We start from the raw sequence: 66,184 nt of genomic DNA, 5'->3' as shown, positions 1-66,184 counted from the left end.
TCACACTGTAGTTTGAACAGTTTTCATGAAAAAAGGATAGAGTTAAGTTATCTTCTGCTGGAAGAAATTTGGTCATGATTTGAAAAGAGTTTCTAGTTGCAAGTTAAGAAGTTAGGTTAGGTCATGATTCAGTCAGATTTGTAGTTATATTGCAGACCAAGTCTGTAGTAACACACTGTCCAAGTCACAATCAACCATGCTTTTAGTATGTTTGTGGAATCTCTATCATGTATTCATCTCAATGTAGATAGACTATTGATCCAACATTTCAAAACCAACATACTTCAGTACCCAAAGTGCCACTTGTAGGCAGAGGGCATAACACTTGTTGTTAAAGTTTTGAAGAAAGCTTTGAGTAACAGTTCATCTTCGTGCTTGATACCAGTCATCATTCTGTTTTGTACTCGATCTTGCAACCTTAAAAAGAAAAATGGAAAACACAACAAAACAAAATTGAAATCGTTACACAGTGATATTCAAAATTACCAAAAGATACCAAAATGGGAACATATACCAAACCATGGCAACATGTTGGAAATGCGCCTTGTGCTTAATGACAAGAACAAAATTCATAGATTATAATGATGAGGGTGTTTGACAAAACCAAAGAAAGTGATATTGTGTTTAGATTTGGACATATGCAGACTCAAAGTCTTGAATGTAATCCATATCGGCTATGGTCCAGTAACCAAAATGAGAAGTAATCTTGTGGATAATAATTGTATAACATGCTCGCTTGAAACTTCATTAACACTTTAAAAAAGTCTTACTGTACATGTGCAAATCTTTTAGGCACCGGCCTTCAAAGTCTTTTTATAGCACGGTTGATGCTGTTGTGTAGTAGTTGTCTATTGATAAAACATGTTTCTTCCAAAATAAGCATCAATATAATCTACACTTTAAAAAGTGCTAGCCTGCAATTATTACATTAAACCTTCAAATTAGTTCTGTTTGTGTTACCTACTTTAGTCAGGTTGATTCAGTAATGTTAGATAATATTTTTGACTACAATAAAACTTTAGTTTAATTTAGATGTTATGAAGCACATTTTTTAGGTTAGGCCTACTTTTTTCAGGGTAGCTAAATAAATGCCCTATGAAATAAGGGGCTAGTTGTAACTTGTCACACTTTTTATTCCAGTGGAAATTTCTCAGGGTAGGTTTGTTTTGAAGGTACATTTTCTTGTTTTGAAGGTACAGTCACAAACCTCAAAATTGCACTAGTTGTTTGTAACTTTTTTTCTTCCTTTTTTTTTTTTAAGGTTTTTATTTATTTATTTTTTCAGCATAATTTAAACTGTAAAACAATTATGAAGCACAAGAGAACTGGAAAAGATAAAATACATGAATAAGATGTTTTATATAATAATAATAAGAATAAGAATAAGAATAGTATTAAAAAACCTTAACCAGACTTAATTTAGCTGCAAAAGAAAATTAACCTCTATCGCCGATTATTAATTAAATAAACTGATTTAAATCGAGCAATTAAATGCAGTTCTTCATGCAGGCATGCAGGTGTAAAGTGGTGTTTATTGGTAGCTACTTCACTGCAGACATCAATAATTCCGTCAAAATAAAGTGTATAAGAAATGCATAACGTTCGTTCGTTCGCACATAACAATGTTATTTTTTAGAACTAGACGCACGAGACATCGAAATGAACGCGTCTGTAATAATTAACCGCAGCCTGCAGTCACAATTACAGTCAAACAATCATTTTGAAAGATTAGAATTTTAATTATGGACGCTTTTCATCATTCCAACTTATAGGCTACTTCTAAAAAATAAACGCTAAAAACTTACCGTCGTCGTTTACTTCAACTCGCTCGTGACCTTCAGTTCAGAAAACGAATAACACATAGCTGATGGGATGCAACAGTTTTTGTGCAAACATCCCATAAGCTACTCTCTCACTCTCTTTCTCTCTCTCTCTCTCACTCACTCTATATGCATTTACAATTTAATACAGAAGCACAACATTTCTGGACACTGTCTATATTGAGTAGGGATGCTCTGCAATCCATTCTTCTGTTCTCTTTCAGTAAACCATAGAAATTTTATCAATGCCACTTCAATTCCATTAGATGTGATTGTGCAACAAGCCATTTATGTACTAATTTTTCATGTTTTTTTAATCTTCCTCTCATCACAAACTTCCTGAGCACAGTTTGTGGCTGCGTGAACAGTCAGTGGGAAAAGGTGTAATTCATCATCGATTATTAAGGTCCCTGAAGGTCAGATTTTGTAATTAAAGTGAATGTCACAGCCAACAAACCCAGAGTGATTTATGTGGCTTTATGAATGGCATGTCTGTCTGTGGCTATAATGTCGCTCCCTATTTCGCTATTTGTCCCTTGCTTTCTCTCGAATATCCATCATCATCATTTGTTTCATAAATCCAGAATTATCCATGCCCTCAATCTATGACCAGAACAATAAGTAACTTTCCAAAGTTTGTGTTCTCCCATAGTCATTGCATCTATCTATCTATCTATCTATCTTAACACAATATTTCTAAATTCACCTATACATTTTATCTATAGCATAAACACTGTCCACCGTTTTTTAATCTTTTCCATGTTCGTGATATAGACTCTTTTGTTGTGTCCTATTTCTTGTCTTGCACCAGGAACACAACTTTATGCATAATTGTAATGCATGCAGGATTGATTGTATTGGCTTTAGGTATCTTGGAAATTGTAACCTCACTTGTTGTCACTTAAAATATTAAAGCCATTGGACATTCCTATCAGACATTTTTGCATCGGCTCAATCGCGTTTACCTTTTTCTATGATGCTACTGGAACCATGTTGCGTCAGCAGCCTGGGTTCAGATCCCGTGTTGAAACCAGGAAGTAATGCGTTCACCTAATCAGTGACAAGTGTGATTCCAAGGTTGCATTTTTCTCTCTAACATTACATTTGTACTCCACTGATGGTTAGGTTTAGGTTTAGGTTTGGGGTTTGGGTTGGGGGGTAGAGTTGATAAAATATGCATCCCTTTTCACTGTATTACAGCCTGTACAGCAGAAAACAACTCACTCTAAACTTGCTTTTGGGGCCCTTTTGTGGACATTTCACCTGGAAAATGGAGCTCACATGTGCCCATACGCCCAACAACACTTACCGCTTTGGCCACTGGGGGCAGTGTTTCAAATTTCAGTAAGCACAGACTGATTTTAGCTAAAGAATAGTCAACCTGTTTCTGATTTCACTGTGAGGACGAAACGGAAAACCGTAGTAGTCCTCATCTAGCAACCTGTTAGCAACATACTTAAAAAAAAAAAAATAATAATAAAAAAAAAAAAAAAAACCCAGTGGCTTCAAAATTCACGTTTGAGGTATGACTGTGTATAATTTATACAGCCTCTGTCACCTTCAAGTAATGTTTACCACAGACCTTATTTTACTCAAATACAAAATTGCCATATAAAAAGCCATAGGACAATCCCAAGGCAACCCATGGCTCGAAAATGCTAATTCTGTTCTGGATTTTTGGACTACAACCTGAACAGCTTTATTCCCGCAATGTATAGTATGTGTAGTGTACAGTGCAAATAGTATCTCAGAGTGCTTTGCGCTTGACCAAAGTCCCTTTCACAGCAGGTTAGTGCACTCAACGGCCATCTTTGGAATGTTTCTGGGCAGGCTGGCAGCTATTTTCTATGTAAACAAGTGCCATAAAAGTTCAGCTCCTATCCACTTGAATGGGGAAACACCTACATTTCCAAAATGGTTGTTCAAGATTACAATCAAAGAACATATTTTAAATCAGCAGTAAAATCTGACAACAGTGGTATCATAGATGTTGCTTCTTTAGCTTAGATCACACTAAAAATCGCTATTTTTCAGGCTGGTTCAGATAATGCATATGTGCATTCTTGAGTTGACTGACAGGTGGTATCTGTATCTAAAAGGCAATTGGCTCTTTTACCTGTAAGCAAGGACTTCCTTTTCTACATCCGTTGGGCGTACCAGTGGTTAATACCAGTGGTCTGTCTCTGCTAAACTGTCTCTGGCTTGACTTGGCCTTCCATTTCCAGTGTGATAAACTAACTGAATTAAGCCTATCAGCTGCAATTTTAAGATTCTTGACTTATAATTCAGAATCCACTTTATTAAGCTTGGATTAAAATTTCAAAACAAAATTTTTTCCCCCTCATCATTATTTCCAAGATAATGAACAGACGCCAATAGAGCACAACATTGCCCACCCACTTTTTCAGCCTTCTGGGTTTCGAAAGAATTTTTCCCATTAATTTTTTGCATAGGCTTTTCATTAATAAGCCATGAACCAAAGCAGCCAGCTCCGAGGTGAATCACAACATTACAAACTTTGTTTTGAAGCGAACAGTATTTGACAAAATAACTGGACAAAAAGACAAAGGTCTTTCATGAGAGCATGAACTACAATGCATTGCGAATGGTGTAATTAAATAAAACGATGAGAATATATAAAACTATTACATTTAGGTTGTTGATTATAAGTATACAAACCATGTGTTTTACATATATTGCAAAATTTTCCGATATGCACAAATACAGCATAAAAGTAGTTCAAAGGTGAAGGGAGACCACTGGATTGCGTCATTCACAGTGGGTCATGCGAGGTTGCATCTGGGCTTGTTTCATGGGCTTTGTTGGCCACGGTTCTCTGATTGGTGAAGCTTTCTCTGCTGGACCATGGGTAATGGTTCATTAGAAATTCCTCTATCAAAAAGTGTTTTTTTAAACAATGAAGTTGAAATAATGTGGACTGATGGCTTCAACGGAACCATATACCATAGATGAACAACCTCAGAGCCCATGGCAGGTCTGCCTTTAAAGATTTATAAGTCATCGTGGAAAATCAATTCATCTATGGGAAACTGGGTTTGCACTTCCAGAAACAGACTGTTGTGCTCTATTGCTGAATTAGCCTACACTTAATGCAGTCATGTGATAACAGTGTAGCATAGCCTAGCCTACTACTGTTTGAAACGTCTATCGTTTCATAACGCGTTTCACATACAATGTTTAAGAAATAGTGGGCAGTATACAAACTACTGACTCTCTGTTCTGAAGAATTAGTCCTTCAAAGACCTCCTGGAAATACACAGACCTTTACTGTCCTCTAGTGGAAGATAAAAAAAATAGTTGAAAGTGTGGGTTACACACTGCGGTCTCATCTCATACTGCCGCCCACGTTTCCTCGGATGATGACGATGCCTTATGCTGATAGTCAAAACACCCGCGAGGCTGAGTACCAGTAAAAACTCGTCTAGTCGGAGGAGATTAAAATATCTGAATAAGCAGAGATAGCTGACATTGCCTATTATTATAATTATTATTCAAAAGAAGATTGTATGATAGCCTATTAGGATTGTACAGTAGAAATTAGAGCGTGTCTTAGAAATATAGCCCGAACCACAATTAAAGAACCAACACACTCATGGCAAATCATTATCACATTGTTTCTCATTTATTAGTTTTCTTTTGTACTTGTTATCAAAGGAGTGGTTCACTTGTGCCCATGACAAACAATATCGGAATCTTGATCAAAGTACAAAATACACATTAGACACGCCTTTGAATTATGAGGTCAAAGTTAGCTGCCACTTGCCTGTCTTAATGTAGCACGGGGTTTGTTTTGCATGTACAAAGCCTCTTAACAACATATGCCTACCTTTATTTCTGTGCTCAGTATTAACTGTTTTTGTAAAGCTTTAAACATATTAACTGTTTAAAAAGAACAGTTTCCGTTGTCGTAAAAACTTGGAGTTGTGTTTTTCCGGACTTGTTAATTATCAGTTTACTAATGTATATATTTGTGCACAGGTCAGTTTGTTGCGCCGTGTGCGCTCTCTGCGCATGCGCGCCCGTGTTTGCATCGGTTTGGAGACAGCGACAGATGAAGGAAGCAGGGAGGAGTGAACTGAGCGCGAGGGGTGCGATGATGTCAAACCTGCAATAGACTAAGTTTTGCCCTTGGCTTTTCCTCGCCACGGGCACAACGATTTGAGGAAAAATGATTGATTTTTGGGAAAGTTTCTGAAGTTGTCAATGAGAATTGCTTTTGGTATCGAAATAACACTGAATGAGTAATATACTTACTTTTGGAATTATTCTAACGACGCAAAACAACGCTGCTGACTACAGCCGATAAATGAAATGATACAGGTGAGTACAAGCAATAGAGTTTACTCTGACAAGATCTCATTAAATAGACTACTTTTAAGTCTATTTAAAATGAATCTGTCTGTCTGTCTGTCTGTCTATCGTAACTAGATCTATTCTTCTATATCGTTTATCTAACACACTAGAGGAATCAGGTCCATTCACCAAAACAGCATTTTATTTGTTTATTTATTTTAACTTAAGTTGGACGTCACCACTGTGGTCGTTTGGCTCTAATGTGCCAAAGTAGATTATGGCAAAATGTTGTGTGTGTTTGAAAGGTGGTGGATTTATTTAATATTTGACTCTCAGTGGCGGCAAAGCTGGAGGAATTAAAAGGTTTTTTTTTGGGGGGGGGGAGAGGAGAGGATGAGGACATGTTTTAAATGGGTGCACTATGATGCAATTTATATTCAGCGTCAAAAAACAACAACAAAATAATAATAATAAAAATAAAAAACAGTATGGGTTATCATAGATCATGACCTCAGATTTTGTGGCCTGTTTGTCTAGTGCAACCAAAATGTAATGCATTTCAACATTTGATTGCTTTTTTTTTTACTTGTGTTTTAATTCTTGTTGTACGGTCTTTAAAGTTTATTCAAACTCACCTAATTTAGTGCAAACAATCCTTATTGAGTGCAAACAATGTTTGTGACAATGAATTTTCCTTTTTTTGTGGAATGTGTGCCCAGTGACTCACGTGTAGACTCAGTGCAGGTCACATGCAGTGCTAGTACATAGAGACTGCTCTAGACAACGTTTTCTGAAGTTCTCACTCTTATTTACAGTGAGATTAACCCATCACGTTTTGTTTTTTGTTTGTTTGTTTTGACTCCATTACTTTCACTGCAGCCAGATTATGCTGGATTAAACAGATAACTGACTGTCTGACCCCACCACAGTGTGATGCAATGTACCTGTATGGATTAATGCACTTTATACACATGTACATGGCACCCGCAAAGGCAGTGTTGTTAAATTGTTTTAACATGGTAATCCCAAATCTCAGTTGGTGAGTTGCAAAAATTGAGTGATAGGGTCTGATAGAATCTCAGATTGTAGGGAAAAATAATGCTGAATGCAAATAATGAATTGCAACTAAATTAATATGTCTGCATTATTAGGAAAGCAAAATAAATAGGCTTATCAACTTTTAATAGGCAGTGGCACTTCCCATGTCTTTTGTAGAGAAGATCAATGGCCTTCCTTTCTAATCAGTGTTTTGGTGGAAATTCATCTGTTACTTGATAGAATGTAGCCAAATTAGTGTTTTTAATTTGTGCAATTAATTATTGGTTTCCGAGAGCATGAAAACACTGAGATTCAACTTTGTCAAATGAACAATTTTAGTATCGTGTTGGATCGCCACTTGTGGTCATGTTAAATCTGGATCCTGAAGCAAAACCAGTTGACAACCAGTGGCCTATTCAATATGTCTCTTAAAGAATGCAACAAATTGCATATGTTTTCATGGGTAACTGAAATGCAAGGGGACGTTCATTGAGAATGTGACACTTTAAGAATGTGTTCATCCTTCTCTCTGTCACTGTGTAAACACTGTGTTTGAGTTTGCTCCTTGCCATGTCAGGAATTTGCATATAGGTGAAGGCTCACAAATTCATGGTCAACTTTTGGTTTCACATAAAATATTTAATCATGTGACAAACAGTGATCTCATTTAATTTCTGAGCTGTTAAGCATTTTTAAACTGGTTCATTTAGTAATATATAGAATCAGCATAATGGAGCCAGCAATCCATCCATATTATCATTCTGCAATGAGTGTGTAGAATTTTTAAAGTGCACATCTGGCTATATCATCTGTTCATCAATGGTATTGTTGCCTTCTCTGTAAAATAAGGTAAATGTGACCTCTACAAATCAATTGTTAGTGCATTTCGCTGATTAAATCCATTCAGCTTTGGTGTATCCATGGTCACGTCAGCAGGGAATCTTCTCAGAGCCTTGTAATAGTTTTTGTGGCCAGCTGCTACCACTGATTGGTCTGTTTATTTGTTCTAGTCAACAAATGCCTTTAGCAAGTAACACTAGCTTTCTCACTATGGGGTGACTACTGTGTTTATGGTTTAAACAAGTAGATAGCTCTGTTACTATAGTGAGAACGGTTGAAGGTTCCTTGTGTGAAAAAAACATGCAGGTGTTAACGTTGGTCTTCTTTGCTTCGTCCTTTGTGTTTCCTTTGTTGTTCAAACTTGATGGCTTAATCACATCTTAAAAAGGGTATTTATTGGTCAACTTGTGTGTTTTTTAGCAATATGATTGAATCTGATCAATAAGTGACTAAGTTAGGTGAGAGAAGCATCCTCCATGTCAGGTTTTTTGGTCTTTATTTGTCCTCATTTAATTGACTACAAAATGATTCACACACATAAAAAAAATTGGCTTGTTGCTATGTAAATCTAACACTCCTTTATTATTTGATATGTTAGATTTTATAAAGTCAGCTAGCTCAGTTTAAATCTTGAGTTACTTTGTCATCATTGTTAACTCAACATTGGTCTGGTCTGGATGCAGAACAGATCAAATATGAATAATTAAATGACTGGTGATCCTTGTGAATTAAACTTAAACCATAAGCTTTTAATGATTGATCTAGCCTATATTTAGCTTTCACGCTCAATTTGGGTCAGTTCCTTTTCAACACAGCCAGATTTGTGGACATTAATTTAATTTAGTCCTTTGTTAAACCCAAGAATGAATGAAGGAATGAATTAGTGTTGTGAATAAAATTCTCTCAATGGCTTGAATTAGAATTATAGCATTAACTTCAATATGGACCCATTCCCAAACTGATCTCACAATGAATTCTGTGACAGTAGGTCAAAAGGTCTTCAGCTGAAATCGGTCTATGCTAACTGAAATTCAAATCACTGCCCCCAGTGGCCATAGCTGGAATTGTTGTTAAACATATCTGTGCTCCAGTGTCTGGGTGAAATGTCCACAGAGTGGTGCCAAAAGTGAGTTATATTTTAGTTCTAAAAATAATGTAATACCGTCAACAGGAATGTATCTTTTATTAACCATTTGCCCTAACCCAAACCCCAACCCTAAACGTAACTGTCAGTGGAGGAAATATGTACGCTTATAGAGGGAAAATGCAACTTTCAAATAACGCTCATCAATGATTATACTGTATGAATGCAATTACTTTCTGGTTTCTTTGGGACCAGAACCCACGTTTCTGAGGCTGATTGTGCAACATAACTCAGAAGAACAGGGGGATCTCAGGGCACTGGAACATTCGGTGACAACATGTCAATTTCCCGTGTGATCATGTTGCCATTTCCTCACCTTACAAGTTTAGTTTGGTGTCACCGAAGCAAGGCTTTTACCTCATATATCAAAAGTAAAATTGTAATGATCAAACATTGAAAACCCATATCAGTCAACCACTAACCTGAATATGTCTGGTGATTACACCCTGTGGTGAATATGTCTGATGGTTACAGTCCTGACAGAGAGAAAAGAGTGTACAAGTAAATGCTTGCTGCCTTGTTAGATGCTAATTGAAATGGTCAAATACTCTAACCCTTGCCCCTGAAGGTTAATAAATTGAATTTTACTGTCACTAACTGAAACTACGACAGTAAATCTGAAAGACAGCTTTTGTTTGCTTTGTAATTTATGTGGGACTTTGGTCTTGCTGGGATGGTGATGTCAACTCATTACGGGCAGCAAACAGTAGCAGTGAGCATACCCACCAGCTTTTGTCAAGGGGAAACCGGTTTATAAGCATACTACAGAGCTGATTTAATGTATTTTTAAAACTTCTTACACGCCATGTAAATATAAAAAAGTACAGTACTAACAAATTACTCAAGTTCCTTAGATTTTTGGATCACAACACAAATTGTTTCCTGGATCACTCAAGATGAAAACAAAGCAAACAGACTGTGAGCCGAATGCATGGTGAGAAACTTGTGACCTGTGGGATTGTCTTGAGACCCCTTTTAGGAGTCTTTAAGAATAGCTCTCACCCTTATTGCTCGGGTGTTAATGAGCAAGTGTTTGCATTGTGGGCTGATGCATAATGCAGGCTCAGGGTGTGCAGTTGAAGAGCTAAGTGGAGCATTGGCTTCTCGTTAGATTTGCCCTTCTCACAAATTGCCACACACTTTAGTATTTACAGCAACACTGTTTAATCAATGTGGCAACAGTCCAGAATAGATCTAATGTTCACATACTGATTACATACAATGCTTCCTGATGTGTTAATGATTTACTAAGGACTGCAGAATGATAACTCTATGACTTCTATTTGTCTGGGGTAAATGTCTTAGTTCATAGAGGGCGCTGGATATTTAAACATGCATCTCACAACTTCCTGTACTCCCTCACCTGTACAGCTTGTACTCCCTTACTTTATTAAATGTATTAAACTGAAATTTGACATAAAAGTAGAGATGTCAATGGATTAAAATAACTATGTAAAATAATCAAAATAATATGTGGAATGTGCAAGCATTATACAATTTTTGGATGTAACTCTAACAGTTCAAGGATGGGCAAGGAGGCGGGAACTGGCTGAACAGTAGACATAAAGTTTTAATGTCAAACTTAACTTAAAACAAACATAAACAAACACAGATACACAAGCAACGCTGCCGCGTGGGTCTCTCTCTCTCTCTCGCGTGAACTGGTGCCTCCGGCTCCCCTTTATCTTTCTCTCCCGCTGATTCAGCGCCAGCCGTGCATCATCATGGCCCGGCCACACCCTCCTCCTCGTCACACTCCTCCCCCGCCCGATTCAGGCCACCGGTCTGACCAACTACCCCCCCCACCCCACCCCCCCATCTCTGGAGGGGAGACACTGCCCTTCCGGCCGTTCTGTCAGCTGGCTGTCCACCCCACTGCCTGTGAACCTGGGGGAGAGACGAGGGGAGGCGTGGAGAGGAAAAGGGCGAGCGGAGACACAGAGAAAGAGAGGAGAGAGAGAGAAGAACTTGCTCTCTGGCTCCCGGACACGCTGTCGCCCGGTCCTCAACCGCTCCTCCGCCCTATGGTGGACGCCAGCTCGCTCCTCCCACGGCAGACGCCAGTGATTCCCTGGTGGATGGCAACAGTGAGGACTCTGCGAAAGCGCATCCCTCCTCCCTCCCGGGCTTCTGCACCACTGTAACAGATAAAGGACAGGCAAGGAGGAGGCGGGAACTGGCTGAACAGTAAACATAAAGTTTTAATGTCAGACTTAACTTAAAACAAACATAAACAAACACAGACACACATGCATCGTGGCCGCGTGCGTCTCTCTCTCACTCTCGAACTGGCGCCTCCGGATCCCATTTATCTCACTCTACCGCTGATCGGCTGATTCAGCACCGGCCGTGATGATCCACGCCCTCCTCCTCGTCACAAACTCATAGCTAAAATATGTTCTGCTTAGTGTTTTTCACCCACATTATCAATTGTTTTTTCTTTAAAAGTGACTTAACTAATACTCTCTATAATGATGAATGATATCTAGTTTAATATGACTTAAAGGAACATACAGTATTTCTGGTTTGGCGTTGATTTAGGGGTTCTTACTGATGGGGCTGTGGTGGTACATATAACAAAAAAGGTTTGGAAACATAATTAATCTAAAGAGTTGTTTTATAATTCATTTCTAGAATTCATCTAAAAGCTACTTTAAACACATTTTTTTTTAAAAAAATTTTTTTTATTCTAATTCTTGTATTATTTTCATACATGCATTTTTTTTTAATACCTCAAATTAACTGAGAGGCTACATCAATTTTTGGCACTTTTAATAATGTATTTGTCATGGCACAAGACTATTTAACTGCAATAAAAAAGTGTAACTAAAATGGTGAAATGGTGGAAAAATGGTTACAGCACCTATAATATACATTTTCCCTAAACATATGTATAAACTACTATAACATCCATCCATCCATCCATCTGGACCTTTCAACCTCAATCTGAATGCATCACGTGCCAGACCATACTTTAACCCCTTTGACGCATTGCAGCTTATGGAGCTAATTTTCCAACCCTCCTTTCTATGTGCATTAAAGTTCTTAACCACTAAATTTATACATGAGTGAGTTCAATCAAGATTTTTTGTTGAGATTTCTGTGTACATATGAGGTACAGTACATCCATAAAATCCCATAATCCCACTTTGTGTTGAGAGATTACAGAAACAGAAAAAACCCCAAAGGAGTTTGGGGAAGTGTTTGTGACAATTCAAATGATTCAGCTAATATCAGCCACTGAGGTTGGACGTTTTGTAAAGGTTTTTTTTTTTTCAATGGATTGTCTGCCTGTTGTTTTGATCTTGATGTTTGATGTCCTGCAGGTTATATGTGAGACTGTATGAATGCCCATCATGACACTGAAGATCCTTCCTCTGTTGGAAGTCATTATTGTTGCAGCCTTGTGCCTATTCAGTGAGTATTTGACAGTAGCCTATTTTAACAATTGACACATGCATGCGAAGGCACATACATCACACTGGAGGACTAGTTCACCCAAAAATGAAGGCTCTGTTATCATTTACTCACCTTTGTGTTGTTCCAAACCTGCATGACTTTCTTTCTTCAGTGGAACACAAAAGGAGAAATATAGCAGTATGTTCACGCTTTTCTTTCCATACAATGAAAGCATGCAGTGACCAGGGGTCACAAACCCCAAAAAGGGCAAAAAAATACTATAAAACCACCATAAAATTAGCCCATATGACTCATGCACTAAATGCTAAATCTTCTGAAGCTCTACAAATGCTTTGGGTGAGGAACAAATCAAAATTTAAGTAATTATTCACTGAAAATGTTACCTTCTGATGCAGCTTTCCAATCTCATTCATGTTTGCACATATTCAAATATGAGGTTGAGAACATCCATGTTATTTGTGAACTATGCAGTTTTGCTTTTTCAGGTTTGTTTTCTTATTACCTCAGATCTAACAAATGCAGATGAGGCTGTTGTCCGTGCCAAGAAAGGGGACACTGCTGTGTTGACTTGCAGTTTACCAACCCCTGACCAAGGCAGTTCAGTCCCACAGCATGTCATAGAGTGGGTGCGTCAGGACTATGATATCGCCATCCTCATCCAATTTGGAGTGCATGACCCTCGTGTGCATCCCAACTATGATGGTGAGTTCCTCAATGCTGAGAAAATATTGTAACTAGGACTTATGCAAGTCGTTGACTTGTTGACTGGTCACAGGTCAGTGCTTACCTTGCATCCAGCTCTTTCTCAGACTTAAAATACATTCAAATATGCACCATTTTAAATAATTCAACTAGTCAACGCTACTAGGGCCGTAACCACCATAGAAGCTGAAGGGGACATGTCCCCATTAATATTAGTGGTCAAATAAAATGGGGTTTTCAGTGACAGGTTCTTAAACTTTTATTTTAGTACCCCCCCTCTTCACAATGCAGTATCTCCCACCTCCTTCTTAATTTGTTCATTGCATTTCTCAGCTTACAGTAACTGTGCTCTTTTGTGTGCTGTGAGACCTGCTAGTTTCTCCCCCTCTCATTGCAGAAATCCCTATTGTCTGTTTGGGAGCTGGAATACAAAGGGTGTCTATGGGCAAAAGATGCTTTGAATAGCCTGAAAATTCCTTTTTTTTCACCTCTGTCCTTTAAAACACAATGGCTTTGAAATAGAAAGAAACAGGCTCCTGTGTTAAAGTTTCTGTGCATGGACGAGTCCTCACCTCAAAGGCAGCAATTTGAAGACAGTTTCAGCCGTACAGTTTATGCATGACCGCAGTGCGTCCCTTTGCAATTAAACAAATTCTGGAAGACTGTGCTGCACTTGTATGTGGTGAAGTTGCCAGGACGATGGAATCTTCTTACTGGGAATCAGCAATAACTCATAACAGTTCAAATTTATATCAGTGCAGCAAGCAATGCTTTAAAAGCTAATTAATTTATTCATGCAACAAGCAATGGTTTATAAGCAAATGCTTGAGTTGAAGTTGAAGTCTGCAGTTTCTATGCCACTATTGCCATTAAACAGTATTGCAGAAGTAGTGATCATTTCAAATGGGTTTCCTGAACACTCCCCCCTTCTGCATTGGACAAACTCACACCATTGGTTGAGTCAATGTTGCTGTGTTGAGCTGCTCAGGATACTCAAACAAAGCGATGTTTAGCGTTACAGAGCCACAGTGTTTACACTTTTCAGGGGGATCAATCTACAATGGCTTACTTATGGACAGTTGTCTCTGCATATTAATCTGGGTTTGTAGAAACCATTTTAACACTGAAAAATGTACACACTTCATATTTAAGGTTTGGTTGATAATGGGGCCAAACCAGTTTTGTGTGTGTGTTTTCTAGTTCTTATGAGACTGAATGCCACTGAATATTGATTTAACTCACATTTGTTCAAGGGTTTAGCATTTCTTTTCCTTGAGAAAAGAGGAATAGAATGGCCTTATGTTAACCAGGAGCACACCAATAGCAGCAGAAAGGTTAGAGGGTGTCATAACTGTCGCCCTATGTGATGTGAAACAAAGAAGAAAACAAAAGGTGTAAAGCCGGGACTTTTTGTTTAGTTAATACCTGGTTGTCTCAAACTGCAGTGACAGGGTTAGGGGGGGTCAGGTGCACCGTGGGAAGAGGTGAAGGGTGAGCTTGGTGTGAATTTCATCCCCTCAGGCTACAGTGTTTGTGTCTAATGTATCCATTGTGGAGCTCATAGTCATGTTAATTCACTATGGTGTGAGATATAAGATGCGAAGACTGTTAAACCTTACATAATTGAAAGCACATTCATGTTACAGGTGCATGGTGGTATATTGTAACCAGATCAGAGAAATTTGCTAATTTGCTAATGCTAAATTTGAGACGACGCTTTAGTAGAACTTCAGATAGATTGGACATTGGCAGTATAGCACAGTAGAACAGATGCCAATCAATTTGCCAATCATCTTTTTCTAAATCAGTATTTATGTCTTGTTTTTCAGTAAAATATCAAAACATCATTAAAACAAGATACATTTACTTGAGAAGCAAAATTGCATAGGATATTAAAACCTGTTTTTACACTCAAAAAATATTGAAGTCTATTTTTAAGGTTTATGCATTTCAGTTTCATAACAAAATTCAATCAAACTGAATTGTGTAGCCTAATGTTTAACAAAATTAAATTTATAAAACTTAAAATATTTAGTTTTTTATATTTTATTAAATATTACTCAGTTCAATTCAAAGGAATTTTGTTATGAAATTTAAATGTGCAAATCTTAAAATAATTATTTCGAGTGTATATTTATTTACCCCATTTGGCAATTTTTTTTCTTTCTTGTTTTAAACATAAATCTTAGTGAGGTGAAAATTGGGTGAAATTTAGTTAAATCTATCTTTAAAACAAGGAGAAAAAAGTATTAAGACTTAAAATTAAGTCTTATTATCTTTAACAATTTTGCCTCTAATTTATCTAGTTTTTATGATGTTTTAATATTTTAAAAAAATAGTCATATCAATATAAAAAATTTGTTCAACAAAAATACTGATTTCTGCAGTGTTCTGTTGAAGAACATCGACAGCTGAATACTTTTTTGTGATGCCCTATAATTCCAAATGACCACCCCTCCATTTAAAAACTCCATTCAGCGAAAACCGGCATTCATCTGATCAAACCAATCAGCCTCCCAGCAGCCCATCATGATTTAAATTTTAAAAGATAACAGTGTCTTGAAGCACAATAACAAGAATACTGATGACGAATTTGAAGTGAAACCTGACCCTCGATTTCCTGAATTGAAATTGGAGAGTCCCTACTTGGGAAACCTATACCAAGATGTGACATAATGTCTCTGGGATACAAAAGAGAGAGGATAGATGTTAGGTTTCATAGCCTCAAGTCATTGGATTCATAGAATACAATCTGAAGTGCAGACATATAATCACTAGCCTTAAATTTAGAAGAGTGGAAGTGGTGACTTGGGTGTTACTTGAAATAACCATATTGCAATTCATCCCTCAAGTATATTCCTCAAAGTGATTGATTTCTTTTAATAACTTTGTGTGATGGAGTTAAAGCAATAAGCCAAGAGAGGCTGTGCATTACAGTGATTTTACTAATGGTAAATGCAAAGACACCAATGAGTGTTTACATGCACTGCTAACTATCAAAAAATCGCTCTTAGGAGGCAATTTATGGAGATAACTTTACCTTGTGAAAGTGCGTGATTGTGTATTTATCCCTTCGAGGTTTGTCATTGAACGCGTTTATCCATATGCAGTTTTCAGTGAATAAATAAATTGTGTTTAATAAAAACTGTTGTGGCTCCATTCTCTGATGTCATTAAAAAAAGGCAGGAAAAAGACTTGGTGATAGAATCACAATCAGTGTTTGTGACGATATGCAGCTGAGTATGATTAAAATGTTCAGATCAGCTTGACGTCTTGTCAGTTCTTCAGTAAAAGAAGAAGCTCATTGGTCACTTGTCGAGAACAAAAGAGCAGTGACAGAATAATTTTTTCAAGCAAGCCTGATGTGCTTTTTCAGTTTTTGAAGCCATTAACTCAGCAGGTAGTTCAGGCTGTCAAGTGACCTCCAGCTGGCATACGCTAATGCGTGCTTCATCTCTCTCCACCTGGAATGCGATCATGTTAATGAAGCTCACACCTGAAAATCACTGGAATAATCGACTAGTGTAGGGCCAGCTTACAAAAGTGTGCTGATCTTTTTTTGTAAATAGTTAATTATCTTTCTGCAAAAAAATAAAACTGATTCAGCCATTTACATGACCTTATATGTTTTCAGGTTATTAATTATAATGTAAGATTGAGTGTGTAAATGCACTGTCTGATAATGTTTGATAAAAGATACTAATGTTTTGCATTTATTAATAATAATCTGAAGAATATGTATGATCTTGGTGCACTTATATGGAATGTATGTGCACAGGTGTGTTTATTATCATTTTATAACAGATTTAAACATGGCTCATCCAATCATAGTTTAGAGTCAGAACTATTTGTTTTTAATGCTGACTTTAAACATGATTTACCAATTGTAAAATAAATCTCATCTAACTTTTGCTAAAGAGAGTCTGTAACAATCTATATTATAGATTTATATTGGATACAATTGACAGTATTTGTCAATTCAAGTTCATATTTTAAGGAGCCTAAAATTAGATTCTCCGGAGATTTAACTTGCTGTTGACTAAGCAACGGAGTGAGCATCTGTTTGTACGACCGGGATTTGCTCAGTGAGACATGGTTAGTCACTCATAAGTAAACAAATGAACTGAGTCAGTGTGTGCTTGTGAAAACATGAAATAAATCTTTGCTGGACCAGGATACAGGTGAACACACATCATGTTTTTTATGCATTAACACATTAGAATAACTATGGATGGTTGTTAGTAGATATTTTCCCAAACCTTCCTTTATCATTTATAAATAGGCAAACACTCTGTGCCCTCTAGGGTTAGTCTACTTATATTCAGACCCAGAGAAAACTGGTATTGCTCAGGTTGCTCTTTCAGAGATGAGGTGACTTAATGGAGCTTTCAGTTATGTTTCATGGAAGTATTATCGGTAAGACTAGGTTGTATATATGCTAACATTAAGGGAGTATTCCAAATTCAATGCAGGTCGACAGCATTTGTGGCATAATGTTGATTACCACAAAAATTTATTTTGACTCGTGCCTCCTTTTCTTTAAAAAAAGCAAAAATCTGGGTAACAGTGAGGCACTTACAATGGAAGTTAGTGGGGCCAATCCGTTAATAATAAAATACTCAATGTTTCAAAATTATAGCCACAAGATGTAAACAATATGCATGTTAACATGATTTTAGTGCGATAAATCACTTACTAACCTTTCTGTGTAAAGTTATATCCAATTTTACAACTTGATTGCCATGACGAAGTAACGCTGTAAACCCTGTAATCACACAAAAAATGACAATTTATACAACTGTACAGTTAAAATAATACATTTCATTTTTTTTAACAGAGTAATTGAAAAGAAATGCTTTAAAAAAAATCACATTTCTGCCTTAAAACCCTCCATAAATTGGCCCTATTCACTTTAATTGTAAGTGCCTCATGGTAACCTTGATCTTTGCTTTTTTTTTTTTAAGAAAAGAGGGATGAGTCCAGATTTATTTTTGTGGTAATCAACATTATGCTATTTATCTCAATTGAGCTTAAGTTGTATTTAACTTAGAACTTAACTTACACGCAATAGTTAAGATGAACAAACAATGCACAATCCTTTTACAGCATTTATTAATATTGGTTAATGTCTACTACGACATACACTAATAGATTTTTAACATTAAAAGCTGTATGCTTAAACAGTAGTTAATGCATTATAAACTAACATAAACTGACATACATCACTTAATTATAAACTTTATGATAATGTATGCAACCCTATTTTAAAATGTTACTGTATCAACTTTATTTTAAATGTATTTTTGAAAAATAGAAATAAATGAGACAGTTGACATTGAGTATAGAGCTAAAAATCTGGAAATCAGAACTGCAGCAAAAGTCTCAATTTGCTGTTATCTAGAAGAAACAATTGAGATATTTAAGAGATTTCATATGTAGTTTCTTCCCTATAAATATATGGACTTTTAGACTCAAATGACTATATGTCATACATAACAGCCTACTTTTCCTTAGCTGTGTTCAGGAGTGTCGAGTAATTCGAGAGTTCAACCTCCACTTAAACTCCACCCCCGAACTGATTTTAATCTATGTCACCACAGCAACTAAATTCAAATCCACACCACTGGCAGCAGGTACCATGGCAACATTTTAGTGCCGGCTTATACCCTGTGTGTTTGGGTTGGACAGGAAGACATTGTATGGCCCAAATCCCATGGGATCGTGTCCATGTCCCTTTTTTTCCTGACCTCTGGCTTCCACATGGGTAAAATAAACAGGGGTGAATGGACTGTGATGCTTTCAGCTGTTATCTCAGACTGTGTTTCCGTAGTCACTCATCTCCTCTTGGGATCCCAGTTAATGATTGCTGTCACCACCCATTTAAATAAACACATGTAGCTATATGCCACATATCGGCCACACATGTTTGTGTATGATGGATTCTCAATTCGAGTCAATTTGATCTTTGCTGTGGCTCTTGTGGTAAAGACTTCCACCGCTGGACTCTTTAAATGGCTACAGAAACAAAAAAGTCTTTGAAAAGGTTGTTTCACTGAATGAGTGTGAGATAAAGAGAGAGGGAGAGAGAGAGAGAAGAAAGAGCAGGGAGGGGTGAGTCAGCAAACACCATGCCAAAGGGTGCAGTCACCTGGCAACTGAGAGATAGAGTTTCAAGAGCTAAAAAGATCTAGACTAAACAGTCAGACTAAGTGCATACTGAATGACCAAAATAAATTGTATTGTATATATTTGATACTTAAAATATTCAGTCTGCAACAAGTGTCCTTTTTTGTTTTTGTTATATTTTTTTTTAAATAATTCAATTTAAATTCAACATTTAAATTTACAAATAAAAATGAAATGCAACTTTTACATTTGCTTGTTAAGCTATTGAAATAAATTGGATATTTGACAAATATGCACTTTTTCATGAGTGCCATGTATATTTTACATTTTCATATAGTTCCAAATAGTTTTTTATTTTATTTAAATAAATAAATTAAATTAGCTCGTTGAGTTATTGAAATAAATTGTGTATTCACTATACTACTATCTTAGTACTATCTACTAATATTTTCGTAATTACTGGTCAGTGTTGGTAGTAATGAACAATATGTAATCTGGATTACATAACCAGACTACAGAAGTCAAATTGTAGTTAAATTACATAATATTTTTAAATGTTTGTTAAAAGATTAAAGTTACTCTTTATGGATTACCTGATTACATATGGATTACATTATTAATGGGTCATTGACAAATATGGTCGTCCGAAGTGATAGAAATGAAAATCTTTTGAAAATCTAGGTTAAAGTCAGTCGAATGTAATGTGCCGAAATGTAATCTTTGCGTCCATGTTGGTTTCATTTTATTTTTTGAAAAACATTTATAGCATTTTCTACAAAAAACAATAAAATATTTAATTATTTTAACAAATGTCATGTGGTGCACTGATCAAGTAAAAGGTATTAAAATACTTCCCTTGCACATTAAATACATGTGAGAGTGCACAAAATAATTATTAATTTCAAAAAAGTTTCCAAACAAATTTTAATATAAATTTTTTTAAATATATTTTTAAGAAATAAAAGGTCATAGTGGATGGCACACTCCTCATATCACGCTTGACTCCAGGGGATTCCGGGAATTACACCTGCACACCCTCTAATGGACTCCCTCTGTCCCCCTCTGCCTCAGCTGTCCTCACTGTGCAGCGTAGGTGTTTTTGTGTGAAACATAGTGTTGTGCTTAAAGATCTGGGCTGGTAACCAAAGTTGTAGGTTAAAATCCAGCAAGATGCAATCCATGAACTATCAATATTATTCACCTGAGGAAGACATTTAACCCTAGGTTACACAACACGGACTGTCCTTGAAATAAGTGTGCTAATAAACACTTTGGATAAAAGTATGGATGCATAACGCTTTATTTTTTTTATCCTTTTTGAACAGTTACACCACAATATATTTTTTTATTTAATCCGTCAAAATGACTTTGAACTCAGTAATTTAAAACATGTTCATCATACAAGAGGTTTATTCATGTAATTGTTTTGTGAATTGTTATGTATTTTTGAACCCAAATTGTTTTTTTGATTTCATGTTTGCTAATGTATAAGGAGTGCAAATTGGCACTAAATACACTTAAGTTGGTCATCAAAACATGCAATAAGAAGTTCAAAATAATCTGATTTCAACCTTAAAAGTATAATTAAAAATGTTACATTACTGATTACATTTTTTGTTGTGCAGTTTGTAATCAGTAATCTACCCAACACTGTAAGTGACTGTAAGGGGGTTCAGTGGAAAGGAGGAGGTGAGAACCGGCTTGACAACTTAAATAATAATTTAATAAACAACTTAAACAAAAACACACAACCATAAACACACAGTACAGCTGCCTGTAATTCTCTCTTTCTCGAACTGTCGTCCCCGGCCGCCTTTATCCCTCGCGCGCCCCATCAGGCTGATTGGGGACCGGGTGTGCGTCATTCCAGCCCGGCCCCGCCCTCCTCGGCTCTACACTGACCAATACTGATTGTTTAAATTAAATTAGCACTTATTTTACACAATATTTACAAAAAATTCCACAAAAAGTATTTGAAAACAAAATATTTGTCATATACAAGGACAAAGCTGTCTGTATATTGCGGAAATGACACAATGGGGAACCTATAACTAATGTTACTTGGCCAAATGGGCACAGCTGTTGATGCTGATAATTTCATTATGATGTATCATTATATCATCATAATGATACTGCATATAAATATCACAACTCATGAGTACCATGTATTATCTATTTTCTTTTATTTAAATGAAAATATCTGAATTCAATTCAATGTAATTTTACTTGTTGAGGTATTGGTTCTCTGACCCTCCCCTTCTCATGATCATGCCCAGGTCGAGTGTCGCTCATCAAGGGCACATCACTGCAGGTTAGTGGGCTTCTCCTGGAGGATGAGGGCTTGTATGAGTGCCGCATTCTCCCTCTGGACAAAACAACAGATGAGACTGAAAGCAGTGGAAGCTGGACTCTACTCTCCATCACGGGTGAGACTCACCCTGTCCCATGTGGATGGTGCCTGAATAATTAATTTAAAGAATATGCAATTATACCAGTAATCAACATTGCCTCGAATCGAAGCCATCAAAACATTTTAATTGATGTCTGATCAGTAACACAATGCCATTGTTCATCCCACAGTCCCCAACTCAAACATGGCTTCATACAAACATGCAGTGAACTGAATACATAGCCCAGCCTGTTTACATGCACCTGTTAGAAAGAGAGAAAGCTCTATCCGCCACACCTTAAATGCAGTTCTCTGATCGCTGTAGCGTTACTTAGACACAGATTATAGAAGCTATTTGAGGCCTGTGCTAGGTTCAGTTTTCAGTTCCATTGTTTGAGTCACAGGACGCCAAGCGCAAAGAGCATCTTGCAGGCCTAGCTGGACTCCTCAACTGTGTCTTTTACTAAAGAACACAACAAACAATGTCATGAAATCAATGTTTAAAGTAACAGGAAAATTACTGTAAAAATTACCTAAATCCAACCGTTAACTGATCAAGTGAAGGACTTGATAATAATTTATGATGTGATGTGAAAGATATGACTTGGTTTTCTAACTATACAGTGACCCCAAAAAGTATTTGGACACTCCAGCCTCACTTAAATATTTCTGAATGCCACAGCATTAGGTAACAAAATATCAAACCGAGTTGCATTTATTTTAAAGAAAGTTAGCACATGCATGCACAATTTTCACTCAAAACATTTCTCAAAATAAGCATGTTAGGATTTAAATGCATCCACTAAAAATCAGCTTGGGAAAAGTTGGTTGAAAGTTATTGCAAAAATCGCAATGAAAAGGGTCACTTAGTTTGATATTTTGCCATCCAGAAAGTTTATTTGAGAGTGCAAATACTTTTTTGGGGCACCTTATACATATATTTTTCTTCATATAGAGGATATCATTTTGATCATGCTCAAACCAGTATGAACATACATTGAAATATTATGATTGATTATGACATTATTTCTATGTCTATTTCTAGCATCACCTATGTTTACCGAAACTCCACCTCCTGTCATGGAAGTATTTGTGGGTAGACCGCTAACACTGAGGTGCACTGCCCGCGGAAACCCACGACCCACAATAACCTGGACTAAAGACGGAGGGCCAATAAAACCTCAAAAAAAACTGAAAGTGGGCATTTTGCACTATTTAGGGAAAATCACTCCAGCTGTTGATTTTGTAATTGATAACCCCAAGAAATAGTTGTCAAATCCAATTTTCTTTCCTGTGTTTACATATTTACTATTGAAACAATTAGTTTTGGTGGAACATATCAAAAAGTCCATCCTTTCTTTTTTATATAGACAACAGCATTTAGTTATTGCAACATATAAATCACAAGTATGCCATTATATTATAGATCAGATATGAATTGGTGTATGAATTTTGGTTCAATTTCCTGGAAGAAAAAGCCTTTAAAGTTTAAATGTGTATATCTGTTTAAAAAGTTTATTTTTGTCAACTTTTAGGACTATAATTGCATATACAATACATAGCCTAAAGGCTAAAAGACAGTTAATCATCACAATAGCATAAGAGGGTCAAAGTAAGAATACAGTTTTCCTCTCCTGTTTTCCATTCTCTCTCTTTGACACACTCTCCATATCTAATTTTTAATCCTGTAGTTCATGAATGGAAGTCTATCTTTCCATGCTGTAAGCAGAGAAACATCAGGCCAGTATCAGTGTCATGCCTTCAATAAAGAAGGAAATGTATCTCACTTCACAAAACTCAAAGTCATTGGTAAGTTATTTTTATTGTCACCAGTTTATTTTTTTCTTTAAGAATGATAAACAGTGTTGTTCATGCCATTGTCTTGTGAAATTCAGCTATCAGTGTTTATGATTGAATGTTGCCATCTAGTGGAGCGTTTGCAACCTTCGCTAAGACATTAGTGTGGAAGTCTCACTTGAAATCCATATATGACATGTCATTCAGGCTTGAATTTATCAGAAGTATTTACCAGTCTATTGTATTATTACTTATAACGTTTATTCTCTGAAAACAGGCCCTCCAGTGATCATAATTCCTCCAACGGACACTTTTCTCAACATGTCCCAGGATGCCAAGCTGAAGTGTCAGGCAGAAGCAGACCCACCCAACATGACTTATGTATGGCAAAGACAAGGGGAAGACATCTACCACATTGAGTGAGTTCTTTTGTGAAAAAATGAATTTTCAATTAAGATTTACAGTTTTAGAAAAGGGTATGTTATGCATTTATATGTGTTTGATTATTTTAGGTCTCTGAAGTCTCGTGTAAAGGTCATAGTGGACGGCACACTCCTCATATCACGCTTGACTCCAGGGGATTCTGGGAATTACACCTGCACACCCTCTAATGGACTCCCTCTGTCCCCCTCTGCCTCAGCTGTCCTCACTGTGCAGCGTAGGTGTTTTTGTGTGAAACATAGTGTTGTGTTTAAAGATCTGGGCTGGTAACCAAAGTTGTAGGTTAAAATCCAGCAAGATGCAATCCATGAACTATCAATATTATTCACCTGAGTAAGACATTTAACATAGGTGTCACAAGATGGACTGTCCTTGAAGTAAGTGTGCTAAAAAACGCTTTGGATAAAAGTATGGATGCATAACGCTGACAAATTTAATTTGAGTAATATATACAGTGGTTATGTTGTTTGAGTGTATATTGCCCATACCATATGTGCAACATCTGGTGCAAAATGAAAATAATGAATTTGGACGTGCATTTCCTACAATGGTATAAATATTTTTTTACAACTTTTATATTCAAATGTATTTTTAAATTACATGTTTATACTAGTTAAGCAATGGCAAATCCAAAATACATTATTGAATTTTCATTTTCATTTTGCTTCATATGTTGCACACATGGGGTGAGCAATCTACATTCAAACAAAATAACAATTGTACATATTAATCAATTTTAATTTTGTCAGCGTTATGCTTCCATACTGTTATCATATGCAGTAATTCATTCATGTTTTTATAATATATGTATTTCATATACAGAAATACATACTACATGCACATTTAATAATGAATAATTATTCAATTGTGTGTTTTGAATGAATGTGATGGGATGTGTGATGCAAACAAATGATGCGGTAACACTGTACAAAAAGATTGTATTTGTTAACATTAACTAACTACATTAGTTAACATGAAATAACAATTAACAATATTTTTACAATGAAAAATCAAGGTTAATGCAAATTTTTTAACATACATATATTTATAAAAATGTTTAAAATTGTTAAAAATTAACATTAACCTAGACTTATCAGTGCTATAAAAATATTGTTCATTGTTTCATGTTAACTAATGTAGTTAATGTTAACAAATACAATCTTTTTGTAAAGTAATACCATTTGTATACATTTGTTATCATTTGTATACATTTTATACACATTTCTTGCTTTTAAAGTTGTAATGCCAGACCTTTTTTTTTTATTATTAACTATTGGCATGATTCAACTTTCAGTAATATTTGATGAACAGAAAGTGTCCCAATATTTGTTGTTTTCAGTATATCTTTTGCTTAATTTTTGAACCAAACAAATACCTTTTATGAAACATTTTGCTTAAAGTCTGCTTGTGGTATCTTTCTTTAAAATAATTAACACTTGATTTGATATTGTGTTAATGCAATGACATTAATAACATTTTAAGTGCGGCTTAATAGTCCAAATACAGTACTTTTTCGGGCCACTGTATGTTCTCTGTGCTTGTTTTTGACCCACTTAGTTTTTCTTTGTTTATGAGTTGAAATGTGCCCTCTTTTAACAGACCCTGCTCAGGTGATTCAGATGCCCAAGCTGACCTTCCTCCCGACAGGCATGAAGGGCATAATTTCCTGTCCTGTTACAGCTGAACCTCCACTATCACATGTTGACTGGACCAAAGATGGAAACCCGCTGGATTTAGGAATGGTGAGTAACCACTTGTTGCTTTCCCCACTATTTTTCAACTATATTAAACTATTCAGCCTTTTACAAGTACATTCTTTTAACTACTTCTGCTTGACGTATTGATCTTACTGTGACATCATGCTGTGCACATTTGTACCTCTCTATAAACCTTGCAGCTCTCCAAAAAGCATAATTTCAAAAATCACTATGAATCACTATGAAACTCTCTCAACAGTATCCTGGATGGACACTGACCTCGGAAGGCTCTATCGTCATAGCAACCGCCAATGATGATGCTGCGGGTGTATATACATGTACTCCCTACAACAGCTTTGGGACAATGGGCCAGTCTGAGCCCACCAACGTTGTACTACAGGTTGGGCTTTTTAGAGTATTTATTTATTTTAATTGTAATTATTTGTGTATATACAGTATATCTTTTTTACAAATGACTTCTTATAAATAAAAGGTTGTAATAGCTTAGATGGTCATTGATAGAATTATAGAATTAGATATGGTGAATTAGATAAATAAAATTAGATATGGTCAGTATGTATTCTAGAACAGAGGTTCCCAAACATTTTTGTGGTATATACCCCACAGCCCCATTAGTAAGGCTTCATCAGTACCAAGCCATAAATGTGTTCCTCTTAACTCATTTTGTAATGGCTGTCATCTAGCAATATCTATCATATCTAATAGTTAACATTATTAAAATGGCCATAATTATATTGATTTACTTTTAAACTAAAACCAGTCAATATTGCTGGTGACAAAAAAAAAAAGTAAGCTTAGTAGCTTTCTCTCAAAATGAAGCAGTTTGAAAAATATAGAATGTGTTATTTTAAAACTGAATTTAGTTTGATATTGATTTGATTGGATGAGACATTTGATGGGCTGAAAATATATTTTGGTAGTGTCATTCACACATATTGACAAAACTTACATATATTATATTATATTATTTTGATTTGTTTTTTTATTTTCACTTTAAAAAGTAGCTGAATGTGTTAAGCTATTAATTAAAAAAAATAATCATGAGAATGTTTTTAAATTATTTTAATAATTTTACAGCTCTAACTTTTTTTGTTTTGAAGTTGTAATTGCTTTAAATAATTCTTTTTTAGTAATTCCTTTTTGTGACTGATGTTTAAATTCATAAAGTTTTAATGATTTAAAGATGAAGTATGTAACTTATTCTGTGTTAAAATAATTGATTCGATCAGAGCCTAATATGCAGAGACAAATATTAGTAAGCCATTCATAGGTTAATGTTCTCAAAACTCTAAGGTCTTTGTTTCTGTGGCATTTTGAAAATTGCTCTGTTTGTTTTGAGCGACCCGCTTAGATCCGCCCCAACAATGTTACTTAACCAATGATGTGAGTTGAGGGCGGGACTATCTCTTTGTATGACCAATGGCAGATGGGGTTGTATTCAGAAAGCTGGTCTGAAAACAAAGTTTATTTTTGTAATTCCATTTGGTGGCACTAATGGTGCAGAAATTACATACTTCAGCTTTAACAAAGCAAAATCCAAACTTTAGACTTAAACTTGTGTTTTTGTCTTGTAGGATCCTCCATCATTTAAAATGTCACCTCGTAAGGAGTACAGACAGGAAGTGGGGAGGATGCTTGTCATACCATGTCAGATGAATGGTAATCTGGCTCAAAAAATTATCTGGAAAAAGGTGATAGTCATTGCCACTCTACTCTTCCACACATCTCAAATTTCTGCCCTTGGTTTGCTTGTCAGAGCAAAGATATATTTAAAATTTTCTTGAAAACATACAAAAATGACAATATTTACAATAACAAAATCTGGCCTTATTTTTCCTTTGTTTTTCACTGACATGAAAAAAGGGGACAAACACAAAATAAATAATCCTATAACAAAATGGCGCAGTGGATGGCTACTTCGGTTTGGAGCTCTCTAGCATTTTTGTTACTTTTGTTTGTTTGTCATGTTTTTTTGTCACTCTTTCCCGATCAGTTTCACCAGGGATGAACTGCTGAATATTCGGCAGAGCATACCTGATCACTTTTGGCCGGTGTTTAATTATTCAGACATTTTGTTAGACATCTTAGTTGGAGGTGTAGCGGTGCTCTATTAGCGCTCCAAGAGACGCAAGTGAGGGAAGTGCACCAGCGTGCTTGTGAAGCTCCGTCAACAAGGCTTTAGGACTCCGCTGCCGAGTATTCATCTGTCGAATGTCTGCTCCCTTGCCAACAAAACGGACGAACTGCTTCTGCTCCCTCAAACAAATAAGGACTTTTCTAACTCCGCTGCTCTGTGTTTCACTGAAACCTGGCTGAATGAAGCCATCCCGGACAGTGCGTTACATCTGCCGGGCTTTCAGCTGTTCAGAGCGGATTGCGTTGCGGAATCATCAGAGAAAATGAGAGGCGGAGGGACATGCTTTTACATCAACGAAAGTTGGTGTACAGATGTAACAGCGTTGAAGAAGATGTGCTGTCCTAATTTAGAAGCACTCTTCATCAACTGTAAGCCTTTCTACTGGTGAGTGTTTACATCCTGCCACAAGCATGCGTGAATGCAGCGCTGCAACAGCTGGCTGATCACATCACAGACACGGAGCAACAACACCCAAACACTCTGATAATTATTCTGGGAGATTTAAATAAAGCTAACCTCACCTGTGAACTGTCAAAATACAAACAACACATCACATGCCCCACCAGAGACAGACGTATACTGGACCACTGCTACACTACTGTAAAGGATGCATATTGCTCTGTCCCACGTGCAGCTTTAGCACTCATCTTCTCCCGACCTACAAGCAGAAACAAAAATCAGCTAAGCCTGTAGTAAGGACTTTAAAGAAATGGAGAATGAAGCAGAGCTGAAACATGATTTGCCTGATTGAATGCACTGATTGGAGTGTTTTTGAAGCTGCAGCCACAGACCTGGACGAGCTCACAGATACTGTGACATTATATATCAGTTTCTGTGAGGATATGTGCTTCCCTACTAGGACATTTTTATCATTCAATAATGATAAACCATGGTTTACAGCAAAACTCAGACAGTTTCGTCATGCCAAAGAGGATGCTTACAGAAATGGGGGTAAAATCTTGTACAACCAGGCCAGAAACACACTGACTAAGGAGGTCAGAGTGGCTAAAAGAAGCTACTCTGAAAAGCTGAAAACAGTTTTCAGCCAATGATCCTGCATCTGTGTGGTGAGACCTGAAGGACATCACCAAGTACAAGACACCACCCCCTTGCTCTGTAGAGAATCAACAACTGGCTGATGACCTGAATGTGTTTTACTGCAGGTTTGAAAAGCCCTGTCTCACACCCCTCCCCCACACTGATCTTCAATTCACACCCACTTACACCTCCTGCAACTCCCCTCCTACCCCCTCCTGCTACTCAACCTGCACTTATGGTTTGTGATGAGGATGTGTGCCGAGTCTTCAAGAAACAGAAGACTAGGAAAGCTTCAGGCCAGACGGTGATTCACCTGCCTGTCTGAAAGTCTGTGCTGACCAACTGGCCCCCATCTTCACACAGATCTTCAATGGATCACTGGAGCAGCGTGAAGTCCCATGCTGCTTCAAATGCTCCACCACCATTCCGGTCCCCAAAAACCCAAAATCACAGGACTTGATCTCTGTGGTCATGAAGTTGTTTGAGAGACTGGTTTTGGCCTACCTGAAGAACATCACTGGACCCCTGCTAAACCCCCTTCAGTTTTCTTACAGAGCAAACAGGTCTGTGGATGATGCTGTCAACATGGGACTGCATTATATCCTGCAGCACCTTGACAGATGCCTGATCTTCTCCCAACCAAACTGACCCAGCTGTCTGTGCCCACTCCAATCTATTGGTGGATCACCAGCTTTCTGCGAGATATGCAGCAGCTAGTGAGACTGGGGAAACTCACATCCTGGACCCTCAATATTAGCGCTGGTGCTCCTCAGGGATGCATTCTCTCTCCACTGCTCTTTTCTCTGTACACAAATGACTGCTCTGCAAAGGACCCCTCTGTCAAGCTCCTGAAGTTTGCAGACGACACCAAGGTCATCGCCTTATCTGCGACAGTGACAAGTCTGCTTAAAGAAGGGAGGTTGAACAGCTGCATTCACGACAACCTTGAGATGAACACGCTCAAAACAGTGGAGATGATAGTGGACTTCAGGAGAAATCCCCCCCCCCCGCCCCCATCATGAACAGCACTGTGGCAGGTTCCTGGGCTCTACCATCTCTCAGGACCTGAAGTGGGACACCCAAAAAGACTCCATTGTGAAGAAGGATCAGTAAAGGTTGTACTTGCTTTGCCAGCTGAGGAAGTTCAACCTGCCACTGAAGCTACTGACACAGTTCTACTTGGCCATCACTAAGTCTGTCCTATGTACATCTATAACTCTCTGGATTGGTTCAGCCACCAAATCAGACAGAAGGAAACTACAGACAGTCAGGACTGCTGTGAGGATTGTTGGTGCCCCCCTGCCCACCCTCCAAGACCTGTACGTCTCCAGAATGAAGAAACATGCAGGTAAAATCACTCTGGACCCCACACACCCTGCCCACTCCCTCTTTGAACTGTTGCCCTCTGGCCGGCGCTACAGAGCACTCAGCACCAAGACATCCAGGCACAAGAACAGTTTTTACCCTCAGGCCATTTACCACATGAACAATTAAACTGCCTTCAGGACTCCCCTAGTGCAATAATGTAAATAAATATCTCATGTACATATGTAAATTCACTCATATTTAATTCAATAATTGTACATACCCCTACCTTGCACATATATTACCACTTGCACATGTACATATGCCATTCTATGTTATATGTCCTATTTTTCTCTGTCTATTTATACTCTTACCTTGTTTTATATTCTGTGTCTCACTGTAATGTTCTGTGTGCACTTGTTTCTCCTATCACCAAAAAGAAATTCCTTGTGTACGTGAGCACACTTGGCAATGAAGTTCATTCTGATTCTGAAATTAATTACATTAAATCAAATTCAGCTGTGATGTTCTGAATTTCTAATGAGTAGAAATACCATATTTACTTGTGGGAATGTACCAGGTTAAATCAGCTTTTACCACAGAAAATAATTTTGACTTGTCCCTTAGTTGGTAATGTTTATACTGTATCTTGTTTACAGTAATGCACTTATAATGGAGGTACTGTATAAGGGGCAAGATATTGCTCAGGAATAAATGTTAAAATATACAAAAGTATTACCACTTTATATCTTATATGAGTTAAAGTGAGACATGTGATAATATTTCTAAACATTTCAGTGCAATGTTATGTGCAATCTTTCACCTCCTGTCATGACTATGTAACACTGGTTAACCTACTGTATTAACTTTCACATGATACACGCAAGAATACGGGAAGGGACATTATGTAACTATCAGCAAAATACAGTTGACATGAAGCAAATTTATGTGGAGCATGAAAAACAGTAGACCCACATCTTGAAGGGCAACTTCAACAACTTCACAGCTCAAAAGATTTAATTCATAATTAATACAAGTACTTTAATAAAAAAATAGAAGCTTCAGATTTCTGCTTTCAAACCCTCTGAAATGCCTAACCCCATCGACTTTATTAACTTTCTTATTGATCTTAACTTGTATTTTACTTTGAACATTTATTTTTGGTGGCAATACATATATGCAGTAAAACTGCTTATTTAAAACTGTGCTTATTAACATGGAAGTTCACATTAGATGAAATTCTTAACAGTACCAATCTTGAACACAATAATGAAGATCATGAATTTTCAGTTCCTATGAATATTATGAAGCGTCTCTTTACAGCAGGAAATAAATTTACAATAAAAATTTGCATTTAATCTCATTATCATCTTCACGCTTTCATGCACTGCTCCCCTTAGGTTGGCACAGCCTCTCGCTCGCTGTTCACTCTAGCAGCGAATGGCTCCCTCATTCTGCACCCTCTCAATAAAGACCACCAGGGGGAGTGGGAGTGCAGCTCCAGCAACCAAGTGGCTACTGTCTCTGCCAGAACAACAGTGCTTGTGCTGGGTAAGACTGTAACATCTAATTTAATCTTGCAGTCACACGTCATGTGTAACACATTTTTCACACTTCACATGTCATACATATCTTATTTCCTGTTAATAATTTCTGATTCACAGGTACGAGTCCTCATGCAGTGTCCTCAGTGTCTGTGATCCCAGGAATAAACCAAGCCAATGTGTCCTGGGTAGCTGGTTTTGATGGAGGATACACCCAGAAATTCACAGTCTGGTAGTTGTCTGTCTTGTTAGATAGTCTTTATTTCTGTTGTGTGAGTGTAGGTCAGTTTTTGTGTGAGGTTGCCCCCCAACATTGTGAGGACCAAATGTCAAGCACAAGCATAGTAAAACCTGAAACCACCTACATTGTGGGGAATAGTGGTCCTCGTGAGGAAAACTGCTTAATAAATATACTACATAGTATAAATGTCTTAATGGAAATGTAAAAATTTGAAAAGGTTTGTGTGAGGTTTAGGGGTAGGGTTAAGAGATATACTTAGTTCATTATAAAAACAACAATGGTCAATGGTACATCCCCATTATGATAGAAATACAAAGGTTTGTGTGTGTTTGTTTGCCTTTGTACATCTATTTCTTTTGAAAACTCACAAATACCCTTTTCCTGTCCAGGTATAAGCAGTCGGCAGTAAAGACAGAGGAAAAGCAGGAGTGGTTGTCTTTTCCAATCTTGTCTACAGAGAACAGTTTGTTGGTCACTAACTTACTTCCTGCCACTGAGTACCAGTTCAGCATCATGGCCCAAAATAAAGTTGGCACTGGACCCTTCAGTGAGATCGCCATAATCACAACTTTGGGTAAACATTAGCTGTGCATTAGAAACTGTAAATATATCATGAAATGGCATGACGAACACAGTTTTCTTTTCTGTGTTGACATACAGTATTTCCTATTGAAATAGGAAGTTGGGACGGGACATAAAGGGCTAATGGTCTGTTTTTCCACAGGAGAAAAATTTTGAATTTTAAAAGTGCATATCTGCTAAAAGTTCATATTGTACAATTTTAAGATTAAACTTGCGTACAGATGGCCTCCAAGCTAATAGTCGTGGACAATTTCTGATTTCATAGTGTCTTTAAAACATTCAGCCTGTGTGTTGGCTACCTCATGCTGACCCAAGTTAATGTTATACCATCTGTTTGTGTGCTACATGCTGAGGGTTATTGAATTGATACAAGCTGTTTACCTCAATACTTTTCCCTTATTTAATATTATATTCCTTTACAGATGCACTTCCTGTTGTGACCAAGCTGGAACCGCCTACAGGTCTCTCAGTTAATCAGAGTTCAGAGGGAATTCTTTTGTGGTGGTCAGTGCCCCAGTCCAAGTCTCCACCAATTGACGGTTTTGTTGTCCAATCACGTCTTGAAGGGCGGGAATGGGTTAACCTGAAAGAACACATTAGCCCAAATGAGAGCCAGTTCTTTCATTTGGGGTTATGTAAGGTACATGGTCTTGTCATAATCACAGACATGAACTGAGAGTTTGATTTTCACATCTTAAATTTGTAAGATTCAGCCAGCTTGCCATTTCTGAAGGTTTGATAGATCTAACTTTTCCTTTCATTTTGTTTCATTTTGTCATTGTCTTCCTCTCACTGTCCATCACTCCATCTCATCTGAAGGACTGCAAGTATGAGCTTAGGCTTTTGTCTTGGCGTGGAGATGAGCTGAGCATTCCCAGTCCATCAATCAGTGTCTCCACTATTGGTCAGCTTTTTAGTTACACACATTGCTAGCACTGTTTTGCCTGTTTCATTTTTTCAGTACTTAAATTATAATTTATTTAATAGTAATACACTCTAGTTGTGAAGACTATTGCTCTATTCCAAAACCTAGTGAGCTGCCTGCGAGGCAACATTTTAAGACTTCATAGGTGCATTTTTGTTCCAAAAGTAGACAACTTAATTATGCTGCCTCCTAAGTTACCTCTTATTTTGGCCAAATTCTAAGGCAGCATCACACATATACTTAGTGGAGAAGGCAATCTCAGAATGCACTCCCATGAGCTTTGAGAAAAAACATCTACTTAAGTAAATACTGAAAAAATAATTGTGTGTCATTAAAATTGACTATTTTACCCAACATTTGTATGTGCTATGTAGTTTTATGCTTATTAGAGTATCATTATGTTAGCTTAGCAACATGCTAACATGGAACTCTATTGTAATTAAAGTGTTTGGAGCACTATTTGTGTGATGCTGCCTATGTAAAGCATTCAAGATTGCTCACCTATGAGGTTCCATTATGGTAAGGATGCAGCCTTGGAAGGCAGCTGCCTATGTAGAAAGTAGGTAGCAAGGCAGCTCTCTAGGTTTTGTTATTTGTCTAATGTTAAACTCATATAACCCACATCCAATCATTAAACCAATCATTCCTGGATTCCACAGGAATGACAATGCCCCCAGCCAGCCCCCGCCTCCTGGATTTTTCTGATCAGCTAATGGCTGGTGTCATGGGTGGAGTGATACTACTTTGCCTCACCCTTATCCTAGCCCTGGCAATAGTTTGTTTCATATTTCACAGAAGGGGCCAAAGGTGCAGACAGAATATGAAGGGTAAAGAAACAACACTTTGATCAACCACTTAGAACTGTTATTACAATCTGCCACAATGTATTTTCCTTAGAGAAGGCTCTCACTCTTTTACTTCATGTCAAAATGTTATCCATCATTCATGATCTTTTATCCTTTCCCTCATTCCATTGTAAAATGTGTTCTCTCCATTCAGATCTCCCTCCTGCAATAAATAAGAACCCACCTATGAAGTAAGTGAACCACTCCTACTTCATAATGCATTTTGTCATTCATTTTAATCTTGTTGTAAATTATTATCCTATCCCTCCCCTCCCTTGTGTGTCTCAGAGCTGACCTAAGCAGCCCTGACAACACCTTGAAACAACAGCTCTTACCAGATCATCCACACTCCTACACTTCCTCCTCTTCCGATCACTCCTCCCTTGACAAGTCTAGTCGCAGTGATTTTCAAGGTCAGCGACAACATCTTCTGTCCCAAGCTAACCCTCCATCCCATCATTCACTCACTGAGAGCCACCTCCAACGGGCATCGCTTGCCCCTATGAATTTGGTTGAGTTCATTGACAGAGGGCCTGATGGTCGCTTTACTGTCCAGCCTTGTGAAGACGTTAATGTTGCTAGATCTAATATAAAAAGGAACCTGAGTCAGAACTCTCACTGGTCATCAGATGGAAATAGGAGCTTTTCAATCCAGAAATCCCAGTCTTTGAGATCCTACAGGAATGAAAGAAATCCACCATTTGTCCTTTCTGTGGACCTTCCACCTTTTGGATCAGATGTTCCATCTTCCAACAGAACTCGTGTTATGGCTAAACACCTCTCGTTGAATGGCCATTACTTGCCCATTCGGGAGCAAGAGTCCTTTGATGGACAAGACCAGACAAGTATCTGTTCAGATAGTAGTGGCTCTTTTCTCTATCCTCATTCAGAAAGTACTCTGGGTCGCCAATCCCTGAAACAAGGTAATAGCCACTCTGCAGCAAATACTCTGGTTTTGCAGATGGAGCATGAGAGGGAACAAGGAAATTTGAGCCGCTGTTTGACTTTGGCACGTGAGAGAGAGGAGATTGAACGGGAGTTGCGTAAGTACACTGTTGAACCAAATTCATCTATCAACGGAAATATAGCTGACAAATATGGAGAAATTTTGCCAACTGGAGAAACTCAGAGCAACTACCAAGCCATGAGACAAAGACTTTTATTTGAGAATACTACCGTTTTGAAGGGAAGAGCTGTATCTTGTATTCCGTGGGAAGCAAGACACAGAATTTCTTCTGCCAGCTTGGTACCTTTACATACCTCTTATGGAAAGGATAACCAATATAGGCTGAATCCTCATGGTTGTCATACAATCCAAAGATCCAACTTCCAAAGGTCCAGAAGTCTAGACAGAGGGGAATGCCAAAAATCACACACATGGGACCGAAGGCGAAGCAGAACACCTGTTGATTCAAATCTCAGTAGAATGATAGATGGGCCTTCAATTTATGAAGTGGAAAAGACTCGAGCTGGTGAAGGACATAGTCAGAAAAGCATCTGTAAAAGTCAACAACATTTCGACCCACATATACATTCATTCTCTGACAATCAGCAGGGGTGGAAAATAGCAAAAAGCACCAGACAGATGAATCAACCTGGTGACTCATCAGAGATGAGTGTGGATGGACCTGACCTTGAGAGCCAGAGGTCTCCATATTCAAGGTCCATAATGGTCTTGGACCACAGTTATGAGACATTAGACTATGATAGACCAAGGTTATCAGAACTTGAACAGGACAGATCTATAGAGCAAAAGTTGGAGTCAGGGGTTGCAGTTTCAAGGAAAAACCAGGAAAGTTTCGACAATTGGTCGAGCAGAATGGGATCTCCAAAGGATGTGTCTGGAACAATGCTTCGGAAGACAAAAAGTCTGGGGTCAGACACTTGGAATCGGCACAAGAGCACCCATAGTTTAGACTCTAAAAAATACAAGGAGCAGTTTTTGCCCCCTGATGCCTGGATTGACTCTCTGACACATGGTCGAGATCCTACAGTGTCCCCCTTCGCAGGCAGGCCTAACTCAGTGGCAGAAAAACCAAAAAGTAGTCCCAATTTGCAAGCAGATTCACTCAAGCCTTCAGAAAGTCAGTTGAAAAACCCTGACTGTTGGGCCTCTAAACCCCCTGGTAGTTTTACCAATGACTCAGAGTCCCACAAAAACCTAGTGTCAGGACATCACACACACGCCTTGTCACCAGGGGATTCAAGCTGGCCTATGTCTTATACCCCTTCTCTGTCAGTCCTACCATCTGGCAGCCAGAGCCAAATCCAAGATGAGGAAAGAGATGAGGAAGCCGAATATGGGCAAGAAGTGGATGTGGAAATTAACCGATACAGGAAAAGTTCAGAGACGGAAGGAAGTTATAGGAGCTATGCAAGCCAAAGCAGTGGCCGAGGCAGCATGGATGCCCCAAACAGCAGGCAGTTCTCTTTCAGCCCACCTCTCACCATCTCCCCCGAGACCACAGTGGAAAGTGACAGAGATGACGCAGGCCTACCAAAGCATGAACTGCAAGAAAGGTTAGACTGACTTTTTTGTCTCTCTCCATCCACCTATCTTACATTGATTTTTACAATTTAAACCACTTCTAACAGTTGATGCACTTACAAAAAAGGACATGATACCATGGCAATATCATATCTTTGGACATTTATCATGGTAATACCATGTTTTTTTAACATTTACCATGGTAATACCATGTTAATTCGACATTGAACAATAGTAATACCTTGCTTTTTTGGACATGTAAAATGGTAAAAATTGTAATTTTGGATATTTGCCATAGTAATACCATGTTTTTCTTTTTGGACATGTGCACTGGTAATACCATGTTTTTTATCATTTACCATGGTAATACCATGGTAAATGATACCTTGGACATTGATTGTACAGTAGTAATACCTTGCTTTTTGACCATGTTAAATGGTAAACCCATGTTATTTTTGAACATTTGCCACGATAATACCATGTTTTGAACATGTTGTATGCATTGTTAATACACTGGTGTTCTTTGAAGTATGATGGTACATACCTTGGTTGGTTGGTTGGTTGGTTTGTGATTTAAACCCTATCATATGCCAGCCTCCATGGCTATTTTCAATGCAAAAACAGGTTAAAATACCATGGTATGTGAATATATAATTCATCATTCAGTACCATATACTGTATCCAATTACAGTAGTGTTATCATCTGATACTATGACTGTATCATGGTACCGCCTAAGTACTTTTTAGTAAAGGTATCTTTTTGTTGCATTAAATTCAAAATATCTGCTGAGTTCTATTACGTGTATTTCTAATTCTCTAACCAGAACACTTTGCTAACAAATAAATGATTATTCTATGAAACATATTTTTTAATAAGCGATGACTTCTTTAAATATTCTGTCTGTCCATTTACACCTTAATTGGTTAACCAAGCACAGTGTAGTGCCAGAAATTACTGTACTTCAGCATCAATTTATACATTTTAAGCTTCTTTTATCATAGACCTAGGACAGCCTCTGTGGATGAGAGCTACGAGTGGGACTCTGCATATGTCCCTATGCATTCTGTGCACCCCAAAGCTTCAATAAGCAAAACAGGCCTACACGGAGAGCTCCTTAAACAAGAAAAGCAGAGCAGCATTACTAAGCTTGACTACAGGCCAGATTTAGACCTGAAACCAAAAGGTAAGACAAAATTATTATGTAGACACAGCACATACAGTACTGTGCAAAAGTTTTAGGCATTTGTGAAAAATGTTGCATAGTGAGGATTTCTTCAAAAATAGTGCCATAATTAGTTTTCATTTTTCAATTAACATCATCCAAAGTCTAGTAAACATAAAAAAAGCTAAATCAATATTTGGTGTGACCAACTTTGCCTTCAAAACAGCACCAATTCTCCTAGGGATACCTGGACACAGTTTTTCTTGGTTGTTGGCAGATAGGATGTTCCAAGTTTCTTGGAGAATTCACCACAGTTCTTCTATATATTTAGGCTGTCTCAGTTGCTTCTCTCTCTTCATGTAATCCCAGAATGATTCGATGTTCAGTGGGGGTTTCTGTGGGGCCATGCCATCTGTTGCAGGGCTACCTGTTCTTCTACTCTATTCTATTCTATTTGCAGAAGGAATGTTTGGGAGTCTAATATTATAGTGTATATTACCTATTGACACACTACAGCTAAAGGTATAAATAACCATCTTAAGACAAATGTTTTGTTAAACATCTTATGTGCCTAAGAGTTTTGCACAGTACTGTATGTCTAACTGTTGGGAAATACTGTGAGTCTTCAGGGAAACCATTTGCTTCATTAAAAAATTCATACTAAGATGTACCATGGTATTACCATGGATTTTGGACATGTATCATGCTACTACCATGGGTTTTTGGACATGTACTAACATGGTTTTCTATGTTAAATTACCATGCAAATACAGTACCACAATATATGATTATTGTCAGTCACTTTAGATAAAAGCATCTGCTTCACGAATAAACGTAAATGGTATTCATTCTTGACCATGGCAGGCCTAAATATCAAAGTTACTTTGTATTTCGATCTGTCACCATCACTGTACAATGGTACTTTTTTAAGGGCTGTGAGAATCCAATTTTGATGGAAGTTAACTATATTAGCAAAGATGGAAGTATGGTATCAGTCCTTCTTAGCTCTCAAGTATTCATTCAGTTATTTCAAAGGATTTCATTTCTATCAGATTCAAATTATGTTGCTCTTTCTGGTTTCGTTAATCTGTGTCTGTCTTTGTGACCCAAGGTCTTTTCCCTCCGGCTGATTTGAAGATATCTGTTCCACTCTTTGTGGCTCCCACTAGTCTTTCCCCTCGCTGTGAGCAAGAATCACTCCTTGCTATCGAGATCCGAAAGAGCTCCATAGCATTTCCAAACCTAGAGCCTGACACTGTTCTCTTCTGATTGCAGGTACACTACACTAGGTGCCCCATTCATACTGCTTAGTAGCTATGTCTATTGTTGTCTTGTCTTTACCACTTTAGAAATGCATGAGAAATTACTTAGTTCTGTGTCTTAATAACAGCATTTACTGCATGTAGCCATGGACTGTACTTTTATTAGTGCTTTATATTCTAAAAAAAAAAAATAGTTCACCCCAAAATACACTATATTGCCAAAAGTATTCGCTCACCCATCCAAATAATTGAATTCAGGTGTTCCAATCACTTCCATGGCCACAGGTGTATAAATGAAGCACCTAGGCATGCAGACTGCTTCTACAAACATTTGTGAAAGAATGGGCCGCTCTCAGGAGCTCAGTGAATTCCAGCGTGGTACTGTGATAGGATGCCACCTGTGCAACAAGTCCAGTCATGAAATTTCCTCGCTACTAAATATTCCACAGTCAACTGTCAGTGGTATTATAACAAAGTGGAAGTGATTGGGAATGACAGCAACTCAGCCACGAAGTGGTAGGCCATGTAAAATGACAGAGCGGGGTCAGCGGCTGCTGAGGTGCATAGTGCGCAGAGGTCGCCAACTTTCTGCAGAGTCAATCGCTACAGACCTCCAAAGTTCATGTGGCCTTCAGATTAGCTCAAGAACAGTGCGTAGAGAACTTCATGGAATGGGTTTCCATGGCCGAGCAGCTGCATCCAAGCCATACATCACCAAGTGCAATGCAAAGCGTCGGATGCAGTGGTGTAAAGCACGCCGCCACTGGACTCTAGAGCAGTGGAGACGCGCTCTCTGGATTGACGAATCACGCTTCTCCATCTGGCAATCTGATGGACGAGTCTGGGTTTGGCGGTTGCCAGGAGAACGGTACTTGTCTGACTGCATTGTGCCAACTGTGAAGTTTGGTGGTGGGGGGATTATGGTGTAGGGTTGTTTTTCAGGAGCTGGGCTTGGCCCCTTAGTTCCAGTGAAAGGAACACTGAATGCTTCAGCATACCAAGAGATTTTGGACAATTCCATGCCCCCAACTTTGTGGGAACAGTTTGGGGATGGCCCCTTCCTGTTCCAACATGACTGCGCACCAGTGCACAAAGCAAGGTCCATAAAGACATGGATGAGCGAGTTTGGTGTGGAAGAACTTGACTGGCCTGCACAGAGTCCTGACCTCAACCCGATAGAGCACCTTTGGGATGAATTAGAGCGAAGACTGCGAGCCAGCCCTTCTCGTCCAACATCAGTGTCTGACCTCACAAATACGCTTCTGGAAGAATGGTCAAAAATTCCCATAAACACACTCCTAAACCTTGTGGAAAGCCTTCCCAGAAGAGTTGAAGCTGTTATAGCTGCAAAGGGTGGGCCGACGTCATATTAAACCCTATGGATTAAGAATGGGATGTCACTTAAGTTCATATGCATCTAAAGGCAGATGAGCGAATACTTTTGGCAATATAGTGTATATATATATATATATATATATATATATATATATATATATATATATATATATATATATATATATATATATATATATAAATATCTTTATTTACTCACCCACATTCCAAACTCTCTTTTATTGCAATTGAGTCAATAATCCATTGAGAATTGTAAGGAAATGTAATGAGAACTGAATTTATGCAATTTTGTCATTTAATTTTGTCCAAAAGAAACACAAAATTTGTTGAAGCTTGCTTATTTCGAAACTGCTCTTTGTAACGTTTGTGAACAAAACAAAATATACATTTTATGTACGTACCTGATATTTTGTAACTTACAGTATATTTTAATTGATTACTGTTTATTTTTTTTTATTTTTTTGTGGGTACCCGACTAAATTACTCAATATTGCCCATCCTTATGATGATTAGATTTGTTTGTAATGTTGAAAAAATAAGCTTAATGTTCTGTTTTATGTCTCCAGCTTTGCCTCTACAGCAAGTTATCTTCATATTTTATGCATTATCTTCTACAGCAGAGATGTTAGATTGAACACAACATGGTTCACGTCAACACACACCCAGATGGTCAAGATGAGAAGGGACACAGGATGTCATCATTAATTGGACATCTCAGGACCACTCAAGCAGCAGAACAAAACCCTAGAACAAGCACTCCTCTCCCCAACTAATGGAAATGATCTGATGGGTGGACAAAACCAAAACTGTCTTTTAAAAATCTAACATTACGCACTGGAGTTGCAAGTTAAAGGATGAATAAATAATAAAGGACATTTCTCGGCACTTTGCTGTTGCCGATGAGACTATTTTCTTATGTTGATTTGAAATACACATTTTTAATAAGCCCCTTTCAGAGTTGATTTTTGCAGCGGCATTAGATTGTTCTATATTTTCTATTTTGACAGTAAGAGCAAAATATACTTCAGAAACCACAAATAAAGTTAAACTTTATAAACTGGTATAGAAATATTTTATTACACAAAACAAAAACAAAAAACAAAACAAAAATAAATTTAAGATATCAAACAAATTGGACATGCACTTGAATGCCTCCCTGGAATATTTCACTGAAAAGTTTGATTGAATACCTACTTTTCTTGACAATCATTGTTCCTCATTACCTACTCGTACCTACCTCATGCAAAGCACAATCACAATTTATATGAATTCCACACATTTTTAACAGTACAATACCATTCTTGTGGAGTAAAGCACTGCATTGATCAGTTTGTGGTTGTGCACCATCCAGACCTTGACAGCACCGATAATCGATTGAAGCCTTTGAACTTTTAACCCTATAAGGATAAATAACCTCCATTGTTCCATATCTTCCAGAGACCCATTACTTTCTGTTTAATCTTGAAATCTCCCCCTTTTTTGTTTCTCTGATGGCGTGTGGGTTTGTTTGTTTATTTTGAAATTTTATCATAGATATCTGTTTTTATTTAATGGTGTCTGATGTTAAGTTTGAGCCATTTAATGAGAAATCAAGTGTTAAATTAATGTGATTATTTGCATCAGTGTCCTTTTTTAGGTGAAATCTAATAATTTCAAGTGCGACTGAAAGGAAATGATTAGAATTCACTGCAGGTCACATGAGTTAATTACGCATCAGTCTGGTCCTTCTGCTTACACTGACAGTACCATGTTACATAAACAATAATTGAGCTTTACTGTTATAAACTTTTTTACACAGTTTAAAGAAACATTTCAGTTCGGACTTGCTTTTCATTTTCATTTTTAAAAGACACATTTTAGAGACTATTTTCATACGATAAATGCTACTTTATGCAGTATATAGCCTAATTCTTTCATTGCTTCTGAGTGTTTGAAGCACTTTATGAAATTTATAAATACACTGTGACAGAAAGTCCATTATTTCCTCTCTGCCTACATGAAATGTTTCATTGTAGCTATTGCCGACTAGGCAACTCATTGAATTTATCTCAGTTTGCAAATATGTCTATATGAAATTAATTGTTATCTTTTAAACTTTTAGTTGAAGTGTAAAACAAGACTTTAAAAAGATTTTTTGTTAGTTAAAATTGAGAATTGTTCCATGCATTGTGTCAGTAACTGTTTTATTTTTTTCTGTTTCTTTTGCATACAATTTGTACCTACATTTTTGTTACTTTTATCAAACTCTGAATTGTATTTCTTGTATAGTAGATTTATATATTGATTAAAGGCAACAATACATTGATTTGTGTTTTTGTAGAGATACTACAAAGACAAAAACAGGTGCTATAGGTGCTCTATACAGTATTTTCCATATCCACTAGGATGTGCTGCTCTTTCACAAATGCTCTCTTTTTTACCTTGAAGCACTGCAAGCATTCTCTAAACATTTTTTTTTTAATTATAATTATACACTTTTTCCTGCCAAAATAAGACCCTGAAGGACATTCTGATATTTTCTAAAAGGAATCAGATAATTGTCGTTTTTTCTTACCACACTGTTTCATGCGAACATCTGTGGGAGCCATTCCCATCTCTCTTTTTCTGTCAAGCAGCAAAATATTCTCTTTTTTTCCCCCATTCCATTTGTGACACTGACAGAGAACTCTCTTTTAGTTATTGGAGTGTGAAGTCCTGACAGGTTACAGATGCACACTTTAGCATGTGAGCTGAACATAAGGAGCATAGACTCCATCATTATCTGAGGCTCCCAGCACTGCCACATGCTACATTACACACAGCTGAGGTGAAAGGCAAGAAAAAGAGAGAGAAAAAAAAAAAAAGCATCCATACTGCATTTTCCTCAAATATTTTGTTGGTTTTCCACTTTGAGTTGTACTCTTTCCAAATGCAGTGTAATGTTGCGCTGTTCATTTACGCATGTCTTGTAACTGTAACAATGGTAACATAAATAATTAACAATACACACAATGATTAAAAAACAAAACACTCCTTAACAGGCTCTTGAAACACTATCTAAAAAGCTTTCTCATGAATAAACAATACCTGGCATTCACATACTCCATACTCTATTCGTCCACTAGCTAGACCAGTGCCAAACCAGATCTGACCAGCATAAACCAGCTTGGACCAGGCAGTGTTATTATGTGCACATTCTTAGAAAAACATAAAAAATGGAATCCACTTGAGGTGTTCGGTAAGTAGTGTTTTCCCTTCTTTGGCTTGTGTACATATTGATCCAATATAAAATAAATCAATGTGTATTGGCAACTTTGTATTGGGTCATATCCAATATAGTCTCACATAGCCAGATTTTGATTGCAGCATAAAGTCTGGTCCACTTTGATGCTTATTCTGGCCAAAAAACGCCCACTTATCCAGGCATAGTTTGTTTTGTTTTTATGTACTGTTTAGGGGTGGGTAAATCTGAAATATACGCCATTTCACCATACCACAATAATAGACCAGAACATTTAGAGGGATAATTCACCCAAAAATTAAAATACTCATTAATAATAATTTACTCACCCTCATGCTAACCCAGATATGTATGACTTTTTTTCTTATGCAGAACACAAATGAGGATCTTTAGAAGAATATTTCAGCTCTGTAGCTTCATACAATGCAAGTGAATGATGACCAGAATTTAGAAGGTCCAAAAAAGCTAATAAAATCAACATTAAAGTGATCCATTCGACTCCAGTGGTTTAATTAATGTCTTCTGAAGTGATCCAGTCAGTTTTGGGTGAGAACAGACCAAAATGTAACACCTTTTTCACTGTACATGTTGCTATGCAATCTCTAGACATGATCATCTCAAGCTCGATTACACTTGCTAGTGCTTGATGCGTCCTTGACTTCAGAAGACCATGAATATATAGCGTACAAGTAGAATGGACTACTTTATAGTGCTTTTGTCATTTTTGGAGCCTGATGGTAGAAATAGGTGTTCATTATAATTGTAAAATAGCAGCTGGGGTAAACAAGTTGAACATGGCACTTTTGTATGGTGGCATTTGAATGTCGTTTGAAAACGTAACAAGAGTGACATTTTGGTGGTGCAGGATATAAAAGTCGCTAGAGTGGCTTTTCCTTATAAGACTGTGTTGCTTTGGTCAAGAGCCAGGCTCGATGTAAGTCTGTGTAAATGTCTCTGTAATCTAAATATAGTTACTTGCATGTCAATACTCTCTTTCCCAGTTCTGATGGAGCCACAAGCTGCTAAAGATTGGCTCTCACCATGGGGCTTCCTTGTCCCATGTGTCCTGTGGCTTGGCTGATTAAATTGAGTTGGAGAGTGACATTCTGTCTGTTTTTGATGATAGCAAACCTCATTCGATGACCATTTGACTCATGAATGTACAGAAACTGCATTGCATATACAGTTAGCACAACCAGACCCTCCTCTGGTAGCTTATGGAGATCATCAAGTATTGAAAATTAATAAAAACTTTTACTTTTAAGAGAGTACAGTTTGTGAATACATTTGAGGAGCGAGGTCATTTTGTGTGTTGCAATGAAAAGGATTCTTTTTCTGTATATTAAATCGCTCAAAACAGAGAAAAGAGGCTTTCTTCTTTAAATCCAAGGGCTATTTAATGCATTTTATGTTGACCTTAGTTTCAGCGAGATCAGGTACATATTGAGTTACATATTAAAAAAATAATAATAATTCCTGGATGGCGAAACGACACAGGGAAACCCTCACAGTCAGATGAAAAAATACAACTTATTGCCCACCCTAAAGGTCAAAATTTTCTGTTTGACTAACTCAATTGTAAACTGGATTGCTGTATACTGCAGAATAGTCTGGGTCTAAGGGGAGGCCCCCCAGCCTCCCCTTAGACCCAGCAATGGCTCCAACACTTTATTTTGAGATAAGAAACATCAGTGAGCAAATCTGGTTTCTTATTCCATATTTATTTATTAAATACAAATGACTAATGTATGTCAGTAACCTGTAATACATACGCTTCCTTCGTCTTGTTTCAAACCCAGATGTTTTTCTTTCTTTCCTGGTACACAAAAGTTATTTCCTTTTAAAAATCATGGCTAGGTTTAAGATTTGGTGAAGGGTTAGACTTCATGGTAAGGCTTATGCTTCGTTTTGTGTTAGAGGTTAAATTTAGTAAAAATCGTAACAATGCTCGTTTAAACATCGATCATTGCGTTGTTTGTTTTTCTCCATGGGCCAACTATATGAAATCTTATGGTATTACAGATGATTTAAATACATTATTGAGATATGACTACTGGAAATAAGTAGCCTTTACTCCCACACAGACTCAGCCTGTCGCTGAACAGTGAGATCTCATTATTGCTGTTGTTTTCTTGGTCTGTCAACCTGATTGTGTCCATGATTTCTCCACTGCATGTCAGATCTACCGCTGCACACGACGGATGGATATTTCATAACAGTGTAGACCATTCTGTCACCCCTGTTCTTCTCCCATCACTTGTTCAAAACCAAGGGGGAATGGCATACATGCTAGACGAAAAAGTAAGTGACAGTTCCATCCTGTGTACTATACTGTACTATATTTTCTCTTGTCTCTCTATTTTGTGAGGCCGCTCTCTTTCGGCCTCACACATAGCTCACTTCAGTGGGTGGTACCCTGTCACCATGGGATCTCCATGCAGAGGGCCCCTTTAAAGCTGTCAGAGTGCATGTACAGTGATTGATTTTATCACGAGTGACCTTGTTCCTGGAGTTATATATGTTAATTCACAGAACCACGCCTCCGGGGTGCCTGCGTGCCCAGACACCCACAGGTCAAACATCACTTTATGCATTTACTGTGTTTGTGTCAACAACTTTTATGCATACAATCTACAGTAAATTAATTAGGAATGGATTACAAACAGAGACATAATTAGCGTGCCTCCAGTTGTCTTTATAAAGCATACTATGTGTGACCTACAGTATAAAGTGAATGTTGTTGAGGAAATTCACATCTTTATCATCTACAACTTTTAAAAGTCATAGAAAGGTTGCATGACTGAATACACTTATGTTACATCTACTGTATGTTTAAAGATGAGAAGGGTCTAGTTGGCACACTTTTTACGTCAGTGAAAATTTATAGGTTTCATAGGTTTATTTTTCAAAAGTCAATTTCTGTCAGGACGTCAATGTTGGGTGTAATCTGACTGCAAAGTAATTACAGTAATCTAATAACTTTTTATTCAAAAAGTAGTGTAGCTCATTACATTTTTAAGATTACAGTTACTGACTTTCATTTAAGTTAAAGGTGCTGTTAGCGATTTTAGCGTTCTGAAGCTTTCTCGTGACTGAGCCATTGAATTAGCCATGCCCCCTCATTCCAAAACCCCGCTGTCCAAAGATAATTCTGAGACCAAATCTGAGCAAAATAGCTGCATTGTTTGTTCTTGTGGCTGTCAAATTCAAAAGTGGCACAATAGCGCCCTCAACTGATAAACATTATGAATCATAGCCTCAGTGATCCACTTCAAATTTAACACTATGAGAATGAGCAAAATGATTGACAGATGAAAAGCATCAATGTCCGTGTTCTGCTGACATATTTTTGCTTGTTGTTTACAAAGTCTACAAATGTCAGAGAGACTGGTGAGATATCTCAGGACACTTATTTCATTAATATCTTTAAAGGAGTAGGACAGTTTTTTTGCAGACTTTTCCATGAAAAAAATCGCTTACAGCAACTTTATTTACTTAAGTACATTTCCTAATTACACATATTTCTAAAATAATAAAAAATTAACTAGACAATTAAGAGAAATATATATAAGGGAGAAATGAGATAATGACTTGCGTGGAACAATGAAAAAGGAGGAAATAGACGTTATTTTTTATTGCTTTGAAAAACAAAACCTTTTGTTACAGGTGTTTTTAAAAGTATACTAAAATGAAAGTAATTAGTAATGTGATTACTTTTACGATAAGTATTCAGAAAAGTAATCTTATTACAAGTTTTAGAGAAGTATTTAGCAATTTGTAGTGGATTACTTTCTTTGAGTAACTTACCCAACACTGATGAACACATACATATCTTAAAGGCTTTATTGCCTGGAAAGAAAGTTCACACATTGACCCAAAACCACAGAAATTGAACTAATAATTTTTTCAAAATTATATCGTATAAAACACATGTGACAACCTGGCCGAATGAAAATGTGACAACATGCCCTAACATTTCTGAAAAATTTACTTTTCAGCCTCTCAGTTACAATGTACCTTTATTATATTTTTGTCTTAGTGTATGACAGTGCTTTAACACACATTTTTGCAATTTGACCTTTGAGTTGCTGAGATATAACCCATGTGAAAACTAGCCCTGGTTTCCCTTATACTTGAAAGCTGCAAGATAAAATGTGTGTTCTTTTCCATGAAGCTATAGACGCAAAAGGGCACGCATGAGCTGTCTGCTGCATAATCTCTGTCCACTTTGAAATCCACATATTAGGCAAAGAAGCCATGCACCCAAACATGCTGATGGTTAACCCAAATGCATGGTAATTCTGGAGTATGAGCGTGACTATACAGCTGGTTTCCAGTGAAGTTACACTCACTTTCCTCTTGTTACCACAGTAACCTCAGCAGCTAATTGGCAGCAGCAAATCTTGCCACTGGTTGTGAGTCTTCGCAACACATTTTCATTCCAATAGATAGAGAAGGTTCCTACTTTTAATTAAAAAAAGTCTTCACACTACATGTGTTGGCAAAATACCTCTGGACTACCCCTAGGCCTTAGTTTCTAATATTAATACTAATAAAAAAAAAAAAATAAATAAAAAAAAATTTGAAACACTTGCAAAATATCCAAAATACGCCTATGATTATATGATTATGTGCATATATTTCCAAGAGCGATCCAAGGACCTGAAATAGAGGGGGCCACACGCCATACAAAAGTTTTACTTTTCCCCACTTTTAAATGCCATTGGCTGACCCTTTCTGTGTTCTTTTTCAAAGATATCCTTCAGAACTACATTATAAATTGTGTGAAATAACATATACCTTGTCTCATACAGTAAATGGTGCATTAAATAAAGGCCCACGCACAGTAAAAACACCTTTGTGTTTTGGCTGTAGTTGCATTGAGCTTGATTCCACAGGGCAATGCTACTTTAATTGTCTCCTCACAGAACAGCTGTAATATTTAGAAGCATTTACATAATCAGAGGCATTTGCATGAGGGATGCTTGAATTGATGCCGCTATTGTCTTCGTGGCTGTTAATTTAACTCAGTGTTTAGAGTCTGAATGACGGGATCGATTTTAAACTCTAAATGCATACCTGTAATTTGGAGTGCAATTCTAGATGGCTGCATTTTGGGAGACAAGAATTGCTTGAGGCAAAGTGTGCTACATTCTTCATAGATAGCTGAAAAAACTTTTTTTTTTTAAGCTATTAATTAAGTGAAATTTCTCCTCTAAGGGCCAATTTTATCACTGGCAATTTTTCACTTCTTACTCTCTGAGTTCTTATAAGATAAACTGACTCCATCATATCATAAATAAAATCAGTAGTTATGCTAATGGAAGGAAATCCCAGCACTGCACTTTTAGTGCTTCCTGAAACTGTGGAGATAGCACTAAACATTCTTTATCATGACACGAATAAGGTCCAGTCTGTAAGCTCCACTAAGTATTGTTTTGAATAGAGAGAAGGAATTAGATTTAATTTGAAATGTAATCCAGGATACTCAGTTTTAGAGAGCTCAGGGGCCACAAAGAAGGAACTCTTAAGCCTGAAGTGCCACAGTCCTATTTTTTTTATAATTATTATTTTATATTAGTGAGGCAACTAATGTGGTATGCGGTAAGGTCATAACATAATATACAAATTTTATATGGCTGGAATACTTGATTTTGATTGGTCAGTGGAGCCATCTAGAGGTCTGATATTTCTGAGTAACAACCATCCACGAGCCATCTTTGCTATTTCTCGGGTCACTGTGCGATCTCTAACAGTAAGCTACTAAAATAATTTGAACTCAAATTACTGTTTCATGTGCATTTATTTATTCATTTGGCAATTAGTCTTGCAATAGGCTGGATAATAAGGAATCTGACGGTCATTTGCAAAGAATAAACGGCAACAAAACTGATGCAAATCGGAGGTGGATTTCAGCTGTTCAGCTATTTATTTCTTCTCACATAATAATATGATTTCAACACAAATCATTATTTTTAATCCATGTATTTGTTTATTTGGTTAGTAGCCATGGAATAAGTGGAATAATGTACAGTCAGCCAGTTGTTATTGCAAAATAAATCTACAATGGAAGTGTATGGGGCCAATCTGTAAATGTTAAAATAAGTAAATGTTTCAAAAGTATGGCCACAAGACATAAACAATATGCATGATAATAAACATAATTTTGGGTGTGGTAAAATTGTTTGCTAACATTTTTGACTAAAGTTGAATGCAACTTAAATTGACTGGTTGCTATGACGACGTAACAATGTAACAATTTACAACAACTTTTCAGCTCAAATAATACTCAAGTTTTAAAAGAAGAATTAATTATTAATGTAAGTGGCTTTATAAAATTATAAGCTTCACATTTCTGCCTTTAACCTGTTGGTGTGCATGTAAACAGGTTCATTAAGTGCTTTTACACACACAATCTTTCCTCAATTATGCATAACCCGTCGCTGTGTAAGGTCATCTAAACACCTAAAATGTTCTTTTATCAGGGAGTTCAGCGTGTGAATATGTGTATATACTGTATATATTTTGATGTCAAAACCGGACAAAATCTGATGCCTAATTTAAAAACTCATGTAAACCTCATGGGGTTTTAGAATGAGTTTTTTTTTTTCCTTCATTTACTTTTGTTGCTACTCGAAATGTGCTAAAGTCAAAAATTATCCATATTTGCACCCACTGTATTTCTGTAGAAATTATTTAATGCAGGTTAAGAGACCATTAAAGTGTAACTGCTAGTAAATATTTCTACAATGCCAAAACCATTCTATTTGCTGTGCTATGCCTCAGTTAATGTCTATGATGCTCAAACATTCTATGAGTATAATATTATAATTGTTCTTGAGTATTTTTAAACTCAAAATCAGCTACGGAATAAAAAGGGGGTTCTACAGCATTTTGCATTGTCACTTAAATATAGAAAGTATGACTGCCAGATGAATGGGTAGCATAGTTTTTTATTAAGAATTTGAGTAGGAGCCCAAAAGAAAAATTAACATTACAAACAAACCATCCCCACACAAACAAACAATGCACAAAAAATTAAGCATGGAAAAGATCAATGGCAGTTATTGATATTAATTGCCCAGTCTATTGAATCCAGTATTAAACAGTTCAGTTTGTCGCGCAATGAACCAGGAGAGAGATGAACCCAAATGCAGTATTTTAATGAAGAAGAACATAAAAATACAAATAGCACAAGGCTTGGAAAACCCAACAGGACAAGTTAGCTTCACTACTACTATGGAAAAGACTAGACCCAGAACCATTAAACATGAAGGTATAAATAGGGGCACAAATGAAGGCAAATGCAAAACAGCTGAAAAAAATGATGGGTGACAGGTGAGGATGATGACTGGGCTTCTTGGGAAGTGTAGTACAGAAGGTAAATTCAAAATAAGAGTCTAGAAGACAGGAGAAAACACAGAACAGTTTGTGACAGTTTTAGCAGCCTGTGGCAAACGGTGAATATTTCAGTGAGAGTAGCAGTCATATCTGATGATGGTTGAAGTCTTAATAGCAGGTAAACACAAGTTAATCCTCTCAAGAAAGCTGATTCCATGCCTTACAGCCAAAGTTCATTGCAGGTTGGAATTTCAGTTATAAGAGAACGGTAGAAGATAAAGTGAAGTCCTATTTTAGTTCAGCTTAATTTAGGGTTGCCACGGTGTATGGTGTTACCGGTTTTACTCAGTACAAGGGACGGTGTGAAATTTTTTACCAAGTAAAAATCAATACAATAGCCTAACAAATAGAATCAGTCCTTCCAGGATTTTGCGATTGCAGGAATTCTTGCAAATTCAACCAATCTCCACATTATTTGCGGCAGCTTACAATTTTACGCAAAAAAAAAAAATAATTTTATCTGAGGGAATCCCATCGCTTTCCTTCATGTTTGACAGCAGCAAAATACGTGTTTTTTTGTTTTGTTTTTTGTTTTATTTATTTTCTCCCCAATTTGGAATGCCCAATTCCCAATGCGCTGTAAGTTCTCGTGGTGGCGTAGTGACTCACCTCAATCTGGGTGGCGGAGGACGAATCTCAGTTGCCTCCGCGTCTGAGACAGTCAATCCGCGCATCTTATCACGTGGCTTGTTGAGCACGTTACCGCGGAGACACAGCGCATGTGGAGTCTTCACGCTATTCTCCGCGGCATCCACGCACAACTCACCACGCGCCCCACTGAGAGCAAGAACCATATTATAGCGACCACGTGGAGGTTACCCCATGTGACTCTACCCTCCCTAGCAACTGGGCCAATTTGGTTGCTTGGGAGACCTGGCTGGAGTCACTCAGCACGCCCTGGATTCGAACTCACGACTCCAGGGGTGGTATGCAAAATACATGTTTGAAAAGCTTGACGCAGTCGCAATATATCCAAATGCACAGCTGATATTGTATCATCTCCATAGTAACAGTGTAAGCATCTCCACCTCGTCTCCTCCACGTTGTGTGTTCACTATCAAAATCCTTGTCTAAACTTTCGCGGGATCGCAGACAGCACACATGCCACATACATCACACAGCTAGCGTTTAATCGTCACCCTGAGTGCTGCGAATGAGACACAAAAACCCACGTTTATACAAAGAATCCCTAACATTCACTTAAAATCCCCATTAGTTGTGTAGTAAAATGTGATTTGATTTGAAGTGCTTAATACAGTAGGCTATGAATCTGAAAATAGCAATATGCTTATATGCTGATAATAAATGTTCATAAATGTTTTTTACTTAAATAAAAAAGGTCACATATTTACATATATGCAACATATATTTCAAAATATGATAAAAATTGCCATTTTCATAAAAAAAAATTCAAAACATTTGTGGAATTTACATTTGTACATAAATGCTCAAATATATGAACTCTGATTGTATTTGTTTGTACAAGGCTGTATATCAGATTTCAATATTAGATGATAATTGCAACAGGCCCAAATACTGAATCCTCGTTTGTGTTTTTAGTTTACAGATTTATTACAAGTCTATTTTTAAACTTAGAGAAGTTTTCTTGCATTGTCTGAGGCAGAACATTTTAATACAAAAATAATTAAGGGTCTTCCAACACCCACAGGTTTCACCTAAATGTATGGTAGTTTTGTGTGTAATTCTATTTATTTATTTATTTATTTATTTATTTGCTTGCTAACGGCATAGAAAGTTATTGTGCAAAAATTGTATCGCAAAATTTCAGAAAAGCCGCAGCAAATTTTGTCATTTTGGGCCGCAAAAATCAGGAAAAAGTGCAGCGAAATCCTCGTGGGACTGATAGAATAGCCTGAAATAAAGAATAGTTGCCTAATGAAGAGTTTGCAACCCATGATAAATGAACCTTAATAATGCATTGAAAGCCAGATGTTCTTTACCAATGTATCAAATTACACAGGCAGCAAAGTATGTGCACTGACAGAAGACATTAAATTGCAGGTAGCGAATATTGCTTGCATGGTGTATTGTGGGTAACTTTAAGATGTCTCGGATTCGGAATGACACAAGAAATGCTGTGAGACACACAGACATGCGTTTGAAGAAACACACTTTATTATATTTTTATATTTTTAAGAACAGATGACAGAAAATTCGTCTATGTGCATGTCTGACATGCTGTTTGTTCGGAAGTGTGCAGTCTCGTGGAACACATGTATGAAAAGTGTTCTCACTCTTTCTTTGTTTCGGTCTTCTGAAATTTTTTTGCAAGCATAGTATCATCTATGAGAATGCTGCAAATGACCTCAGACCATCTCAGCTCAGGAGGTGTTCTTAGTTCAGCTCGCTTTATTTCCACAGAGCAATTCGTTGTGAGTGCAACTCTGCAGGGTCAATTTACATATAGCCTATACATCAGTGATCATAAAATAATACAAAATCACGTTCACCTCGAACCATGATTTATATTTCAGAGATTATTATCATCGTTATGGTTATTATGTTTACATTTATAATTGTTTTTAGATTTTAATTTGTATTAGTAATTTTCCACCTGTTGTCATAGCGGAGACTTGTATGATGGTAAATGGAAAGGTGGTTATATATGATTTTTCTTTTCTTTTTTTTTTTTTGACAACTTCATTATTTTAATTGCTTTTTCATTTTGTTTGAAGTACAATTTGAATTTAGAAATTTCTTTGCAATTTTCAATACAAAATAACTAAAGCAAGAATATTCACCAATCCCTCAGCTGGGGGGTTGACAATGTAATTGGATATTGTGATACTTTTTTTTTAAAATAAAAATATTGTGAACAGATTTCTTGCATATCGCCCAGCCCTAGGAGGGAACAAAACAAATTTATTCACACACATTCAAAGTCATTACCCTTCTGAAGCAGCTTAACTGGGTCTTGGGATGAAAGGTAATAAAACACCAACATTAAACCCGCAACAACCCACAATAAGTGATGTATTTGCCTGGACAACGAAATACCCGACCAGTAGCCCATGATGGAGAGAATGCACGGATGAAGTAGTTTCGTTGCAAAGAGATGTTGCCCTTCACAACTGTTGAAAAGCCGTCTTTCAAAAAGTTGAACAACACACATTTTAATTGCACATTAATTGCAATTTTTTTTCAGTTTCATTTGAATTTTTAGTAAAAATAAAAAAAACAAAGTTAAAAGTTTGAAATCAAGCTGCCTTGCGTTATTGTGTAGGCTATTGCTTAACAAAAATTACCCCATAGTACCACTTAGCGTCCAACTAGCGGTCATACTGGTGTTAGTCAGTTTGAACGTGAACACCGCACCAGTGTGAAAATTATGATATTGTGGCGAGTTTAGCTAAAACTGACATTTCTCAACAAGGGCTCAAGGATTGCATTAGCACAGCAGGTAAGCCATGCTACAAACTCCACCCTCTACTCCATAACCTCTACATTATTAGGCACCCTAGTGGCCCTAGCAGTGAGGAAGAAAATGACATGCTAACTCACAGCCTAGTAACAGGCTTGTGTCTTTTACAATATCTTTATTTAGTTTCAGGGTAATGCTGAATGCTTGTAATTTTATATAATTTGTAATATGAAAAGAATTTTCTCCTTTGAAACAAAAGGGCAATAGTTTATTTAATTTTTAATGCAACATTCCACACTGTGATTGAGCTCAGGTGAAAGCGCATTGATTTAATCCAGTCATTTATACCCATTTCAACTGCAGTCATGGCTCTGCAGAGCTGTACAGGGCTTGTAAGACCCAGTGTATTACAGTGACACAGAAATTGTGAATTGAATAAGGTTCAAAGAAAGGGAGCCAATTTGACTTGTTCCAGATATTTCTTACCAACATTGCTTGCCACACAACTGATCAATAAAACATGTGCACAATGTACAAGAGAAAGTAACTGAGGACAAGGTGGCTTGGGAGTCAGTGGCAAGATGCCTTGAATGGCAAGTTGTACCTTGCTAGTTAGCATATCCTCTAAACAAATGTGGCAGGGTTTGTCTAATTGGATAACATATAAGTGGTAAAATAATATCATATCAACAAGATTGCCAATGTTTGGGAGTACAGTAGCATTTAGCTGGCTTCAAAGGTGATAGACATGGACTAAAGGCCATAATACTTCAGTTCTGATTTCATAAGGTTAACATCATTTATCAAAGGTAAGGTAGAAAATAAGGGATATTAGCTGATATATTCTGCTATTGTGAACAGTTATTTGCAACCTAGTCTAATAATGAAAATGTGACTAAGTTTTGCAAAACTTGTTATATGTACAATTCCCTGCAGTTTCCAGGTGAAATGAACACTAGAGGCGCTACAACAACTGTGTGTTTTATTCCCTTTTACTCAAATCACAACTTCAATAGCTGATTATGACTTTATAAATACTTATTTTTCTCTCTGTTACTCAGACCCTGGTATGTTCCGATATTGACTCTATCGCATAATTTGAAAAACGATACATTTGAATGCTTGTATTACAGACCCACCTACACATATTCCAATGTAATTAGCTTGCACGGTTGCTCACCTCATAGAACGTTGGACTTTGGACTTGGAAGACCGTGGTTGAAGAATGCAAGCTAACATGTGGCACGAAAGTGTCATAGAAGCGACACGAAATAATGTGGTTGTTTCAGAAAATGTGCTTTTCATTTAGCTTCTGCATTTTAAAACACTATCAGTTAGGTTTAAACGTTGGTTGGGTAAGGATGTCTTTTTATAATGTCTCATTTATATTTTAAAACATTATTAGTTATGTTCAAGCTAATGTTTTAGGTTAGGGAGGTATGTTTTAATTATTAAAATATCCATCTAAAATTCACCTTAAAACCTCTTCTGATTACATCATCATTTCAATTGCTTTTGGTGCCCCCAGCTGGACATTTCACTGGAAAACATTTCACTGCAGCCAAACGTGTAATACAAAACGAAAATTTGGAATTACAAAAAGGTTGTCATGGTCACGTAAATTTCACAAGATTAGGCTGGTCATGTTCAAGAGAAATCATTTGCCCAAATTGTGTTTTCAACAGGGTTATCAATCTCTGCTCAAAAGCTTGAAATGCATATTTATTTGGCAGATGATATTTGTACCTTGGTGCAAATAATGGTGTATGCTATTTACAGCCCAGTGCAAATAATGGCAGATACTATTTGCACCCATATTTAAATACAGTGCATCCAGAAAGTATTCACAGCGCTTCACTTTTTCCACATTTTGTTGTGTTACAGCCTTATTCCAAAATGGATTAAATTCATTATTTTCCTCAAAATTCTACAAACAATACCCCATAATGACAATGTGAAAGAAGTTTGTTTAAAATCTTTGCAAATTTATTAAATAAAAAATGAAAAAAAAACAAAACAAAAAAAATCACAAATACATAAGTATTCACAGCCTTTGCTCAATACTTTGTTGAAGCACCTTTGGCACCAATTACAGCCTCAAGTCTTTTTGAGTATGATGCTACAAGCTTGGCACACCTATTTTTAGGCAGTTTCTCCCATTCTTCTTTGCAGGACCTCTCAAGCTCCATCAGGTTGTATAGGGAGTGTCGGTGCACAGTCATTTTCAGATCTCTCCAGAAATGTTCAATCGGGTTCAAGTCTGGGCTCTGGCTGGGCCACTCAAGGACATTCACAGAGTTGTCCCGTAGCCACTCCTTTGTTATCTTGGCTGTGTGCTTAGGGTCATTGTCCTGTTGGAAGATGAACCTTCTCCCCAGTCTGAGGTCCAGAGCGCTCTGGAGCAGGTTTTAATCAAGGATGTCTCTGTACATTGCTGCATTCATCTTTCTCTCGATCCTGGCTAGTCTCCCAGTTCCTGCCGCTGAAAAACATCCCCACAGCATGATGCTGCCACCACCATGCTTCACTGTAGGGATGGTATTGGCCAGGTGATGAGCGGTGCCTGGTTTCCTCCAGACATGACGCATGCCATTCAGGCCAAAGTGTTCAATCTTTGTTTCTCATGGTCTGAGAGTCCTTCAGGTGCCTTTTGGCAAACTCCAGGCGGGCTGTCATGTGCCTTTTACTGAGGAGTGGCTTCCGTCTGGCCACTCTACCATACAGGCCTGATTGGTGGAGTGCTGCAGAGATGGTTGTTCTTCTGGAAGGTTCTCCTCTCTCCACATAGAAATGCTGGAGCTCTGTCAGAGTGACCATTGGGTTTTTGGTCGCCTCCCTGACTAAGGCCCTTCTCCTTTCCTCTTTTTAAGTTTATTATTAAACTATTATTTATGTTGTCAAGACGGTTCTTGCCTCCTCCTTTCCCTATAACCCCTTTACACTTGGTTTTACTACAGTAACCATAGTTTTACTAAGGTATTTTGTAGTAAAATTGTAGTATTCACAAATTTAACAATGGTTACCATATTACCACCATATTACTGTAATGACACCATGGTTAATTGCATTAAAACTATGGTTTCTGCCAAAAAACATGGTTACTTCAATATTACTATAGTAATAGAGTGACGCAATCTACACACAAGCGATGCTGAGCAGCTGAACCGAGTGCGATCGACAGACCCCACCTCCGGATCAAACCCTTTACTGCACTCCCCGACCTTCACCATGACCAAATCACTGCAAAGAAATCAACTTTGATATAAATTTTTATTGATTATTGTAAGTAGTATTAAAGGAAATATTCAGAGTGGAAACAGGAAATCGGATGGTAAAAAAATGTGAGATGAGGCGAATTCGAACCAGGGTCACTAGGACGACATTACACATTCACACCATCTTTACACCCCACACCACTGCAGCAACACCTAAGGACTAGTTTGTCGAATATTTCTGTGGTTCCACAAGACTATTGGGGTGCAAATAGCTGCACTCTGTGGCAGATGCACTCTGTCAAATATTTAGTTAGATTTCTTTTAGTAACTGCCCACACACTCACATGATCTATTACAGTACCTGACTGATATATTTGACATATCTCGCCTAATTAGCCATTTTTCATTTCTCTAATTAGAGTTTTCAATCTAACCTGAAATGAAAATAGACTGAAAGAAACCTCTATAGCAGTGAGATGAATAATGAAAAACATTTCTAGAGGCAATAAATCACATTAAACTGGAATATTAATGCATTATTAATTATGGGGTGAGTGCATCCTGTTTCTTATATATATATATATATATATATATATATATATATATATATATATATATATATATATATATATATATAAAATAAAACTTTTCACATTGTTGTTGTGGGAGATTGTGTTCGTTTGCATACAATCTCTTGCTCATTAGTACTTAATAATGCAAATCTGATGCCTCTCACGGCATACATGTAAAAAACAAAAAAACAAAAAACTTAATTAGTCTTCATTCAAAAGTAGTTTGGACAGCTTGAAGACAGTTCCTGTCTCCTTTGAGATATATAAAATGAGCCTGTCATCTGTACCATGGATCGCTGTTTGTCTTGAAGTAAACAGGAAGGAAAGCAGCCAGTTGTTTGCTTTAAATGATACATATAAAAACAATACAATGCACTCATTTCTCATCATTTTTTAAGCACCTGTGAAAGCTTGAGGCTTGTCCAGCTGAAGTTCCAAGAGACTCTGTGGCATTAAGAGGGATCATACTGTCTGTCTCGATTAAGGGGAGAAATTCTGACATTTTTGACTCGTACAAAACCACACTGTCTAATAGCCATGTTTTTAGATACAATGAAATAGGAAGTTTCCAACACTGGTTACACTGTGGTTACAGCCTGAAGTGGACAGAAGGTACAAAAGATAAAGGGAAAAAACAACAACAACAACAAACAAAAAACAAAAACAAAAAACAAAAACAAAACAAAGCTTCAGAGGACAGAAGAAATATACTGTAGCACACAAGTTTAATGTATTATTGGCACATATAGTATTATTAGAGTTTGACAGTCACAGTACCTATCCACTCATGTTCCTTGTATGGAAAAGAGCAGCCTGGACATTTTGCTTTATTGCAACTTTGTTATCCATGTTCAACAGAAGAAATAAATTGGATTGACAAATGAGTAAATGGGGGCTGCATACAATTACACAAATCTAGACTATAATTTGACTGTAATTGTCTGTATAATTTGTTTCTATTCATCGAAAGACTATTTTCAGTAATATTTAATTTTTTTTTAAGTGCAATAGTATTTGGTCTGTGTACTCTTTCTCATTTTTGTCTTCAAAACGAAAAAAATCAATAAACTGACCATTTACTTGTTTATCATCTATAAAGAAATTAGCAAAACTTAAGAAAACATTTTATTTGTTATTTTTTTGATTATGGTTTTTTATATTATTACCCCATTATAATAGCCTATCTTATTAATATTAGGCCTATAGGCCTACTCCAAGTGAGTGCCTTGGATTTTTGGCTAAAAGGAACGCAATTCTCTAAGACAAGGTTGGATTAACTGGCAACACTTTTAATACACTTTTGATGTATTATATTTATCTTTTTATTCTAAAAAAGTGTAATAAATCATGATCAGGGGGCCTGGGTAGCTCAGCGAGTAAAGTTGATGACTACCAACCCTGGAGTCGCAAGTTCGAATCCAGGGCGTGCTGAGTAACTCCAGCCAGGTCTCCTAAGCAACCAAATTGACCCGGTTGCTAGGGAGGATAGAATTATATGGGGTAACCTCCTTGTGGTTGCTATAATGTGGTTCGCTCTCAGTGGGGCACGTGGTGAGTTGTGCGTGGATGCCGCGGAGAATAGCGTGAAGCCTCCACACGCACTATGTCTCCACTGTAATGCGCTCAACAAGCCACGTGATAAGAAGCGCGGACTGACGTTCTCAGACGCGGAGGCAACTGAGATTCATCCTCCGCCACCCGGATTGAGGTCACTACGCCACCATGAGGACTTAGAGCGCATTGGGAATTCCAAATTGGGGAGAAAAAGGGGAGAAATCAAAAATAAAATAAAACAGATGATCAATTACCCAGATGATCAATAAATGAATTACACTAGGGATTCATGTTTTGAGTGTGAGGGGGCCGTTTTCAGGTTCAAATAGGTAGGTCATGATTGTCAGGTTGGGTTTTCGTCTGACTGGACCGTGTCATCATTGTTCCCTGTCTGTCTTGTGTTTAGTGTACGTTCTTTGTGTGAGTGCAGGGGTCCAGTTGTAAGTTACCGCCGTGCGCTCTTGGTTGGTCTTGTTTCCATGGGAACCCTGATTGTTTCCATGGGAACACTGATCATGGCAACTTTCAGCTGGCGAGCGGCACCTGTCCGTTGTTTGTTCCTGCCTATGTTAATCCCCTTGTGTGTCATGTCCTTTGCTGGATTGTTAAATGTAGTTCAGTGTTTACTGAATTTCATTCAGTATTGTTAAATGTAGTCTGTAATGATCGTTGGATGTTATCATTATAGTAAGCTGTTTGATGTGAAGTAACATACTCACTCTCTCTGCCTAGTTGGTCCTATCTCGTGTATCTGTTTAGTTGCCATCTCTGCCTGCGTGTCGGGAGTTTGGTTGTCTTCCAGTTGGCTGTGTGCCAGCTGATCTTCCATGGAGGATTCCCCGTCTCTGCCCGCGTGCCGGGAGTGTGCGAGTGGCGCACACTACAGATCAGCAGAGGATTCCTTGTGGATCTGCCACTCGCCTGCGGGCGTGCTCTTCATGGAGGATTCCTCACGTTTTGCTGAACTAGTTATTTATTGTCAATAAATCCTTTGAACTGTTCCTCTGCTATTGGGTCTCTCTGTCTCGCTCTCTCTCTGACAGAGCAATCCAGCCAAGATGGACCCAGTGGAGGAATCTACTCTTCACTCCACCCTGTCTCAGCAGGGAGCTTTACTGGGACGTCAGCAGGATCAAATCTCCGCTAATTACCAGACTCTGGACTCCAGCCAGGTCTGCTAAGCAACCAAATTGGCCTGGTTGCTAGGGAGGGTAGAGTCATATGGGGTAACCTCCTCATCGTCGCTATTATGTGGTTCTCGCTCTCGGTGGGGCGCGTGGTGAGTTGTGCGTGGATAGCGTGGGCCTCCACACGTGGTATGTCTCCGTGGTAACGCGCTCAATAAGTCACGTGATAAGATGGGCAGATTGACGGTCTCAGACGCAGAGGCAACTGAGATTTGTCCTCCACCACCCGGATTGAGGCGAGTCACTACGCCACCATGAGGACTTAGAGTGCATTGGGAATTGGGCATTCCAAATTGGGGAGGAAAGGGGAGAAAAAAAAATGAAGGTGGCATACATCATAACGCGTCTCACAGGAAGGGCTGATTGGGGAACCGCCCTGTGGGACAATGGATGTCCTTGTTGCGCTTCTTTCATAGCATTCGCCATGGAGCTCTGCCGAGTGTTCAATCTGGCCCTGCTGCAGTGTGGATCAGCCAGTCACACTTTTTCCACTTTGGTGGATTCCGAAGCCAATGGGAACTTGATGGTCCAGTGTGACGAACCTATCACCACCCGGAAGAGGCGGAGGATGAGCCAGATGCCTGCTCCTCAGTCACTAATTTCCCTTGCCACTGCCAGCGTCCACGGAGGCTGTTCTGCTGCTGCTGCCGGCATCCACGTCCACAGAGGCAGTTCCCCTGCTGCTGCCAGCGTCCACAGAGGCCGTTCCCCTGCTGCTGCCAGCGTCCACGGCCACGGAGACTGTTCCGCTGCCGCTGCCAGCATCCACAGCCACAGAGGCAGTTCCCCTGCTACTGCCAGCAACCATGGCCATGGAGGTAATTCTCCTGCCTCTGTCAGCGCTCATGGCCATGGAGGCGTTTCACCTTCCCTGCCTATGCTCCAACCACGGAGGTCATTTCCCTGTCACTGCCAGTGCCCATGACCATGGAGATCATTCCCTTGACACTGTCTGTACCCACAGCCACGGAGGCCGTTTCCCCTTCCCTGTCTGTGCTCACGACCACGGCAGTCGTTTCCCTGTCACTGCCAGTTCCGACGATTACAGAAGTTGTTCCCCGGTCACTGCCTGTGCTCACAGCCATGGAGGCTGTTCCCCAGTCCATGTCGGTCTTCACAGCCATGGAGGCTTCTCCCCTGTCACTGCCTGTCCTCACAGCTACGGAGGCTGTTCCCTTGTCACTACCAGTGCTCACAGCCACAGAAGCTGTTCCCCTGTCACTACCTGTGCTCACAGCCACAGAGGCTGTTTCCCTGTCGGTGATCACAGTCACGGAGGCCGTTCCCCAGTCTCCGTCGGTGCCCACAGCCAAGGAGGACACTTCCCAGTTGCAGCTGCCAGTGCTTACGGCTGCAGAGGCCGTTCCCCTGTTGCGGTCAGCGTCCATGGTCACAGAGGCCGTTCCCCTGCCGCAACCAGTGCCCACACCTGAGTCTTCCACGGCTCTGCCGCCTGAACCTTCCCTGATCTGCTCCCTCCTGAACCCTGTCCAGAGGCTGCTGCCCAGTTCACTGCCCCCTGTCCAGCGGCCACTGCCCAGTACCCTGTCCCCTCTGCCCTGAGGCTGCCTCCCAGGCCACCAGACCCCGCCTCTACCATGAGGCCTCTTCCCAGGCCTCCGGACCATGCCTCCTTACTTAAACTCCCTCCCTGGTTTCCCTCCCTATAGTGTATACCATCCAACCATAATTACAGACTACATTCAACAATACTGAACGATATTCATTCAACAGTGAACTACATTTAACAATTCAGCAAAGGACATGACACAGGAGGGGATTAAAATAGGCAGGAACAAATAAGGGACAGATGCCGCTTGCCAGCTGAAAGTTGGCATAATCAGTGTTCCCATGGAAACAATCAGGGTTCCCATGGAAATGCTGATTCCATGTGCCAGAGGCACCTGAAACACATGAGGGAGAAAACATCAACACGCTTGGAACAAAACAAACAGAACATGGAGCATGAGTGTCCAGACAAAGTCTAAAACCGAACCAGACAGAAAGTCAGGATCCAGACACCATGCCCCAGACACGAACAAGACCAACCAAAGAGAGCATGGTGGTAACTCACAACCGGACCAGTGTGCTCACACAAAGAATGTACACGGAACACAAGACAGACATGGGGTGATGATGTCACGGTCCCATCAGACAAAATGCCTCCTGGCATCCCAAACGGGAACATCAAACAAAAAAAACAAGACAAACAAAATGAAAATTAACAAAGAACAGAAAACACAACAGAAAGGGAGGGAAGTAAGCTATTTGATGTCAAGTAACTTACCTCACTCTCTGCCTAGTTGGTCCTGTCTCGTGTATCTGTTTGGTTGGCCGTCTCTTCCCGCGTGTCGGAAGTCTGGTTGCCTTCCAGTTTGCTGCGTGTCATCTGATCTTCCACGGAGGATTCCCTGTATCTGCCCGCATGCCGGGAGTGTGTGAGCGGCGTACACTACAAATCAGCAGAGGATTCCTCGTGGATCTGCCACTCGCCTGCGGGCACGCTCTTCACGGAGGATTCCTCACATTTTGCTGAACTTATTATTTATTGTCAGTAAATCCTTTGAACTGTTCCTCTGCTATTGGGTCTCTATGTCTCGCTCTCTCGCTGACACATGATTATAATTTCATGCTCAAAATCACACATTGTAAACTAAACTCCTACACTAATTTTCAAAATACAATAATACACCACACAATACACTATGTCTACCAAAACCCAGCAAACATGTCTCAAAATCAAATAATTATTCCAAAACACTAACACATTATTTTATATGTGTCAGGTCTGCCCTTATACAATAGACAGTATATTGTACTGATCATAGATTGTGTTTTGCACTGCAGTTTATTTTGAAGCCTCTCTACATTTTTGTTTTGTTGGGTTTAGTAAATGCATGCATTTTGTTTCTTTTGCTGCAGAAATTCAATACAAAAAATGAATGACCCATCTCAGAGTAGCTTTATAGAATGTACGGTTTATGAAAAAAAGAAGACAGAATTGCTGCAGTAAAGGCTTTATTTGCAACAGGACATTACTGCAAGATAACAAACATATGCAATATAGCTGCCATTTATTATGTGAAAATACAAAATATACAAACAAACAAAAAAAAAAAAAAGTCATCTTCTAATCTGCCTGGTCTTCTGCATTTGGCCACATGCTCTCATCCACATCACACCTGATATCTTCTCTGGCAAGGCATCTTGGGAAAAATCTTTTGGCATGCCTTATCCACCCCTGGCAGTGTTCAGCTGTGATGTCTTGGCATGCAGCATCCATTGCATCCAGGAGGGACATTTGGTCCTGTGGACGATGGTCAAAAACCTTCCATCTCCTGGCTGAGAAAAACTCCTCAATGGGGTTGAGGAAAGGGGAGTAAGGGGCAAGGAAAAGGGACATCATCCTCGGATGGGCATCAAACCAGGCTGTGACTGCACGGGAATGGTGGAATGCCACCATGTGATCACATATGTTGGCAAGTGGTCTCCCACCTGTCCCCTTTCTACCTCTGGCACCAGTCTTTCGTGCAGGTCTTCTTAAAACAGGAGAAGGCGGTCGGTGTTGTAGGGGCCGATCTCAAATTTATGCAGGAGTGCACCATTGTTGGAGATTGCAGCGCATATGGTGATGTTGGCTCCTCTCTGGCCCGGCACGGTAACTGTGGCCTTTTTGCCAATTATATTTCTTCTGCGCAGACACCTTTTCGCCAAATTGAAGCCAGCCTTGTCAACGTAGATCATTTCATGTGGGACTTGATTAGCCTCCAAATCCATGACTCTCTGAAAGTAATCAGACACAGTGTGTGTAAATGCTTTGCTGTGTAGGTGCTACTGGTTGTTTAAATCAGTTTTACTATCAGAAATAATCAATAATTAATTGTTATTAATTATGGAATAATTAAATAACAATTAAATAATAATTAAATTGAATTTAACTCATTAAATTCTATTCTCGGGCACCACTCTTTGAAAAGAGAAAAATGATAGCAAGTTACTGATTGAGTCTCACAAAAACAAAATCTACCCTGAAGGTTGAGTATCTTAATTGTTAATCAAAATAATCAAAAAGGGGAAAAACTAGTTAAATTATTGCTATACAAATCTAATAGTAATCTAGTTACAGTTAGTTTCTAACACCAATAAAATAATAGTACTCTGAGATAACGTGAGAGTTCTTGACGTGGCAGAGGTTGGCTTCAACACAATATTCAAACAAAAACAAACAGGAGTACTTATTCTAATATAACAAGATTTATTATAATCAAGCAGTAGTGTACACAGCCAATACTATCTGAATATAATCCAAAAAAATATCAAGGAAATCCTAAACTAACAGTGGAGCTATATGCTAGTGTGTGTGTGTGTGTGTGTGTGTGTGTGTGTGTGTGTGTGTCCAGATGCGGTAACAAAGGAATCAAAATGGAGGATCAGGTTCAAAATGGAGGATTATATCCAAAATGGAGCAGATACCATGTGAGGGTGGAAATGAGCAGACACACAAAGGAACTGACGAAACAGGCGGGAGAATTTGGTTCACCAGACTGAGTCGAACATAAACCGTGGTGCCGCTCAGTGAATATCAGTGAGAGAGAGAGAGAGAATGAGAGCGAGAGAGAGAGGAAAAGTGCATGCAATTTAATTGAGGGTAACCGCTCGTAACAGCGGGAATGAATTACTAGTTCAGATCACTCAGCAAAACAAATGTAACACCAAAAAAATCTAAATACAAATCTCCCAACTCAAAACAGCAAACAGCCAGCAGAGCTAACATACAAATATACTCAAAACATCAGCATTTAGAATAAAAAATACGATTTAGTTTCTTAAGAAAAATCACAGTTTCTAAACTAAATCTGCCTAGATATCAAACCTTACTTGGGAAATCCTGTGTGATTTCAGTAGGGTTGTCCGTTGGAATTCCTGTTGCATTGAGCGGTCAGGAGAAATGGTCTGGATGGTCCCTTGTCTTATGCTCGTCAGCGAAAAGACACGTCTCTGCTTTATTCCTCGGATCCAGC

General features: G+C 38.1%; 2 protein-coding genes across 3 annotated transcripts in view; one reads left to right on the top strand and one right to left on the bottom strand.

Annotated features, from left to right (window-relative positions):
• Positions 1 to 76, bottom strand: part of LOC127432314 (alpha-1A adrenergic receptor-like) — a 4,756-nt gene extending 4,680 nt beyond the window's left edge. Inside the window, exon 1 of the mRNA XM_051683211.1 lies at positions 1 to 76. This exon is cut by the window's left edge and continues 825 nt beyond it. Coding sequence (XP_051539171.1) covers positions 1 to 76 — 76 coding nt within the window.
• Positions 77 to 5,904: 5,828 nt separating this feature from the next.
• On the top strand, positions 5,905 to 43,598 carry LOC127432730 (protein turtle homolog A-like). 2 transcript variants are annotated; one of them, XM_051684099.1, is made up of 22 exons: positions 5,905 to 6,161; positions 12,483 to 12,573; positions 13,084 to 13,278; positions 21,681 to 21,830; positions 22,839 to 22,990; positions 23,485 to 23,602; positions 23,868 to 24,009; positions 24,103 to 24,248; positions 25,631 to 25,773; positions 25,988 to 26,128; positions 27,324 to 27,440; positions 31,630 to 31,780; positions 31,894 to 32,005; positions 32,404 to 32,588; positions 33,019 to 33,236; positions 33,416 to 33,500; positions 34,181 to 34,348; positions 34,521 to 34,557; positions 34,655 to 36,886; positions 37,857 to 38,038; positions 39,129 to 39,292; positions 41,199 to 43,598. In XM_051684099.1, exons 2-21 carry the CDS (start codon positions 12,504 to 12,506, stop codon positions 39,284 to 39,286), a joined length of 4,902 nt encoding a protein of 1,633 aa, XP_051540059.1. In that variant the 5' UTR covers positions 5,905 to 6,161; positions 12,483 to 12,503; the 3' UTR covers positions 39,287 to 39,292; positions 41,199 to 43,598. The 2 variants fall into 2 exon arrangements, with proteins under 2 accessions (XP_051540059.1, XP_051540060.1); XM_051684100.1 differs by having other exon boundaries at positions 41,250 to 43,597.
• The last annotated feature ends 22,586 nt before the right edge of the window (positions 43,599 to 66,184 follow it).

The sequence above is a fragment of the Myxocyprinus asiaticus genome, chromosome 42, assembly GCF_019703515.2.
Source record: "Myxocyprinus asiaticus isolate MX2 ecotype Aquarium Trade chromosome 42, UBuf_Myxa_2, whole genome shotgun sequence".
Classification (NCBI taxonomy): domain Eukaryota; kingdom Metazoa; phylum Chordata; class Actinopteri; order Cypriniformes; family Catostomidae; genus Myxocyprinus; species Myxocyprinus asiaticus.
The sequence above is the reverse complement of the archived record's forward strand: the minus strand, read 5'-3'. Positions and strand labels throughout refer to the sequence as shown.

What these genes read in the sequence shown, in the direction of transcription:
- LOC127432730 (XM_051684099.1), top strand. Translation starts at nt 12,504, where the DNA reads ATGCCCATCATGACACTGAAGATCCTTCCTCTGTTGGAAGTCATTATT. An exon ending in CACAAAACTCAAAGTCATTG is followed by an intron (nt 23,603 to 23,867) that starts GTAAGTTATTTT and finishes CTCTGAAAACAG; the next exon opens with GCCCTCCAGTGATCATAATT. An exon ending in GAAGACATCTACCACATTGA is followed by an intron (nt 24,010 to 24,102) that starts GTGAGTTCTTTT and finishes TGATTATTTTAG; the next exon opens with GTCTCTGAAGTCTCGTGTAA.